At 34.7% G+C, this 60,948-nt stretch overlaps 3 protein-coding genes across 4 annotated transcripts in view; 1 reads left to right on the forward strand and 2 right to left on the reverse strand.

Annotated features, from left to right (window-relative positions):
- The window catches only part of LOC123535723 (alpha-1,3-mannosyl-glycoprotein 4-beta-N-acetylglucosaminyltransferase C-like), a 7,807-nt gene extending 4,169 nt beyond the window's left edge, over positions 1-3,638 (reverse strand). Inside the window, exons 1-2 of the mRNA XM_053527843.1 lie at positions 3,633-3,638; positions 1,882-2,014 (exon numbers count right to left, since the gene is read on the reverse strand). Coding sequence (XP_053383818.1) covers positions 1,882-2,014; positions 3,633-3,638 — 139 coding nt within the window. The remainder of the gene's footprint in view (positions 1-1,881; positions 2,015-3,632) is intronic.
- A 22,469-nt stretch (positions 3,639-26,107) lies between these two features.
- On the forward strand, positions 26,108-54,117 carry LOC123537343 (vesicle transport protein GOT1B-like). 2 transcript variants are annotated; one of them, XM_045321026.2, is made up of 6 exons: positions 26,108-26,261; positions 36,234-36,325; positions 37,190-37,368; positions 40,058-40,139; positions 41,287-41,319; positions 54,091-54,117. In XM_045321026.2, exons 1-6 carry the CDS (start codon positions 26,237-26,239, stop codon positions 54,100-54,102), a joined length of 423 nt encoding a protein of 140 aa, XP_045176961.1. In that variant the 5' UTR covers positions 26,108-26,236; the 3' UTR covers positions 54,103-54,117. The 2 variants fall into 2 exon arrangements, with proteins under 2 accessions (XP_045176961.1, XP_045176962.1); XM_045321027.2 differs by lacking the exon at positions 54,091-54,117 and adding an exon at positions 46,504-53,638.
- Positions 54,118-57,203: 3,086 nt separating this feature from the next.
- LOC123537342 (uncharacterized) lies at positions 57,204-60,040 on the reverse strand. The gene is made up of 3 exons (XM_045321025.2): positions 59,543-60,040; positions 58,942-59,079; positions 57,204-57,713 (listed from the first exon to the last, which is right to left on the reverse strand). Exons 1-3 carry the CDS (start codon positions 59,751-59,753, stop codon positions 57,511-57,513), a joined length of 552 nt encoding a protein of 183 aa, XP_045176960.1. The 5' UTR covers positions 59,754-60,040; the 3' UTR covers positions 57,204-57,510.
- Positions 60,041-60,948: the final 908 nt, after the last annotated feature.

Here is a 60,948-nt window from a genome sequence, read left to right on the forward strand (position 1 = left end):
ATACTGTGCAGAAATTTTTGGCATTTATAACACAGATGCTCTAGATAGAATTCAAGTGAAGTTCTGTAAAAAGATTCTTGGAGTTAAAGCATCTACCCCAAATATGGCCGTTTTAGGAGAACTTGGAAGATACCCTATATCTGTTTTATGTAAAGAGAGAGTATTAAATTATTGGATGAAAATAAGGAATGATACAGGATCGCTTATGTATAAGATTTTTCAACTTCAGTACGAAGAATTATATAATGAAAGATGTACTTTTTGGGCAAAAAATGTTAAATTTCTTATTGATGGTCTTGGATACGGCTACTTGTGGCATAACTTTCAAGAGAACATCGCTTTTGATATATTGAAATGCAGACTAAGAGATCAGTTTAAACAAGAGTGGAGTGGTATTGTTCATAGTATGACAAAACTAGATTATTATGTAAAATTTAAAACTGAATTTAAATATGAAAAGTATCTTGATTTTATTGATAATGATTATTTTAGAAAACTATTCACTTGTTTCAGATTATCAGCTCATTCTCTAGCTATAGAAACTGGGAGATACGAAGGAACCGATAGAATAAATAGGGTGTGTCGAAATTGCAATTACAATGTTGTTGAGTCGGAATATCACTTCTTAATGACTTGTCAAAAATATTCTAATATCCGTACCAAATTTTTGCCACGCATTTCGTGGCCAAATGTCAATTTATTTAACTGTCTGATGAGTTCAAATAAAAAGAAAACTATTTTGAATATTTGTAAATACCTTAAAGATGCATATAGTATCAGAAATGCAGAGGTGTAATTATGTACTTAAGAATTATGATAACTGTTTATAGGTAATATTACCTGTTTTCTGTTCATGCTGCCGCTATATGTACATGCTATTATATACTTACTATCAACATATTCATAACATGTCATGTATGATTACATATCTATTGTATCAGTATTTTCTTTTTTCTGTTCATTAGCCAAAGGCAAGTTCTTGTCGATGTTTGCTAATAAAATGTTGTTGTTGTTGTTGTTGTTGGTAAAATCAACGATAGCCGAATGTTTCTTTGCAGATCAATTGCACGGTACTGTTTTAATGACCCTTTCATTTTTATACATTTAGCTATTTCTAGTGTTGTAAAAGCCAAAACTGACTGTTGAAACTGAAAACCCGTTTGAAACGGTGAACTTTTAGACGCATGGAACGTCGAGACACCATAACTACGTCATTTCTGACGTCATGGTTAACGTTACAACTAAAATTAATAGTTCTATGGAATATTTTTCCATATCCGATGGGAGTTTGAGTACAGGGTTCTGTATCCGTTAGTGAAATAAATAGGTATGTAATAATAATAAAAAAGCATGTGCAATTTACAAAGAAACGATGTTAAAAATGGGAAAGGAACTGTAATATAAATATAAGAAATGACCTTTATTTTTTCAGTGTCTATGCAAAATGAACGCAGAGTATGAATGGCAAATTAACCATGAATAGCTAGCAGATTTGCAGATCCTATTCTGGCGTGCATTTTGCATGAACAACGAAACGTATCATATTTTGATTAAGACCTAAGTTTTCGAGAGCACTAGTTTTCGCGAAATAATAAAAAGGCGAAATTAGGGAAAATGATCTTTTAGATACTCTCCCTTCACGGAGCCGCCAATGTTCAATGCGTTTATTGACCAAATATAGAACGATACCAGTAGTTCAACAAGCTGATCATTATATATATCATATTAAGGTTTTCGAATTGACATAGAAAAAAAAATGCACTCTCCAAACTAATCGCTAAAGCCTGTAACTCTAAATATCGGAAACGTAAAGAAAGGCGGTAGACAAATTCCACCTCGCCCCTCCCTCTGTGAAATGCAACCAAACGTATAATATTATACCTCTTTTCTGTCTTGGTTTTCCGTATAAAAGTGGATGGTGCGGAGGCTTGAAGTACAAATCTGGAAAGTACACCAAAGGTGGAGCATTCTCACGTTGATCCTGTGACCTTCTTTCACGCGAGTCCTTTATTCTCTAATAAAACAACATATTATAAACATAGCAATTATAAGGCTTTTTCGCAACGGCGTAGAAATACCATTTTACTGTCTATATTACGAAATTCTACAGAATATTGCTCATTAGCATATGTGAATTATCGTTTTAACTTGAACTAATAGCAGAACAATGTGCACTTTAGTTTCTTACAGTGGCCACCAGATCATTCGAAGAAAAATAGGTATCAGGAAATTAATGCTGTTTTTCTTATGAAAACTTTGAAATTTAATCAGTGAAAGACTAAATATTATGAAAACACGTGAGAATTTATTGTTTTTACTAATTTTTACACTGAAAATCAAAATGCGTTTGTAACGCTTTACTCGAGGTAAACTGTCCTAATTATAAATATCTTTATTATATACCTATATAAATTCTGTAAAAAAAATCGGCTTGTATTTGACAAGTAAATATGAACGGGCAGAAAAAAATCCGTATTGTGCCTTTTGTATTGTATGTTGCCGGAATATTTTCATTAATATGCATGACCTGACACAGTTCTATAAATAGCACACATAAAACTGCACTAAGTTCCATTTTCGTTCAATAACAAAACAAGGAACAAAAAGTTGGAGGTATATAATAAAAGGGTCATTATAACAGTTGCCAGATCTGGGATTTTCTACTCGGCTCTGGGGGATTTTGCAAAGTCATGCTTGCGCGCCCTGGCAAAAATCCACTGGAGCCGAATACAACAACAACATTTTATTAGCAAACATCGACAAGAACTTGCCTTTTGGCTAATGAACAGAAAAAAGAAAATACTGATAAAATAGATATGTAATCATACATGACATGTTATGAATATGTTAATAGTATGTATATCTATATAAAAGCATGTACATAATTATGGCGTTAAGTACACATTTACACTTCTGCATTTCTGACACTATATGCTTCTTTAAAATATTTACAAATATTCAAAATAGTTTTCTTTTTTTGAACTCATCAGACAGTTAAATAAATTGACATTTGGCCACGAAATGCGTGGGAAAAATTTGGTACGGATATTAGAATATTTTTGACAATTCATTAAGAAGTGATATTCCGACTCAACAACATTGTAATTGCATTTTCGACACACTATTTATTCTTCGGTTCCTACGTATCTCCCAGTTTCTATAGCTAGAGAATGAGCTGATAATCTGAAACAAGTGAATAGTTTTCTCAAATAATCATTATCAATAAAATCAAGATACTTTTCGTGTTTAAATTCAGTTTTAAATTTTACATAATAATCTAGTTTACATAATAATACAGCTACCCAGATCGAGCTATTGTACTATTTATTTGACCTGCCACAGCTTGTTCCCGGCTTTCATTGTATTCTGTTCACACCTCTATAAGATTTTCTGTTCACACCTCTGTAAGATTAACATGAAAGCCAGAAACATGTTTTGACAGTTCAAATAAATAATACAATACTATTATAATAACCCTGTTATATTTAACGTGTTTAATACATAGTCCTCAACGGCAATGTTGGTAAAAAACAGCAGAAGTTTGTTTGTTTTTTCCGCGGCGGCCCGGGTTCTATTTCCGACGCGGGCATATTTTTTTCTTGATTTGCCATTTTTAAGATAGTTAAAAAAACCCTCATATTCTTATGTTCATGATATGACCAAACTTCAATTTTAAAGAAAGATATTTTTTTCAAAATCTGGAGTTCGGTCCTTTAAATACCTAAATCTAAAAGTTACCGAATAACCTTTGTTATGCTTACTAGGTGTATAATAAATTGCTTCAGACCAGATTTTAATAATTTAAGCTGAAACAAATACATACTATCTATTTACAAACCTCAATTTCTTGACTTCGTGTGACATTCTGTGAGTGATCCCTCCGACTTTCTTTCACTAAAAAGTACAACAAACTATACAACTACTGCCTATAGCATTCGACAAAATAAAAGACCGGACCCGTAATGACACACGTGTACGAATACGTCATTTGTCATCACGGATTCAGTACCTAAAACAGAGGCGAATGATGAAAGGCACTGGAAAATGTTTTTTCTCACAAAGAACACTACGTTGTTACATCATCTGGAGCTTTTTTTATTCCGAAGTCCGTATCGGCATATAATTTGCAATGAATGATTTTGAGAACTTTCTTCAGGACAGAGCGAAGTTTCAAAGTTTAAGAAAATATCTTACACAATATAGCTTAAGGAACATGTTTTGTGCTTCGAGGCACTGGCACCAGACCAGAAAGAAAATGCCACTTGAGAAATGGAGAAAAATGGAAGAAATCACACATTTCCGGTCTTGTAAGTATGACTGAAAGGAACTTCTACCCGTTATATACTGTATTAAATGAAAGCGACGGATGCACATGCAGCGCAAATGTGTCCGTTTTAAAGTTAGCTGAGATTTGTGCTGTTTATTCAAATACTTCTGTACAGTCTACCGGGAGAAGATTTTTTTTTTGTTATTTTAGAGACTATTGCATCATATACAATGCTAATTGGGGTCAAGTAATGATTGAAATGGGCTTCCTCTAAAGACAAACCATGCATTATTTTCATAGAATTATTAGGGCTTGTTTCATGAAAAATCGTGCGAAGACCAAACGCAACGCAGTTTCGAGCGGGTCAGTAGGCAACGCAATCGAGTGGAAACTGTTCCGTTCATTACTTGCCGACCCTTATACTTCATAAAAATGTCATAATGGCCTCAAAAAAATACCCTAAGAACGTTTTATAGCATTATATTAAACATGCCATTGTAATATATTGTCTTTGCATTTTATTTTGGCTTAACATTAGACTTTTTTTATCCTCCCCAAACTGCAACTCTAAGTATGTGGACGTGCACAGGACAAGCACACTCAGACAAAGCAAGCCCACGAGGGTAATACAAACAAACAAAGATTTCTCAGCCAGTCTAGTAAGTATGGAGAAAGAATATTTGCAATGTCGTCAACTTTATATTACTGTTACATGATATAACAGTACACTGTCGATAATATCAACAATTACAACGCGTTAGCTGTTTTAATCAGCAAAGTTGCATTCCTTTCATTTTTACCCCCTTAAAACAATGTATTGATGTATTGTGCAATTAAGCTTTTCAAACAAAGCAAATAAATTGTGATCCATGGTAATTTTATTTGTGGCATGTAAAATCACTGAAATTCAGTCTCCTCTGAAACATCTTATATATAATGAATGATAAGTTTGAAAAAGGTAATATAATTGTAACCATATCTTTTCTGTCACATAATCATGTAAAGGATTTCCGCATTTTCCTGCATTCGAAATAAAAATTTTAATGTACCACAGATGGAAACATGCTATGTGACAGATTGTTTTTCTAGCCCGCCCGTTTAGCTCAGTAGGGAGAGCGTTGGTCTACGGATCGCGGGGTCGCGAGTTCGATCCCTGGGCGGGGCATATGTTCTCCGTGACGATTTGATAAAAGACATTGTGTCTGAAATCATTCGTCCTCCACCTCTGATAATTCATGTGGGGAAGTTGGCAGTTACTTGCGGAGAACTTGTTTGTACTGGTATAGAATCCAGAAACACTGGTTAGGTTAACTGCCCGCCGTTACATGACTGAAATACTGTTGAAAAACGGCGTTAAACCCAAAACAAACAAACAAAGATTGTTTTTCTTGCCAACAATTTGTATCACTGTCTAAAACTAAATATCATGGGTCAGTTACTGAAGCCTTTAAAAGCTGAATTTCAAAAACAATAGGGCACTTGCAGCCTGTTAGCCGAGGTAGCTATACAACATTAGCTTGATTATGTAATTTCTGTGTTACAAGAATGTGAATTGATCATTCATCGTTCATTTAAGATACGTTATTGTCTCAAGTTAAGATGAAAGTGATCCAAGTTATGACATGCACAATGCGAAGTAAAACCAAATCTTGACGTTAGTAAAGAGGGCAAAAACTACAGTTTATTGTTTTACAGGAATAAAATATAGAAAATGTAACTAAAAGGGCGTTCATGTGAAATTATGTGTGCAATAAGGGTAAATATGGCGATATCCTTAATCATGGGCGACTTTTTATGAAGAATAAGACTCGGCAAGTAAGAAATAGAACTGTAACCACTTGTCTGCGTTGCGTTGTGACCAACTCGAACGTGACTGTGGTGTGATAGGTTTTTGGTCTATTTTTCAGAAACAAACTTGAATAATTCTATGAAAGTATGTACGGTTTGTTTTAAGAAGTAGTTCTTAAGATACGAAGAGCTTTAATTGTTACTCGATTCCGATAAGCACTGTATATGATACGATATAGTCCGCCCGCTTAGCTCAATAGGGAGAGCGCAGATCTACGGATCGTGAGTTCGAACCCCGGGCGAAGCGTATGTTCTCCGTGACGATTTGATAACAGACATTGTGTCTGAAATTATTTGTCCGCCACCTCTGATTCATATGGGGACGTTGCCAGTTACTTGCGAAGAACATGTTTGTAGTGGTACAGAATCCAGGAACTCTAGGATAACTGCCCGCTGTTAAATAACTGAAATACTGTTGAAAAGCGGCGTTCAACCCAAACCAACAAACAAACAAATGATGCAATATTCTAAAAAAGTGACAGAAATTTTCTTTCCCCACCAGTATACAGAAGTGTTTGAATAAACTGAACAAATTCAACTAAATGAACACCCATGCTATGAAACGGACAAATCTGGTTTCAATGTGCACCAATCGTTTTCATTTAATTCAGTAGAAATGTCTTTATTTCATACTGGAAATATTTCTCTACTTGTTCTGCGTAAAATTTACCACTCAAACAACGTTGAAACCACTTGATCTGATAAAGCTCTGGCTAGATTAATTGTATGTGCACGGAGATTTTAAGTCTGTATCTTATAGTTTGTACTACTAGATGAACAAAGAATAAACAGTATTTCTTTGGTCTAGGGAATGAATTTGCTCCAGAGAAAGATTTGCAAAAGAAAATATATTTATCCCTTGCATATTTTGAGATCTAAATACAGAGTTGCATTTAAACTCATTAATAAGTTCAGGTATGGTACTTTTCCAGAAACAGCTCTACCCATATAAATACGGTAAGCTATTATCATTCATTATCATCATTCAGTATTGCATCGGCAAAATCACCACCATTGTTCATCATTCATTATTATTATTATTATTATTATCATAACTTTTATGTATTATAATCTTTGATATTCAGGATATCTTCATCATCAACAACATTATTCATCAAGCATAATCATCATTCTCCACCGCTCGTCAATTATTATCATCAGTCTTTTCTCAACATATTCACACATCATTCATCAACAACATTATCATCATCACCATTCGTAAACAACAAAACTATCACTATTCAACACTAAACATTCATCATAACCAGCATAGTCTAATCATAATCATTCCTTAATCATCATCATAATCATTCGTTAATCATCATCATCCGTTAATAATAATAATAATAATAATAATAATAATAATAATCATCATCATCATCATCATCATCATCATCATCATCATAATCATAATCATCATCATATCAATCATCAGCATTCATAAACCATAATCACCGACATCATTCGTCCTTCAACATCACCATACATCACACATCAAGATTACGTATTAGAACAAGTGTCATCATTATCATCACTTATGTGCAATAACATCATAATCGTTCATCACACACCATTTACTGTTATCATTATGTTGACTAGTAAGGAGTAAAACATTACAAATAACTGTACAATATTTACCTCTGTAGGTTTGATAATATGTCAGCTGCATCATTAACATAAACAGCATCGCAGAAAATATCAGTTTACCCACAATGCCATTGCATTTTTTCGCATCAAACATACTGCAAAGACATTGAAAACAGAATGTGTTCATTTACTCATTAACAATCGAATACTGAATTTTCAATGGGAACGCAAACATAATATTGAGCCGTGCCATGGGAAAACCAACACAGTGGCTTTGCGACCAGCATGGATTCAGACCAGCCTGCGCATCCGCGCAGTCTGGCCAGGATCCATGCTGTTCGCTTTCAAAGCCTATTGGAATTAGAGAAACTGTTAGCGAACAGCATGGATCCTGACCAGACTGCGCGGATGCGCAGGCTGGTCTGGATCCATGCTGGTCGCAAAGCCACTATGTTGGTTTTCTCATGGCACGGCTCATATCTTATTCTTTGTAAATTGCAATGTTATGATAATTTTCTGCGTTAGGATAATATATTTCTATTTTTGTCAATGTAAATCTTTGTATTAACGTCATATTCTGATGAACCGACCGGAAGTCCGTGCGGTGATTTGTCATGGTGTGAAACTTGGTGTAATGGTGTGAAACTTGGGGAAATGGTGTGAAACTTGGGAATCTATGCTCAAAAAGAGATGTATAGTCCCATCATTGACTTAGTTTTATTTTATATAATTTAGAAAATATTCAGCTGGAAATAGTTTTTTCAAAAATCACACAAAATCTGAGTTTTCAATTATACTTGATGCAAATTCACTACGCAATAACTTTCATAAATTGTATATATATTCATCCGCATACTTTCCGATAGAACCCGAAAGAAAATGTAGTACCGCAATATTTACCTTTTCAAGCGTACGTAGTACTGGTCCAGAATAAATACATATTTGGAACAGGCAATCATTCTATAATAATGCTTGATTTGTAACGAACATTTCAAGACACGTGATGAATAACTGACCAGAGTAAACATTCTATTATACCTTCTAGAAAAATGTCTTTGTAATTTTTTCGCGCTTGTTAAACCTCAATTTCTTTGTTATGGCACACATGAGCCATTGTTGTGAAAAACTGGTAACGAATTTTTCAGTAACGGAATCTTACCGTTGATAATTAACAAGTTAATTAACATTACTTTACTCAGGGGTGACTTTTCTTTCCTACAGCATGTATACGTTGATGTTGTACGTTGTTGTATACTGAGAACCTTAAAAGCCAATGTAGATGCACATGTCAACAACGTGGTATTTTGTTCCATCTTGCGTCAAAATAATTTTAGAATATTTTCGTGATAAATAAATGTTTTAACAAAGCACTACTGTTGGACGTATAATGGTTTTGTTTGATGACAGTAACGTACATGTCAAAATAATACCTTAAATCTCCTTTTTTTATATTGTTGGGGTAATCAAGTCGTTTATAGAGGTCTGAATAGGTTGTGTGTTGTAGTATATTTGGTAGTCAAACACACTAGATCTACCTCAGAGAATATTCATCTCTGGTAAATCTGCGGCGACATCAAATTATATATAATATACATGTTATAACGGGCAAAACTCGCCATAAAACGGACAGTTTAATTAATAGTAGGGTCAACGCACTTTTTGTGTAAAAACGTCTGCATAATTCCGAAGGACTGGTTGGTGGCGAGTGCACCAATATAGCCCAGGGGATTCAGCATATATTGTTACGCTATCCTTGCATAAAACGATACAGTTTTGCTGGAGACATCAAAACAACAAGACTCTGCAGCTGATTTCAGTTGATTGACGCTGTTATGGACACTTGTTTTATTTGTGCATTCCCTGGGCGGAGTCTACAGTTACTGCGCATATGTTTACGGCGATTTAAAAAGTATAACATTTCTTTACGTCAGGTGTTGATTTCTTATTATTTTTTTGGAAAATAAGCGTGACATCGAAAACCCCCGCCATTAAGAACGTACAGGTGTCGAGAGGTGCTGACAGTGGTGGCTTACGCTAGATGTACAGTTCATCGTGTAAAAGCAACCTATATGTACACATTCTACATATGTTAAGATGAAATCTCTGGTGCATTAATTTTGTAACTCAGAACATTTTGCTTTGCATTCCTCGATCACAAAATATATGAATTTTCAAACATCAGTATAATCAACTCAGATTGTGATTTAAAAATTCAAACATAATTAGTGAGATCAACAAATAAATAGAAAAAAAATGTTAAATAAATACCTTAAATTCCGTTTATCAAATGTTCAACAGCTATTGAAAAATCCTTCAAACGTAAAGTTTATGTAATCATACAGTACGTACCCTTTTACTGTCATTTTTATGCTTGACTGTGATTACACATCAGTAGGCTGCATTGATGTGTGAATTAGTAAAAAAAAAAACTTATTTATAAACATTTAGTTTATATGAGTTCAGCATGTTAACCTTCTCGATTCAGATTCAACTGAATAAACGAAAGTATAATTTTCTAAATGCTAATTGTTCGTATCTTACTTTCAGACATTCAATCGAATATGGAACATGAACATTGATGTTCGCGCATATCATAAACTGCATGTTAAGGTATGTTGAAACATGACATTTTAATGAAAAGCCATGTTAAAACATCCCATAACTAACGGACCATCCGGCTTCGGCCAAAACTGATTCGGGTCCATTCTTTTTTATTTAAGACTTTCCCACAGTCTAAAATGTTATGCGTCACCAGTTATAAAACATAAAGCGCTCATAATTGGATTGTGGTAGCTGGCGTAACAACTTAGCAATTTCATATAGCTCTATATATATAATAGTTTGACTCTTGCAATAATGCATGTGTGTATCCATGCATATATGCATTGGTAAGCGATTATATAATTGTATCGACTTAAATAATCCATTTTCCTATCTAATCATTTCGTAGGTTACTCGCACAGACATAATTTTTTGCAAAGCAAAAAAAAATATACAGACATAATTTTTTGCAAAGCAAAAAAAAAATATATATATATATATAAATAAATAAAAATAAAAAAATAAATAAATACAAAAAATAGCACTTTGTTTAATGAACGTAAACAAAACCAATACAGAATCTTTGCATCCACCGTGATTGAATTTTTTTTGTCTGTCCATAAATCAAAGCCCTGAGAGGACTGTAGGGAAGCGTAGCTGAACTGGTATTTAATCGAAAAGCCATGCAAGAAAAGATTTCATCATTTTGCAGTATTTCAATAATTGCTCCAGTTTTTTGGAACTCATTAAATCCAAGAAGTAACGCACACCCAGACCTAAATCAGTAAAGGTTACTCAAATCATATTCTTTGCCTTGACTCTAGATCTAATAGGGAACCAAATTCACCAATGTCTGTATGTATGAAGTCTGAAAGTGAAAGCATACGAAGGTTTTAAAGGTCGCTTTGACATTGACACCAAAATCAATTCGGGTTGTTTATGTCTTTGGCAGGGTTCTAAGAAAATCAAACGGACTAGACTGAAAGATGTGTAAGAAGTTGGCTAGACAATTGACAATCGACAATCGACATTAACATTTATATAGGGAAATCGAATGTCGAGCTGGAATGTTCAGCCAGCTAGACATTCAGCTCGACATTCGTTTTTATATAGCGAAAAACCAATGTCGACCTGGAATGTTTAGCCAGCTAGACATTCGGCTCGACATTCGCCATTTATATAGGAAAATCGAATGTCGAGCTGGAATGTTCAGCCAGCTAGACATTCAGCTCGACATTCATTTTTATATAGCGAAAACCAATGTCGACCTGGAATGTTTAGCTAGCTAGACATTCAGCTCAACATTCGCCATTTATATAGGGAAATCGAATGTCGAGCTTGAATGTTTAGCCAGCTAGACATTCAGCTAGACATTCGTCATTTACATAAGGAAATCGAATGTCGAGCTAGAATGTTTAGCCAGCTAGACATTCAGCTAAACATTCGTCATTTACCTAAGGAAATCGAATGTCGAGCTGGAATGTTTAGGTGGCTCGACATTCAGCCCGAAATTCGTCATTTATATAGGGGAAAAAAACCCAATGTTTTGCGGATTTTGTAGGTGAAAATTCTTCGTTGCTATTGCAACCAGATATCGCGCCCATCGTTTGGTCACGTGGCCTAGACTGAAATCGGACATGATCCACCGAAGGGATTTTGACTCTGACCCCTATTTCAAGTTCTGACCTACACCCACCCACTTGGGATTTGGTTTTCATACAGTGAAAAAGGGAAACCGAATGTCGGGCTTGAATGTTTAGCCAGCTAGACATTCAGCTAGACATTCGCCATTTATGTAAGGAAAACTAATGTCGACCTGGAATGTTTAGCCAGCTCGACATTCAGCTAGACATTCGACATTTATATAAGGAAAACCAATGTCGATCTGGAATGTTTAGCCAGCTAGACATTCAGCTTGACATCCGCTATTTATATAGGGAAATCGAATGTCGACTTGGAATGTTTAAGCAGCTAGACATTTAGCTAGACATTCGCCATTTACATAGGAAAATCGAATGTGGAGCTGGAATATTCAGCCAGTTAGACATTCAGCTCGACATTCTTTTTTATATAACGAAAACCATTGTCGGCCAGGAATGTTTAGCCAGCTAGACATTCAGCCTGACATTTACCATTAACATAGAGAAATCGAATGTCGTGCTGGTATGTTCAGCAAGACATTCAGCTAGACATCTAGACACAGAGGTCTGGTGTGCATGAGTGCAAGATAGTTTAATCTTATATGTAAAAGAAAATATTTTAGTTCTTTTCCTTTCAATGTGCATCGTCACTTGACAAAGTTCACGCGGTATGAAAATATAAAATAATTTTATGAGATTTTCTTGCATTTTGATCGGTATGATGACTGCACGTTATTTTTGTGCAGTAATTATGTACGTCTGTCTTTACTGAAGTGTGTTATATAACAATACCCAATTATTTACATTTTTTTTTCCGCACTCAAATGTTTAGATCCGTACTTATAAAGAATATACTCAACGTCTTTTCTAGCTCCGTAGCTGGGGTTTTTTTTTTATCACCGCTAATTTTTGACAGATTTGAATGAAATGCTGGCAAAATATTTAATGATTATTTCATTGTAATAAAGCGTAAGAACGATAATAATCAGAAGTAAACTCATTTAGCCGTAAAATTGTTTGATCCCGCAGATGGCATTATTTGCCGCATAGCGGCGAGCGAAAAAGTTTATAATTTTGGGTTGCGTTAATTTCAATTGCCATTGCTCAGTGAATCTTCGTTGGTATCTATTTATTTATTCATCTTTTACTTATTTTTTTTATGTTTCGATCATATAAAAAATCATCAGTAATTTTCAGACTTCGAAAAAATAAACAAATTATAGCTTGAACGACGCCAGCTTTTACAGCTTTCTTCAGCAAAAGCATTCATTTTTTCACAATGTCTGGTTTTATTATGTTCTAAAAATGTTACGCACCAAAAATATTTTGATTGGCCCAATTTGTTAGAAAGAACCAAAAGATTTTGTTTAAGACCAATGAAATGTGACGACTGAAAGCGTCACGCGGAATTCAGAGCTATTACTGTAAAGACGCATGTATTCGGCGTGCGGTTTCCAGATGTAGACAAGTCAAATGGTTTATCGCGGCCAGAAATTTGCACAAACCGGACAGAAGTTGCGAAATTGTCATTTGTGCAGGAAAGAAGCGTTTACCATAATGTCCAGTACTGGACAGGTATAGTGACATACGTTTAAGATATCATGCTTTCTGTTTATGCAGGTAAACTTGTGTTTGGTTAAATTTCAACAGAACACAATTGTCTGAACAGTGTACAAACTCATTACTGTTTTTTCAGGCAAGGGTGGAAAAAAGTGGTAGACAATGAAAGCAGTAACATTTTTATTAAAAAAAACAAACATTTCCAACATCTTTGGACGGTTAAAAAATCCCATGTTAAACATACGATAAAGCCCGAAACGCGTGAAAATGTTCCGAATGTAAATCGGGTGAAGTAGGCGCTCTATGTATAGAGTTAGATTATGCGTCTTGATACTGTACCAGAGGGGTCGGTCAATTGTGGGTTATTGATTACACTGGGCGAGTCTACTTACTTATTATTTGAGGATGAAAAAAACGTGTTTTTTAAATGTTGCTCTTAAACAAGGGTGGCGGTTGAACTACAAAAAGTACAACAACAGTTAATTCACAACAAATCGTACGGTATGTTTTATAATCAGTAGAAGCCAGTCGTATTTACGCTTATGAGACCTGTTTCACCCATAAGTAAAGAATTCACAGGTCCATCATGAAATATTTTCCCCAGCGCGCATATACTTCACCTATTCAATATGATCGCGGCCAATAACAACACCGCCTAGAAGCGGCACGCGGTGTACAGATAACAATCGGCCGACGCAATAATGCGTCGCGCGGGCAGAATGAGTTAAGAATCTTACAAACCTGTGTAACAAATTTTTAAAGATCTTACAAAACTGTGTCACATTTAAAAAAAATCTTACTGAAAACAAAGAGAGATTAAAAATTCAGTATGTTGAAGGCCCAATATTTTCTACATGTCAAGAAATCCTACTGATTCACTTAACAGTACTGTGTGCGCACTTGAAAATAATTGGGCCAGACTAGCAGCATATCAACAAAATACCACCAGAGGGTTGGCAAGACTAGCATCATATCAGTAATATATAAGAAAAGGGCCCTAATGGTATATAATAGTAGTAATTACGGAATTTTCTAGTTATGGGGATGAGAATGCGTCCAACAAAAAAAAACTAAATTAATTCTTATTTCGATTATGCGCGAAACAACGCAATAATCTAGTCATTTGTATGTACCATGATCAACAATTAGGTAAAATTTGTCTTCTTATCGGTAAAATTATCCCCCTTGAAATCACCTGGCAGTGCGATATCGATTTTTATCTGGTTGATATTTTCCAATAGAAACAAAGAAGGAAAAAAAGTTTGAACAAATATTGTTTTAATTAGAATGAACACACAATATTTATTATCCTATTGAAGTGTTCGTCATTCTTTTCTCTTTACAAAGATATAAAAATTATTTATCTAAAATGAAGAATTAATGCTTCCCTTGGCGATTAAAAAACATCACTATCAGTCTCTGTTTACGGCATATAGTTACTGAATAAAATAAGCAAAAACCTGTGATACGTATCTTATTCTTTTCCCTGTAGCCACTTTATTCATATATTGAGAGTATTTATTATCCTATTGAAGTATTCTACAGACAATAAACTTTTTATATATGTTTTTATTTTGAAATTATTTTAATGTCTTCTTGCTTCCCTAGACGTTTAAAAGTTGGTGATTTTTGTATTATTTCTTTATTTGCCGTGTCCGTGGTATTTCCGGACGCGTGCGGAAACGCACGAACCCGTCCGAAGTTTAGCTGCCGATGATACAGAAAATATTATTGTTACAACATAGTATTAAGTGATAATAATAGTGCGGGAATAATTTCAGTTATATTAAGGCGAACCATAGTTTTTGGGAATTACAAGCTTACCGCAAAAGAAATGTTACAGGGAAACATGCTGACGTATCATGTTAACAAATAAAAAAAAAATATGACATGATGCACGTTGCAGCTATATATATTTCTTTCTAAACCACCGTCTCGTATTTTAAAGATTCGTTTAATTATACTTATACCCCTTAGTTTAAGTTTTAACCATAAATATGTTATAAAGAATTTATATAATGCAACATCTGAGTAAATTGTTTTCGGAGCCTCTGAAACAGCCATATTAAAGCGCTTTTCGATAGTTGTTTATTACCAGTTAACAGCTTTTTGCAAGTACTTTATTGCTTATCAACACCTTTTTATTAGGGGATTAGGGACGATCAGGTCTTTTTATTACACAGATAATAATCTTCTCGGTGACTGCGTAAGAGCATTTTGAAATTGTAACATGTTTAATGAACGAGACTTATATACACAATAAATATTTTGTTTCATTTTCAAGTACAAATGTTGTTAGATACATAAGATAATGGGACAGTGATTGAGTATTTACTTGTATTTGATTAACATTATTTTTTCCTAAATACAGGTTAACTGTTCGATATTAAAGTATAGATATATAGAACACGTGTTAAAAGTTCGCCTAAGAGTGGAAATATTATAGTATAGAAGTTTTGTGACAACATTGTGAAAAATTGTCGTTTATTAATTTATTAGTTTATTCAAAGAAGTATAAAATACATTTTTAATTTTTTTGTAGCTCTTTGGTTTATTGTCTCTCCTGAAAATTATTATGTACTTTCTCTGCTCCATATTATATAATGCTTTTACTTGCTGTAGGCATTGTATTTATGCAATAAATCGAAACTGAATTGAACTGAATGTACGCACAGCTAATCTCAAGAAGGTATAGCACGCGCTAAAAGATATGAAAAATCTGTAATCCCCTGTTCATATAGTAAAAATATTCGTGATAGTTATTATGAATAACCTTTACACTACATTAGCGCAGGAAGGTCTAATACGTATCAGTTGTTCCAGATTAGCGTCACTTTATCCTAAATCTTTTCTAAAAGACTTTTTTCTATGGTGTGCTTGTTTTATTCTTAGGTTTTCCACTTTTTATTTTAAAAATCTGACATTTATTAAATCAGTCAGTCAGTCCCTTTTGAGAAACCTTGAGAAGTCTACGGAATCCTGTTCGTGCCACTTAAATTGTCGCCTCGCCAACACGCGACAACGCGATAATTATCGCGTTGTCGCCTTGTCCGAAAACATACTTACATGCGAGATTTAACAATCCTCGCGAGGTTAAGAGGGCGACAATTATCGTCTTAATTGTCGCTTGTCTTTTTTAAACCTCGCATCGTGAAATTGAAATCCAATATACATAGTTGCGAGAATTAGTAAAATCTCGCATTGTCGCATTGTCGCTTTGTCGCCCGGTGATAGGGATTATTTCTTACTACAGCACCGTTGGTGAAATTTTCTGCTACACCGTTGACAAAGGGAAACTACGGAATCCGGTTAGTGTCCCATTGAATGCCGACGAAATATTGACTAAAAACCAGTATGAAAACAATTTTCTACACGCCATCGGAAAAATTTGCTGAACATTGCAATTTTTGCTTAAAATATTAGCCGTACAATAAGGAAAAAGTGCTTATGCAATATTTATTTGGGGTAAATAACTGCAAATAAAACTTTTTTTTATAGAAAATGACACTATCTGAAAGTCTGTGTCAAAAAGACAATATTATCTGTTCCTTCGTCTGTACGTAATTTAGGATATCAGCTGTATTTCCGTACTTTTCCGTGCGGAAAAAGTCCGTGTTTTTCAATAACCTTTAACCTGCTGGACAAGATTGATTCAAGATTGATTCTGCCTTTACGATCAGTGTAGATCATGATCAGCCTGCATATCCGTGCAGTTTGATCATGATCTGCACTGTTCGCCATTCAGTAAGTATCTTTTTGGATAGCATCATTTGTAACAGTTAAAGGTACTGTCCAAATTGAAGGATGGTCAAGTTCATTATAGAAATTTAGCAGGGTAAGTGTTAACTTCAAATAATTCTAAAATGTCCAAACACGAAATATTTTTATGAAATAACTTCTATAAATTAAATGTAAATATTGTCTAAACAGACATGTAATTTGTATATTTTGACCGTCGTGGGACAGTCTAAACATGTACCATTTTTCGTGAAAATATGCATACTTCTTCATATATTAAATATAGGGATTGGCCTTGTCAGAGGAGTCATATCTTCATAACCTGATGTCCTATTTTAATAAATAAATGATACCTTAATGCAAAGGGCAAGCCAGTACCTAGAGAAAACAGGCCAAGTTTGGTTCAAATCCGGTCGGCTAGGGGTCAAGGTCATAGGTTAAAGTTCGGTAATATTCTCAAAATATGAACTTTTTAGAGCAGTCAAGGCAGGCACTATCTTCACTGAGTCCAACGACACCATTGGAGCAATTCTCACGGCTCCCCGGTTGGACCAGCTTAGTCTTTGCCAGCACCCTACCGCATATAACAAGTTTGGTCATTTACTGATACCTGTCCTGAGCTCTGATGGCACTATATGGACAGTGTTCTTTACAATGTGAAAAGTAAAAGCCTTCTTTTGTCAACTTTATTCTAGAATAGATATGCTATCTTTCACATCACTTGATGAAGTAAAACAAATAGCAAATTAGTACTAGTCTTCGACACTAAATAATTCTTAGAGAATCAGCTTCAAAGTATAATTTATAACACACAAAGCATAATTATAACAATTTAGCTTAATATATCCTAATGACTGGAAAAGGTCTAAATTTTGGCGAAGACATGTCAATATTTAAAAAAAAATAGTTAACAAATAAAACAGCATCGAGCAGTTTCTCAAGGAATTATGAAAAACACTACGGCTATAAACACCATACATACACTAACCTTAATTCATGCAGTGAACTTGTACATTTATTGCGTTCATTTTTCCACTTATTTGGATATGTATATGTTACCTGAAGATGGTTCGTTTCAAGTTAGCATTACACAGCAGCAAGAAATCAATATGCATAACTAACCATCATATTTACGGTACTGTTAATTTTTTATTTGATTAATTATGTATTCTCATTCTCTTTCTTAAATATCATAAATTCAGAATAAAACTGTCTTCGTTTCATTTAAAACAGTGCAGTATTGGCATGCAAATACAAATACAGAAAAAAATAATGTTCTGTACAAGCTCATGGTACTAGAAATATATAATTATGCTTCCCATTAAACAAACCTAACACATAATGGTGGAACATAGTGTTTGTGTTGTGCATCTTTATTTCTCGATCCAGTAACTTCTCATTCTCAAGGAAAAGAACTGTCTGTACAAAAAGGTGAGATGTTATAGATTGACAGCGTGTAGGCCGATCATCCCAATGGGTGCATTGGTACGCGCATTTTACAAATTAATTGCTATCTTTCACAACAGCAGAAGCTACTTAACCAATGTACAGGCCGACCAACCCTATGAGCGCAACAAGACCTGCAAATAACTTATAAATATGTCACTTAGACGTCCCACATATTTAAAAACCTGAAAGAATTTTCCATTGATTTAGAACACACTTGACTGATACCGCTCACTGCACGTGTTGCAGCAAATCGATGCCATGAATTCCCAGTCCAATACTACCACTTTATATTTCCCACAGTAGTGGCCGCTGATAAGCTTACTATGACAAGTCTATATCTGCATGTAGTTCTCGTGTGGCTATCAGTGTGTAATATTATCGCTTTCGCATTAACAATAAATAGGCTGTAGTATTTATTTTTAACCATCGGTATTCAAGAAATTACTTGAAGTGTTAAGGCAATCTGACTAAAGTACTTGATCTTCTAATGATCCATTCACATTCGTCTTCTGTATATTTTGGATTTCCGATATTGCTATTTTTATTTTCGCAAATCTATTTTTATTTGAACCAATCAGACGACTCGTTTCAACAAGCATTTGGTTGAACCATCAAAACCCGGGACCCCTCGCTTATAGGGCGAGTGCTCTACCGACTGAGCTAACTGGCTGCCTGACACATATTCTCCCCTTACGTGGCCAAGTCCGTACCGTGACATATGATACCTCTCAAAACACGACGGCGCAGTCATGATGTGGCTGTCATAATAAACATGAAAAACCCAGGCTAAATATAGATTTTTAAACTTCTACTTTCACATACAAAATGTAAAGTAAGGCTCTGATTGGCTAGCGGAAGGGTCGTCAGAACGAGGCTATCAATAGCACGTCTTCAGATCCAATGTGCGTAGCGTTAATTGGAGATGTACTTTAGTCAGATTGAGTGTTAAGGTAACTTGACGAACAGCCACTACTGACCTTGACATTTTATAGATAAAAAATACAAGTAAACATAACTCTTAAAATATACTAAGTATTTAAAAGTGAACCTCAAACAAGAGCTGTCACTATAAGTGACAAACGCCCCCGAAGTATTCCCAAGAATGCTACAGTTGTCTGCGCAAAATATGCCAGAATAGTTAAGGTATGAATCATTTTGTGACCAGGTAAAAAAAAAGTCCTCCAAAGATAACCTTGGTATTGGAGCTAGGGGTCTGGGTCTTGAGCACGACACATCAACTCATTATAGGGAACATTTGTGACAAGTAATTTTAACATCCCTTTTATTGACCGGACAAGTAACATAAAATGTTAATCTTTAATTTCTAAGTGTGACCTTGACCTTGAAGCTAGGGGTCTTGGTCTTGCGCCTGACACGTCATCTCAATATAGGGAACGTTTATGCCAAGTAATTTTAAAATCCCTTCATCGATAGAAGAGTTATGGAACGGACAAGAAACAGACGATGTTAACCTTAACCTCTAAATGACCTTGACCTTGGAGCTAGGGATCTGGGTATTGCACATGACACATTGTCGGATTATGGTTAACATTTATGCCAAGAAATTTCAAAATCCCTTCATGGATGACAGAGTTATGGACCGGACACAAACTCAGACCCTCTTAACATTTGACCTCTAAGTGTGGCCTTGACCTTGGAGCTAGGGGTCTGGGTCTTGCGCATGACACGTCGTCTCATTATGATAAACATTTATGCCAAGCAATTTCAAAATCCCTTGATGAATAGCAGAGTTACGAACCGGACACGAAACAGACCCTATATTAGACTAGCTCCTAGACTATGATATATCTTTTTACATTTTTATGATTGAATGTAGTAAACTGAGCCAGTCTGTATCCTATGTCCAATATCATAATTTCAACATCAGTCCTGTATGAAAATCTCTAAAATAGACTGGCTTTTGTCTCTATGAAATTGAATTTATCAAAAAAGGGAAAATATAGAAATATAGTTATTATCAGTCTAGTGGCTAGTCTAACCCTATATATATTAACGTTTAACTTCTGTGACCTTGGAGCTAGGGGTCTAGGTCTTGCGCATGACACGTCGTCTCATTAAGGTAAATATTTATGCCAAGTTATTTAAAAATCCTTTCATGGATGGCAGAGTTACAGCCCGGACAAGAATTTACAAATTTACAGTCGGACGGACGGACGGACAGTACGATTTTAAAATGACCACCTTCGGGGGCATAAAAATCAAAGAATTAACTGTAATGTAAATAATAAGTTATTTGCTGAAACATCCTTTTAAGTTTAAAGGGAGTTATAATAAATAAAAAAAAAACTCTAAAATTATCAAATGTTTGTGTTAAAATTCAGGAAATAGATATATACTTAACTTAATTAAAAAAGAATAATGTATTAAGCCGCATTAGCTCTAGTGGGTTTAATTTGTGCACTCAGAAAATGCTGTTTACTACTTTTTATGATGAAAGTAACGTTTTACTCAAGGTAAACTGTCTCGATAATAAAAATCTATATTATGAAGTCATAATTCACTTATTCCGCCATAGCGCTATTGATTTTGACGAAATATTTTAGAAACAGAAACTCATCTTCTGATATTAACAAACTTCAATTTGAGAGAAAGACTATTTTTAGCCAAATCTGGAGGTCAGTGCTTTTAAATACATATTTAAAAATACGCTCAGTAATGGGAATAACATGTTTCCTGACAGCTTTTAAACAAATACCAGATTATCATTCAAAATCACCAATTTCAAGAAATAACAATGTTATGTATATCAGATAATAAACATGTACGTCGATCTAATTCCGTCTTTGTCAAATTAGATTAAGATTGTTATTTTAAATTACACGTTTGAATAAAAATATTTAAATTTTAAAAATTATTTTTTAATTAATTTAAAACTTTTCATTTATGATTCACATATACATTTGCCCTTCAAAGATATAATCAAAAGATTAAATACATATCTAAAAGTTACGCTGAGTAATGGGAATATGCTTCACGGCTCTCAATTTTGAAACAAAAACCCGATTATCATTCAAAATCACCAATTTGAAGAATATACTGCAAATAGCCTCGGGCAAGGTATAAATTCCGCTTGTGCAAAAAAGTTTCACAATGTCATCACAATATACCCGTTATTTACAAAACCAGTGTAAAGTCAAGATTATCAAGATAAGAGAAATCGATACTCGCGTTAAGATGGTATAAAGGGAAACAATCAAATTTAACCAATCTGGCTTAATAATCAAGGGACAATACTCTTCAAAACACGGTCTCATTTCTGGACATGAGTCAGTAGTGTACATGTATTTATAACTATGCTCTGCAGCAGTGTTATATTTCGGAATGTCGCGGGTCAGAGAGATAACAAAGAAACCGATAGGTAGACGGGTAGGTAGACTGGCTGTACTCATCACTATTACCCGACGCTGAGTTAACAAACTGTAGGGAATCTAAAGCGGTAGTATATTCTTGGCAAGATCTGCTGCCCGCCGTCAACTCCACTGTATTTGCAATTATTTTCCACATTCACATTATACTTCCATTTAATTGCCTACCGTCTTTGGCGATGTATATGTATGGCCTGGATAAGGCTGTCACATTGCCACTTGATAAACAATAATCAAAACTACATGTAGGTGCTTCTGCGTTGCTATGTTAGACTGTGTGAGTCCGGACACTGAGCTATTTTTTCATGTTCTTTGCACTCGGTTGATAATGCCGTTATCCAATGATTACCGTAAAATCAAGACATAAAATTTAAAGTGATGAAGTTTCTTTTTAAATCTTTTTAGGCATTTATTAAGAATATATTTCTTAGTTTGCATGTCAATTTTCAAGAAAAAATATTTATATATAAGGAGGTTTTGAAACGAAAAACGTATACGGGTGTTGATTTCGCCAGATTTTATATGCGCAGAAATCTCAAGTGACAGGCAAAATCAAGACATAAAATCTAAAGTGATGAATACTTTTTAAAATCCTTTTAAGCTTTCATTAAGAATATATTTCTACGTGTGCATGTCAAATTTCAAGAAAAAATATTTATACTAAGTATTAATTAGAAACGAAAAATATATACGGATGTTGATTTTGCCAGATGGTCAGTGACATGCAAAATCAAGTCATAAAATTTAAAGTAATGAATAATTTTTAAAATCCTTTTAAACTTTTATCGGGAATATAAATATACGTTTGCATGTCAATTTTCAAGAAAAAATATTTATATTTAGGGTGGTTTTGAAGCGAAAAAACGTATACGGGTCTTGATTTCGCCCGATTCTACATGCGCGGAAATCTCAAGTGACAGGTAAAATCAAGATATAAAATTTAAAGTGAAGGATATTTTTTTGAAAATCCCTTTAATCTTTTATCAAATATATATTTCTACGCGTGCATGTCAATTTTCAAGAAAAAAATATTAATATTTAGTATGATTAATAAACGAAAAACTTATACGGATGTTGATTTCGCCAGATCTTATATCAAATCTTAAAATTTTAAGAATGAATATTTTAAAAAAATCCTTTTGAGCTTTTATTAGGAATATATTTCTACGTGTCCATTTTAAGTTTCAAGAGAAAAGAATAATATTAAGTATGGGTTTGAAAAGAAAGCGTATGCGGGTCTTGAATTCGACTGATTCTGTATGCGCAGAAATCTCAAGTGTCAGGCAAAATCAAGACATATAATCTAAAGTAATGTATATTTAAAAATAATCCTTTTGAGCTTTTATTAGGAAAATATTTCTACGTGTCCATGTCAAAATTCAAGAAAAAAATATATTTATATTTAGCAAGGTTTTGAAAAGAAAATCCTATGCGAATGTTGATTTCGTACTATTCTGCGCGGAAGCAAAATCAAATCGTAAAATTAAAAGTTTGTCGTATTCATTAAAATCGTGTTGAGCCGTTATTGAGAATATAATTCTACATTTATATGTCGAAAAATAATATTGTTTTGAAAAAAAAAACGTATACGGGTGTATCTTGATGCATTTTTCCGATATTAAATCTAAGTTGGGTTTTAAAGTTATTACTTATTTTCATACCATCTGAATACCACTTTATGTTATGTTGTACAAAATATCATGATATTAGAAAGAAATATCTAGGTAATGTATCATGGCCTAGTAGACAGAAATACTATTCTTTGATGTCAACTAATAATAAAACTAAACTAGTTAACAGCCAAATATATAAAAGAAGCTATGAATATCCGTATTAATACCCTTGAACAATGAACTGTTTCTGTGATTATTACATGTATATATTGCAAATGAAATGTTTTTGTATTTGTACCTGTCTTTGCCATAATGTATTATGTTTTGTAAATGGCCAAAGGCAATTTTATATTGCTGAATTTTGCCAATAAACTTGAAACTTGAAACTTATTTTCATAAAACCGGCAATACAATGAGTTAAGGAAGGCGTGAAAATAATTGGACCGTGTTGCTGTGGGACTGTGTTACATGCACGTGTCATAGTTATCAATCATCATCTAAATTGTTTAATACATGAAAGAAATTGTATTCAACAATAATTGGAGAAAGAATGCATATATGAATGAAATTAAGAAAATGGGCCATATCCTAAACATATAACTTGAATTTAATTCTTAGAAAGACGTTTTCATATGGTAAATGTGTTAATGAAAAATAAATTGCAAATCTAAATAATTACTGTTTGTTACATGTAATAATCTAATAATTGTCGGATGATATGGCACAATTTTGACCGAATGATTACCTGCTGCATTTCGCACCTCCTCAAACGTGTGAGAAAACCACCTTTGATTAAATTATCGTTTATCCCCGCTTAACTAATTGGATTAAATTTAATTTGATTAACTAATCAGCTGTATGTGCCGACCAGTGTGACGACCGTTGTATCTTCAGTGAGGTAAGATTAGTTGTTGTGTATATTGTGTTGAAAATATTTAACTTACAGAAATCAAATTTTTGTAGAAAATGATAACTCTGTATATCAACGGATTACAGTTCCGTGAAAATTGTTGGAACGGGCGTAAAACACAATCGCATTATCTAGATACATCTGGGATTATTTTCGTCATGATAAAATCTTAATATCAAATCCAAGTGATGTTTAAATATATGTGTACTGATTATACACTCATAGACTTTTAAAATCGGTCACGACTATAACTGCGATATTTTTAATAATATTTAAATTACACGACTGAAATTTCATTCCTTAAAATTTTAAGATTTGATTTTGTCTCTCAGTTGAGATTTCAGCGCATATAAAATCTGGCGAAATCAACATCCGTATAAGTTTTTCGTTTATTAATCATACTAAATATAAATACTTTTTCCTGAAAATTGATATGCACACGTAGAAATATATTCCCGGTAAAAGCTTAAAAGGATTTTTTAAAATTATTCATCACTTTAAATTTTATGACTTGATTTTGCATGTCACTGACCATCTGGCAAAATCAACATCCGTATATATTTTTCGTTTCTAACAAAGAGCTATAAAAATAAAATATTTTATACTTCTTTGTTTCTAATTAATACTTAGTATAAATATTTTTTCTTGAAAATTGACATGCACACGTAAAAATATATTCTTAATAAAAGCTTAAAAGGATTTTAAAAAGTACTCATCACTTTAGATTTTATGTCTTGATTTTGCCTGTCACTTGAGATTTCTGCGCATATAAAATCTGGCGAAATCAACACTCGTATACGTTTTTCGTTTTAAAACCAAACTATATATAAATATTTTTTTCTTGAAAATTAACATGCACACTAAGAAATATATTCAAAATAAAAGCTTAAAAGGATATTTTTTTTAAAAAAAAAATCATCACTTTAAATTTTATATCTTGATTTCGCCTGTCACTTGAAATTTCTGCGAAATCAACACCCGTATACGTTTTTCGTTTCAAAACCACCTTATATATATATTTTTTTTTTCTTGAAAATTGACATGCAAACTTAGAAATATATTCGTAATAAAAGCCTAGAAAGATTTAAAAAGAAACTTCATCACTTTAAGTTTATGTCTTGATTTTACCTGTCACTTGAGATTTCCACGCATGTAGAATCGGGCGAAATCTAGACCCGTATAAGTTTTTCGCTTCAAAACCACCCTAAATATAAATATTTTTTCTTGAAAATTGACATGCACACATAGATTTATACTTTTAATAAAAGCTTAAAAGGATTTTTAAAAATATTCATTAGTTTACATTTTATGTCTAGATTTCGCTAATTTGATTAGATTTCGCGAAATCTACTAGATTTCGCTATTCAGTCATACCGATTTTTAATGTTCTATATGGGTTAAATACTATATGAAAACTAGTTAAGCTCATATAGAATGTTTCAAGCGCCTGAGTTTTCGCCACTCCTTATTTAATTGTGGTTTGAAACCTAAAAACATTTAGTTACTGAAGGCCTTGATTGGAGTTATCCCCCATGAACATACTCTTTAAAAATCAACGTCAGCCGGGCGACTGTTGAAATAAAAATGACTAGAAAGCGAGCGTCCAAAGATAGAAAACAGAGGAATTTATGACGTGTTCCTGCAAATTTTAATGTTTTACTTAAACAGAGACTCTGTTTTATTAACAACCGTTCAAAATGATGCAAGTTACAGATTTTCAAAGTGAGCTTTATACTTTGTAACTTCTTCTTTCGGAGATACAAGCAGTTTTAAGGACAAATGGCTGTGTTATCAGAAACATAGTTCAGCCATAGGATCTTTGTTAGCTACATGTAAAAAATTTCAGCTCAGAGATGTTTATATGCTGTCACGGATCTCTGAGCTGAAACGAATCCCATATTGAAACCTAACCAGAAATCTTGCCAGAAGTCTGTCACCCTATCAGGCCTCGATCTTAACCTACTTTTGGTGGTAGCCAGCAGGGCTACCAACTGGTGAAATCAAGTAGCCCGACCAGGTTTCTGGTAGTCCCGTTTTGGAAAAGAGAAAAATATATTACAGTCTTCACCTTAATTTTTTTTCAGCAATTGTCCTTTCGGGCAAGTAAGTTAAGAAAACCATTTGCCAGAAAACATTTTTAATTGCCCGAAATCATTTTGTTTATAAATATGATGTATTTTAGTTTATGCTTGATTCAACATTCAGTTATTTAAATGGTAGGCAACAAACCTACCCACACTATCCATGGGCAGGCTAAGCCAACGCAAGTGGATAACCATGTTACAATATTCAAGTAACTAGCAGACAGAAATTATGGGAGAAAACTGTAGAAAAAAAGTAAGACCTATACCAGTATCTAGTTATATGCCAGGCGTGGGGTTCAAATTTGCACTACCCTTCTAAAACTTACTTTTTTAGCCAGGGCCTTTAAAATATAGTGTAGCTGTTCAAATTTAACTGCAATAATGGACAGCGATTTTTTTCCTTCTTTAATAGGGTCCGTAAAACGGACCCTTTCCCAATTGAAAATAATGACCATTTTTCCCAATTTCAGACCAAATTATTCCCAAAAATGACCTACAAACATTTTTGAAACGGCTGCTGTCCCGACATCGTGAAATTCGCCGATTATAGAAAATATGTTCCGAATTTTAATCGAGTGTTCGCTAATTTTGACCAAAGGGCAAATATTTGATTAAAATTCAGAACATGTTCTCTGTCATTTAATCAATCGCACCATGCATTGTTTTCGGTAACCGGTTTCCACGATCTTTTTCTGTAGAACCAGTGACAAGCTGTGCGAACAATGAGTCACAACAGCAAATATAATGTTCAAAGGCTAACAAAATCCAAGCTTGCTGGCTGCAAAAGCCTTGTGGAGTTCAGATTCTCACGGGCATCTTCACAGCCTGTTCTGACTGAGGAAACGTCCGTTGAATCGTCGACATCGGTGTCGTTTTCATGTCAGAGTCAGGAGAACTCTTGTGTAACTCCGGTTGAATTTGTGCCAGTGTGTGCTTTTAGAACAACCATCGTTATCTCAGAGTCAGGCCACTGTATCATGTTGTGATGATCAGAACACTAGCTCTAGTGTAACTCATTTAGATCCAGGAAAGGGGTTATTGTAATTTTGTATGTTACACAAAATTCCCAATTAGGATGAAAACGACGCTATTTTTCCCAAATCGTCCGGACGCGGACGCTTTCCCAAAATGGCAAAAAAAATCGCTGAATGGATCAGCCTGGTTAGATTTGATCGTACGGCCTCGGTTCTTTAAATTGCTGAGAAGAAATCAGTAAAAAAGTATCTTCTTTAATTTTTTTTAAAAGCGAATGCGCAATATCCTGTATAAACTGACAGGTAAATGTGTCAAACGATAATAGTAGATATCCTACCTCTGTGACCTATTTGCCCTCAAGGAATTTACATTATTGTTTGAAAAGAATATCTGACATAGTGCACAGGAGTCTGAAATTCTATCAATAAGACCATAGAAGTCTATCTTTACAAAAAATACCCCCTATATATATAAAATAAACACCAGGAATGAAACGTCAAAAACCCAGGGTCCCCTGAAAATACGCACGGAACACAGGGTGATCGCAATTTAGCGAGCTTAGTTAAGAAATAACACTAAAATACACCTACCACACCCGACAGCATTCAAATCTGATACACTTTACAAGAGTAATCAGACATTTTCTGAGGTTTTCTGAGATTTTCAGCTGTCGCCGAAGCCATTCGCTGACGTCACAACAACAACAACAGTTACAGCGCCGAGATAAAGATAAAATACTTATTTTATCCTTTAAAATTTGTACATCGAGTAAATAAGTATTAGAATATTTATATGTTTACATCAGTCTATAATGTCCCCTAGATTCTTTTGCAATAAAAAGATAATTTACAAAATTTGATTGGGAAAACCCGTAAAGGGAGGTTACTCTTGGGATAATCCATTTTTCGATGCAGCGGAATATCTAAATTTCAGTAGTAAAATTTGATTCTTGGTGTACAATGACTTTTTTTTATATGAATAGAGAAGTATGAAAATGTGTGTTATGTAATTTGAAGGTAAGACAGTACGGGAATTGCTACTTTCTAATTTTATCCCGGCACTGTAATTGTTGTTATTGTTGTGACGTCAGCGAATGGCTTCGGCAACAGCTGAAAATCTTTGAAAATCTCAGAAAATGTCTGATTACTCTCGTGAAGTGTATCAGATTTAAATACTGTCGAGTGTGGTAGGTGTATTTTAGTGTTATTTCTAAACCACGCTCGCTAAATTGCGATCACCCTGCGTTCTGTGCGTATTTTCAGGGGACCCTGGGTTTTTGACGTTTCATTCCTGGTGTTTATTTTATATATATAGGGGGTATTTTTTGTAAAGATAGACTTCTATGGTCTTATTGATAGAATTTCTGACTCCTGTGCATAGTGTCAAGTCAAAAAAGACATGTACAAAGATTCATTTACTTATTAAACTTATTAAAAACCACAGCGACATCTTACTGCTTTATTTTAAAACAATCATTGTTTTTATTTACGTTCACGAGGTCCCGTAACCTATTCATCCGCACTTGCAGAAATCTGTTTGCCAAAAATCGTTTTACTCGATGTATTTAAATTGCTGCCGCTTTTTCATTATTTAAGATTTTTTAATTCTGTTTTTTGTTCTTTCTTGTCAAAAGTCTGAATGTTATGACTATAGTATGTATTATTTATTTACTTCTAGAAATAAATAAATAATTAAGATCGCGCTGTTTGAAATTTTACAAATAATTGTATGAAACTTCGATCGTTTTTATAGAATTTTGCCTACATTTCTGTCGACATCTTATTAAAATCGTTATAGAATTCAAACTGTATAATTTTCTAAAGCGGTGCTGAAAATTTGAAGCGATTATATTAAAAAATGAATGCACTACAAGCGTTTTTCGTGTACGTGTCGATAAACATTTAAGTAACGGCGATACGATAGGTCGCACGTGCTCGTGGAATGGAAAATTACTGGCATGACGTTTTGATATCTTTACGATTCGCGGGTAAATTCCAGTCAATCCAGGTAATTTTTAGGGATGTAATTTCTGAATTTCCCGTCCCTAGATTTGCCGCCTAATGCCACTCTTTGCCACTTATTTCCATGGTAAAAGGGTGGCAATTGGTGGAAATAGCTGGCATTAGCTGGCGTTTGGTGTAATTCAAGTCTTTTTTCCAATAAGTGGTAAATTTGCCACCAAAAGCCACTTTATTTTGGCGGCATTTAGGTGGCATTAGGTGCAAATTTGAACATAGTTTTTCTTTATGGTGGCAGAAAGGTGGAAATTGGTGGAAAGTAGAACATATTTTTTTTTCATGGTGTAAACTGAGTGGCGTTTAGTGGAAAATAGGGACTTAGAAAATTTTCTTGGTGGCGAATAGGTGGAAAAAAAACTTAGAAATTTTTGTGATGTTTGATTTAGAAGCGAACTGTAAGACTTTGGATTACCCTTGACAAAAATCTTCACATGGACTCGGGTTGGAATCAAGGTGTAATGGACACTAAATGTCAAACTTCAGGCCTAACTGACATGGACCCTGACTTTGCTAAAACTCCACATTGACAACAGCTCGTAGAACATAAAAATGCCCCCCTTGATGCATTCAGTAACTGTACAAGAAACAAAAATCATTTGGTCACTGTGCACTGGACGTCTGATGTACTGACCTCAAATCAATAATTATGGGTCATTTACCAGTCATAAGTGACTTCTGTATCAAATGTGATCTTAGACCAAAGCATTCTCTAGTTATTGGGCAAAAAAGGTTCTAGTGTTCTGGGTCAATGTGACCTAGACCTTTGATCAACTGACCTCAAAATCAACAGGGGTCATCTGCTGGTCATGATCAACATCCCTATTTAGTTTCATGATCATAGGTCTAAGAGTTCTCAAATTAACATCCGGAAACAGCTTAACTGTTTCAGCTCACTGTGACCTTGAGCTTTGACCTACTGAACTCATAATCTATAGGGGTTATCTGCTAGTTTTGACCAACCTTCCCATTCACTTTCATGATCCTAGGCCCAAGAGCACTAGAATTATCATCTGGAAACTGTTTAACTGTTCCAGGTCACTGTGATCTGCAAAAAAAATTTTTGTGATGTTTGATTTAGAAGCGAACTGTAAGACTTTGGATTACCCTTGACAAAAATCTTCACATGGACTCGGGTTGGAATCAAGGTGTAAATTTGAACATAGTTTTTCTTTATGGTGGAAATTGGTGGAAAGTAGAACATATTTTTTTTTTCATGGTGTAAACTGAGTGGCGTTTAGTGGAAAATAGGGACTTAGAAAATTTTCTTGGTGGCGAATAGGTGGAAAAAAAACTTAGAAATTTTTGTGATGTTTGATTTAGAAGCGAACTGTAAGACTTTGGATTACCCTTGACAAAAATCTTCACATGGACTCGGGTTGGAATCAAGGTGTAATGGACACTAAATGTCAAAATGGCAAAAAAGGTTCTAGTGTTCTGGGTCAATGTGACCTAGACCTTTGATCAACTGACCTCAAAATCAACAGGGGTCATCTGCTGGTCATGATCAACATCCCTATTTAGTTTCATGATCATAGGTCTAAGAGTTCTCAAATTAACATCCGGAAACAGCTTAACTGTTTCAGCTCACTGTGACCTTGAGCTTTGACCTACTGAACTCATAATCTATAGGGGTTATCTGCTAGTTTTGACCAACCTTCCCATTCACTTTCATGATCCTAGGCCCAAGAGCACTAGAATTATCATCTGGAAACTGTTTAACTGTTCCAGGTCACTGTGATCTTGACCTTTGACCTACTGGCCTCCAAGTCAATAGGGGTCACTGCTGGTCATGAACAACCTCCATATAAAGTTTCATGATCTTAGGTCCAAGTGTTCTTGAGTTACCATCCGGAAACCGATTGTTCTACATACCGAACGACCAACAGACTGACAAACGGACTGACCGACATCAGCAAAACAGTATCACGTACTCAGGCTCCTTCAAAGGGTTTTGTTAAAATGAGAATAAGTCTACGCTGACTCCAGCTGGACAAAAATAATATTCAGAGTGGTGTATTCTGAAAATTTGAATTTTGGTTATTTTGTGAGACAGAATATTTATTAATTATTATATCATTGTATTATATTCAATGTAAATATTAATAAGTCACTTTTTCAATCAACAATTCTGAAATACAGAAAATGGTGGAAAATAGGTGGCAACTAGTGGAAAATGGCTGTACTGGCTGAATCTGAAAAGATCATTTTTGAATGTGTCCGCTGTGTATTATTTCTGCATGAGTGAAAGTTGGTTAAAGATAAGATTAATGATAGATCAAGTTACAAGCTCCCACACTAATGTATAGAAACAACCCCAGGTGGAATTTGGGTCAGTTAAGATTTATATATGCAGGCAAACATCAGGTCAGATGCAAAGAAATAGTTCTTGCCTTTTCTCTTCATTGATTGAAAAAAAAGAAGTGTATATAAAAAGGATGTTTTTACAAAAGTTTTCAACTTAAGTATTTGACACCTTCTTTAGCTGACCAAAAAAGTGTATGTGTGGAATCAATTTATCTGTGTAGTAATACCAAAATTTGAAATCTGGTATTTGATGAGTCAGTCAGGGAGAAAATGGAAACACATTGTGAGAGGTAACAATATTATACTGTTTATTTTTTTTAATTATTACTGTCTTTAACATTGTCTTATTTACTTACTCTTAACAAATACTTGAATTTGAAACAACATTTACAAAACTGCTTGAAATTAAAATCAATCAATCTCCTTTTAGGAAGTTTGGCAGATGGATTATTAATCCAAGATATATTTTCTGGAATATAGCTCAATTATGTTTATAACACTGCTGGTAAAATTGTATCATTGTAATTATTTACATTGTTGATTAGCACTTAGGATACAATATGCACTTTAAACTTTTCATACCAGGAACCTTCTGTGAAAAAATGCAACTTTGTGACATGATCTGCCTGCCTGACTGTATATACCTGAGCAGCATACAGCTTATTACTGCATAAAAGAAACATATCAAGATAATTCTGAATCAGGTAAATATTTTATGTTTTTACAAAAGCTACCGGTAATGTTTAAATAACCCTTAATTTTTAAAGAAATACACCAATTAATAGAATTTCCTGGCTTATTATATGATAAATATTAATTATAAATGTGATGAAAAACCCAGGTGCCATTATTATCTTTTGCCAAAGGTAGAGGGATATTATTTTTGGCGTTGTCCATTCTGTTTCATCTGTCCATCGGATTAATTGAAAATGCTTGTAATTGGAAAAAATATTATAGCAGCTTTGTCTATAGAATCACTAAACCTCATGTAATTATTATAAGCTTATTAACACTGCTCAGTTATTTACCTTGATTGGTAAAAAATAGGGATTTTTCCTGTATTAATTGAATAGAAATTTTTCTACAATGTAGATTTTGATGAAACTTCTCACAGTTTTAATAAAGATGTGGCATATCATTTGACATAGATTAAGTTTGTAGAGTTTGTTGTTATGTTAGTAAGTTAGTTCAGTCTTTTGATTTCATATTTCCTAGAGGAAATTTACAATTTTCTGCAAAATTATTCAGAATGTTAGAAAAATATATTTATTAATAGATATATGGTTTGCTGTTACAGATTGTGTGCCGGAAAAATGGTCTTACATTCAAAGGAGTGAAATTTGGAGAGTCATTCACCATCTACTTAAGCCATCCTGGAATATGAAAAAATAAGACTGCATTGACAGCATCCTGATCCTCGTGTTCAGATCTTTTGTGATTTCTTCTGAAGGGTCTTTGATTTTTGCATAAAAATAAAAAATATATTAATATAATTTGATTTTTGCTTACTACTGATTTTTTTCAGATTCAGCAGGTGCAGCCGATTTCCATTAGTTGCCACCTATTGCCAGCTATTTGGTGGCATTTAGTGGAAAATAGGACTGCCACCATAGTGGCGTTTTGGTGAAATTTTGTCCACTTACTGCCACCTATTAGGGATTGGTGGAAATAAGTGGCGTTAAGTGGAAAATAGATTTTACACCATAATGGTGGCATTTTAGTGGTATTTTGTCTAAATACTCCACTTACTGCCACCATGAAGGTGGCTTTTGGTGGAATTAAGTGGCAAGAAAATTTTTCCACCATAATGGTGTAAAACTGTCTAAATACTCCACTTATTGCCACCTAAAGGTGTACACAAGTGGAAAAAGGTGGAATTTAGTGGAAATCAGGTTTGCCACTGTCCTGTTCATTTTTTCACCATTTTAGGTGACATTTTGGTGGAAAATTGTCTAAATACTCCACCATTGAAAAGGGTGGCATTATAGTGGCAAATCTAGGGACGGGCTTGTAAAGTTACTTTATATATTGCAAATCTGAAGTCATCAATTCATGCATAAATATACGAAAGCTAGTATTTAGGATGTACATTTCAGATTCATGAAGTTCTTTTTATGCCCCCGAAGGGAGGCATATTAGTTTTCAACTGTCCGTCCGTTAGTCCGTTAGTTCGTTCGTTAGTCACAACGTTAACTTTTTGCATGAAGGCACTTTACTCTCAAACCACTGCACCCAGGACCTTCAAACTTCACCTGCTGATAGTACTTATTGAGTACACCACCCCTACTGACTTTGGGGTCACCAGGTCAAAGGTCAAGGTCACAGGGGCCAACGTTAACTTTTTGCATGAAGGCACTTTACTCGCAAACCACTGCACCCAGGACCTTCAAACTTCACATGCTGATAGTACTTATTGAGTACACCACTCCTACTGACTTTGGGGTCACCAGGTCAAAGGTCAAGGTCACAGGGGCCAACGTTAACTTTTTGCATGAAGGCACTTTACTCGCGAACCACTGCACCCAGGACCTTCAAACTTCACCTGCTGATAGTACTTATTGAGTACACCACCCCTACTGACTTTGGGGCCACCAGGTCAAAGGTCAAGGTCACAGGGGCCAACGTTAACTTTTTGCATGAAGGCATTTTACTTGCGAACCACTGCACCCAGGACCTTCAAACTTCACCTGCTGATAGTACTTATTGAGTACACCACGCCTACTGACTTTGGGGTCACCAGGTCAAAGGTCAAGGTCACAGGGGCCAAAGTTTACTTTGTGCATGAAGGCACTTTACTTGCGAACCACTGCACCCAGGACCTTCAAACTTTACATGCTGATAGTATTTATTGAGTACACCACCCGTACTGACTTTGGGTTCACCAGGTCAAAGGTCAAGGTCACAGGGGTCAACGTTAATTTTTTGCATGAAGGCACTTTACTTGCGAACCACTGCACCCAGGACCTTCAAACTTCACATGCTGATAGTACTTATTAAGTACACCACGCCTACTGACTTTGGGGTCACCAGGTCAAAGGTCAAGGTCACAGGGGCCAACATTAACTTTTTGCATGAAGGCACTTTACTCGCGAACCACTGCACCCAGGACCTTCAAACTTCACATGCTGATAGTACTTATTGAGTACACCACCCCTACTGACTTTGGGGTCACCAGGTCAAAGGTCAAGGTGCTGTAGGGGCATTTGTCACCATTAGTGACAGCTCTTGTTGTAATTATTGTGAAAATTAAGGGATTTAAATTTCGGAAAAATGGCCAACCGGTGTTATGCGGACCGAAAATATCATTGTCATTTAAAAGGAAACATCAGATAAATCGGTGAAATTTCACGCTTTTATTATTAACATGTTTGAAAACTGAGTAGCCCGACGGACTACCCAGCCTTGGAAATTCGGTAGTCCGTCTGAAAAACTGGTAGCCTCGGGCTACTGTCAAGATCGAGGCCTGCCTATAATCAGGTCCCAGAAAAGTCACAAATTAGCTATATAGCTAAATCTAGCTATATATAGCTAGAAATAGCTATAAAACCAATAACAATTGTTTAACATATGTGTATATTAAATGTAAAATAATTATTATCCCATTCAAATGGTTTATGAGACAGAAGACAATCACAAAGAATGGAGATCTATGCAGTTTCAGTTTCTATACATGTTGCCAATTTCTGCGATTAGTCATTTATAAATTTGTCTTATACTACGATGATTATCACAAGTGAAAAATTCAGTGATGATTTATCGCAAAATACTGCCACAGTTATTGATACTGCCACAGTTATTGAAAATGTGACTACAAAGATCTTGGATTTGTGTTATTGTCTTTCATCTTATAAACCTTTTGGACGTAATTATGACCATTTTGCATCTTGTTTTCACATATTTTGCATTATTGGTATTGGTTTTATAGCTACTTCTAGCTATATATAGCTAGATTTAGCTATATAGCTAATTTTTGACTTTTCTGGGACCTGATAATTTCCTCAAATGAAATGCCATGGACTCACCTTTTACTTTAAAATATTTCTTCTATCCATTTTTCTTTTGATCTGACATAAAATAAACCATGCAACAAATTCAGAACACAAGTTATACACAAAAGTTTCAAATGGGTACCACTGTCGTCTGCAATGTTCTGCATGATGTGACTTGACGTCATTCGTTTCTCACGAAAGGATCAGTGTGCAGATGTTGCAGTTCGATACTGGTTAGGTTACCAAAATTCGAGGGCTCATTATGGGGAAATTATCATACATGTAGTCCTTTATGGGCATAATTTGTTTTTGTTTTTCTTTCAGAAATTGGTGTTGGGCTTGCGGGGTTTGGAATAGCCTTCCTGTTTCTAGGAATACTGTTCTTCTTTGACAAAGGTCTGCTTGCTATAGGAAATGTAAGTAATACTGGAAAAGCAAAATTTCCATGAGAAATTGATAAAAGAATTCACTATTTTCTGCTTAGAACACCGGTTTTGAGAGTGAATACTACATCATATAACATTTGTAACATCACCTCAACTGGGTCCGTTATAACAGTTATAAAATGCTTAAAAATTATGGCTGACCATTTTTGTGTGAACACATTGACAAGTCTGTTATGGTTACAACATTACTGCTTTTACTATCTATGAAAATCTAAATTATAAACCTTTACCCTGCTGGCGGCAAGTGATTCTCAGTAATTTCTGTCTTTGCGACCATTGCAGACCAAGATCAGCCTGCACATTCGTGCAGTCTGATCATGGTCTGCACTGTTCGCTATTCATGAGTAAATTTTCAGTGAACACCCCTTTGAACAATAAATGGTATTGCCCAAATTGAATGATGGACCAGTCCATTTTAGAAATTTAGCAGGGTAAATGTTAAAGTAACTTGACTTGTACAGTTAGGGTGCCATTCAAATACTGCTTACATGCCTCTTCAGTCTTCACAATGGAAACATACTTGCTTTGACATCTGTTGTGCGAAGCAAAATTTTGCTTTTCAGGTAAATCACTGTTTCTTCCTGTAAGGTAGACAGTGGTTGATTTCATGCAATACAATCATAAAGTTTTATGTAAATGTAAATTCATAGTTTCTGCAAGTTAATACTGTTATTTTACTTTAGCTTTAGAGTCTTTACACATTGAAACAAAAGAAATTTAGAAAAGTATTAAAGCTATCAAATGAGAGAATTCTGTAACACAAGCCTTATTAATGGAAAAAAGATTTAATGCTACAGTGTGACTATATTTTCTGTTTTCATTTTTTTTTTCCAGATATTATTCATTGCTGGACTGGCATTTGTAATAGGACTAGAACGGACATTCAGATTTTTCTTTCAGCGACATAAAGTGAAAGCAACTAGTTTTTTTATTGGTGGAATGTTTGTTGTTTTGCTTGGCTGGCCAGTTATAGGAATGGTTTTAGAGATATATGGATTTTTCTTATTATTTAGGTAAGATCTTTGGTTACAGAGCTTTGGTAACTCAAATTAGGTAAAGTTCAAATTTCAGGTCAGTCTTTATACTCATTCATCTCCCCATTTCAGTCTTCTTATAGACAAGTTAAAAAAGATAACATGGTTATATTAGTACCTCGTTTTCTTTGCTGGACTGTGAGTCAGAAAGAATTACACCTAGTACTTTGAAACTTTACAAAATGATGAAGTACCAGGGTTCATAGTAAGCAGACAAGTACTGTAAATTATTTGTTTCTAGACTCTTTTTAAAGGTGGATAATCAGATTTTGGCCATGTAACGGATTTGTTCGAAACTTTAGCATCTGATCATTTACACTCATTTATGTTCACTTAACACTTAATACAAATTAGATTTTCACTGGAGGTATTTTTAAAATTTCATTTTCCTATCCTGGTTAGAGTTATTTTATCATAAGTATAAATTTGATAAGTTTGATAATTTGCCTAAGGAAATGTATAAATATTAGACATATTATAATATATTTGTAAAATATTTGCATTAAAAATTATGTATTTAGATGGAATTCATTAGAAACGCAAGTTTGAAAAATTATTATTACCTCCCTTTGCCTATCTTGGTTGCGCAACCAAGATAGATTGGAAATAAATGAATTCAGGAGCTACACACAGCTTTAAAACTTGCATTTTGGTTCAGATTGTTCAATAGTAGATATGTCTATCAAATGCAAATGTAAAACTAGACATTGTATCGAAATAAAAAGAAATACCCAGCTTTTTATATACTTTCATATTAAAGGGGAGTAATTACAAAATTTTATAAAAATAATAAAATATACATTTCAAATAGGAATCTAACTCTTATGTAATCGGTCTTTTTGTTCCTTAAATAATTCTCTACCAGAATATACAAAAAGTAAAAAATGTCATTAAATGTTGTTTAAATGTGATTGACCACCTAGGTTTGATGAAAGATTTTGATCTTGTGAGGGTTTGTTAAAAAATTTATCATCTGATCATATACACTGGGTGTTTAATGAATGTCAGGTTTTGCACTAGAGGTTTTTAAAAAAAATTGTATTTCAGTCCTGGTTGCTAAGCTTAGATAGAGTTTTTAAGCACAAGTATAAATTTGTTAAACATACGTTATGCAAGGAATCATACTAGTCCATGTACTAATACTAGTCCATGTACTACATTTGTCAAAAATTAGCATTAACAGTAACATGATCAGCTGAAATTTTTTAGAAATGCAAGTACTTCTCAGTCATTGTTTGCCAGACTTTTATCAAGCCTTGTTATTGTTATCATCGGTACCAAGTGTAGTTGTGCAAGTGCATCTTGAAGGATTTTTCACAAAATTATGGCCTTTTATTTGTTTCAGATTTGAATAGAGTTACATTGGAAAAAACTTCAATATTTTCTAACATATTTCATATGCTGTTAAGTATAACAAGTTGATGACCCTTAGTAATTACATGGTCCCTTGACCATTACCTTGACCTACTGACTTACTTTCTTCTTTTTAGCTCACCTGAGCCAAAGGCTCATGGTGAGCTATTGTGACCGCTCAATGTCCGTCGTGCGGTGTGCGTCGTCCGTCGTGTGTCCGTCAACATTTTCTAAAAAAATCTTCTTCTTGAAAACCACTGGGCAGAATTACACCAAACTTCACAGGAATGATCCTTGGGTGGCCCCCTTTCAAAATTGTTCAAAGAATTGAATTCCATGCAGAACTCTGGTTGCCATGGCAACCGAAAGGAAAAACTTCAAGAATCTTCTTGTACAAAACCACAGGGCCTAGGGCTTTGATATCTGGTGTGTAGCATCATCTAGTGGTCCTCTACTAAAATTGTTCAAATTATCCCCCTAGGGTCAAATATGGCCCCGCCCCTGGGGTCACATGGTTTATATAGACTTATATAGGGAAAACTTTGAAAATCTTCTTTCGAACACACATTACAAAACTGACTTTCAGTGACTTGATTTTGACCTACTGACCTCAGTTCTTCTTTTTAAGGTACAGCATTGCTGTTTTTTTTTATTATTGCTGCAATGAAATTTTGATATTTTATACAGTTTTGCACAACAATTTTTGTGTATCATTGTACATTTTCTCCCAGTGCAATACACAAATGCAATGTATCATATTTTCAATACCTGGGTTCCTCTGACAATAAGCAGCTGTCTGGGGGTATTGATCACCATTAGTGATAGGTCTTCTTGCCCATTGATTTTCCTGAAAGAAGCAGGTTTTTCCAGATAGCTCAGAAAAGAGTTTGACTTAAGTATCCAACAGCAGATAGGCAGAAGTTGCCTTTGACGATAATATGATAAAAAACATCATGATCGTTCAATAAATTCCTTATTACATGTTTTGGTGTGAATTTTTTCCAGTGACTATGAATTATTTTTGTATATATGATTTTTCCTATCTGCCTGTATGTATGTATATAACAAAATCTGTAAGAAGATCCTTTTGCTGTATAATGCAAACAAGCAAAATTATAGCACACTTGATTTAATTAAGTCTGTTCATTATCACATAAGAGGTAATAGAAAGTGCAAGCCCCCTAGTGCCGACTTAAGCGGAACTCTGTTACACAGGTGTTGAATGGACTCAATGATCCAAAGGACCAGAAAACATGTATCGCAATAAAATTTGATTTTTTTCAGTTGCTATAATTTCGAACTCCCTGTTTTTCAGTGGATTTTTCCCAGTTGCCATTAATTTCTTAAGAAGAGTGCCAGTAATAGGAACAATATTGTATTTACCAGGAATTAGATCTGTAAGTATTTAATTTTTACAAGTTTTGCTGCAATTATTTTCATTTTTTGAGCATTTTAAAGTTTCATTATGCTTTGAATGTTCATTTTAGGTACATGTAGAGCTCTCACCTTATATTTTGGTCCTAATTTTTGGAGGTTAGGATTCGATCCTGGGCAATACCAAAGACTTTATTAAAATGGTACTGGTAATTAGGCACCTAATATAAAAAAAAACAGTTATAGGAATGTCAGCTTAGTGACAGTGTTATGTAATTGGGTGGGGAATTATGTCCTCCACTTTTTTGTATGTGATATTCAAGTGCTCACAGGGTTCAGATTTAGACAAGCATACAAGCTAAATGCTAGTGGAATTTTAAAATAGCTAGTGGGTTTGAAATGTACTAGCTAATTTCAGCTAGTCAATAATATGACAAGCAAACGTCTTCAGAGCTTTAATAAAGATTAATTGTTTTGAAGGTACACATTTTTCTTCATGAAAGGAACGTTATCATTTATGTTTATGATATTTTATTGTTCAACAAAAATGGCACAAGCTATTTTAAGCTAATAGAAAACATTTTTGTTTGTGACTAGCTACTAACAGAGATCAATCAGTAAGTTTTGGTCAGTAAAATATTAATAGAGTAATTAAATATTATTAACTTTAGCCAGTAGCTTTTCATTTTAGCTAGTGATCAAAAAGGGCACTAGCTAATTTCAGCTAGTACAAACTATTGTTAAATTTGACCCCTGGTTCACCGATGTGGGTTAGAGCCTCACTTGGGGCGTTGAATTCTTCATGTGAGGAAGCCATCCAGCTGGCTTATGGAAGGTCGGTGGTTCTACTCTGGTGCCCGCTTGTGATGAAGTAATGCATGAAGGGGCACCTGGGGCCTTCCTCCACCATCAAAGCTGGAAAGTCACCATATGACCTATAATTGTGTCGGTGCGACGTTAAACCAGCAAAATAAATAAATAAATAAATGATACTCAAGTGAGACAGTACAGTTAAGTTAAGCATAATTCTAACTACCAGTAGAGAGTGATGTTATTATAGTCTTCAGCCTGTTGTTACCAGCTGTGCTAAGAGAGATGAGAAAGTAATTGTGTTAAATGTATCTCAGTCAAAAGTGTTGTAAAAACTTTTGTTTATTCTGTATATTTCAGGTAGCAGATAGATTAGGAGAATCAAGTTCTATGGTAAAGCCTTACATATATATTGTAATACAATGGCTGCAATCATCTCACATCATGAAACTCATCTTTTAAAATCATATTTGAAGCTTTTTGTATCATCATCATCTGCATCATCATTTGCAACATAAAAGTTTAGTTAGGCCATTTTCAGTATTTAATAGATTATCACCTTAGCCTTCAGCGTGTTTAGTATCCATGTTATTGTATCTTCATGTGAAGTAAGAAAAAATATTTAAACCAAAAAAAAAAATATTGACTGTCAGATTATGATACTACCAGTTAAAGTTTCTGCCTCATCTTTATAAATCTTTGACAGATTGTTAGCTCACCTGAGCCAAAGGCTCATGGTGAGCTTTTGAGACCGCTCAATATCCGTCGTCCGTCGTGTGTCCGTCAACATTTTCTAAAAAAAATCTTCTTCTTGAAAACCACTGGGCAGAATTACACCAAACTTCACAGGAATGATCCTTGGGTGGTCCCCTTTCAAAGTTGTTCAAAGAATTGAATTCCATTCAGAACTCTGGTTGCCATGGCAACCAAAAGGAAAAACTTTAAAAATATTCTTGTCCAAAACAGCAAGGCGTAGAGCCTTGATATTTGGCATGTGGCATTATCTAATGGTCCTCTATGAAGATTATTCAAATTGTGCCCCTGGGATGAAAAGAGGCCACGCCCCGGGGGATCCCAAGTTTTACATAGACTTGTATAGGAAAAACTTTGAAAATCTTCTTATCTGAAACAGCAAGACCTAGGCCTTTGATATTTGGTCTGAAGCATTGCCTTGTGGTCCTCTACTAAGGTTGTTTAAATTATGCACCTGGGATGAAAAGAGGCCCTGCCCCAGGGGGTCTCAAGTTTAACAGAGACTTATATAGGAAAAAACTTTAAAAATCTTCTTGCCTGAAACTGCAAAGCCTAGGCATTTGATATTTGGTATGTTTCATTGCCTTGTGGTCCTCTACCAAAATTATTCAAATTATGCCCCTGGGGTGAAAAGAGGCACTACCCTTAGGGTCTCAAATTTAACATAGACTTATATAGGGGAAAACAATAAAAATCTTCTTTTCTGAAAGTTCAAGACCTAGGCCTTTGATATTTGGTATGTAGCATTACCTAGTGGATCTCTAACAAGATTGTTCAAATTATGCTCCTGGGGATCACTTGTTTTATGAGTTGTATAGGAATAAATACTTCAAAAATTATCAGAACATATTTCTTAGACTGATGACCCCAAGCAATTAGGAGTCACTTGACTGTGACCTTGACCTACTGACCTACTTTCTTGTTTTTTAAGATACAGCCTTGAAATTTGGATGACATGTACAGTTTTGCACACTAATCGTAAAACTGACTTTCAGCGACCATGAATATGACCTACTGACCTACTTTCTAATATTTTAGCGTCAGTTTGCCATTTGAAACATGTGGCTCATATTACTCAGGTGAGCGATACAGGGTCATCATAACCGTCTTGTTTATTTTATGAAATTGGTTAGCTGAGGTCAAAAACTAGGTAACTAGGTCAATTACCTTGCGAAAACTCTACTGATCTCCAAAAAAAATATCAGCGTGTTTGTCTCTATGTAGTCTAGATGATGTTCCAGACTTGATTACCTGAGGTCAAAAAGTAGGTTAAATTATAGAATCTGCTTGATATTCATAAAACATTTATATTATGTTTGTTTATATGAAATATAGGACCAGCTTGAAACTGGGTTACCTGAGGTCAAAAAGTAAGTCACTGTCAATGCATTGAAAAGTCTTTTTTACATACTAGACTAAGAGGCCACATTTTATACTTGATCTTCATGAAATATTGTCGGTATGTCTGTCTCCATAAAATCCAGGCAAATTTTAAAACTGGGTCAACTAGAGTCAAGAACTAGGTCGCTAGGTTAAATAATTTGAAAAAATGGTTAATGGTCTACCGAATTCCAATAACGCCTAGTCAGAATTTCTGTTGTAACAAAATGTTGTTCAGATCAATAGATGCTAGGTTACCTAGGGTAAGAATTTGGTCAGGTGAGCGATACAGGACCATCATGGCCCTCTTGTTATATGAGTGGTATTTATTTGAAAGTAGTCTTTAGCACAGATTTGACTAAGTGAAATTCAGTGTAAAAGAAACATTAAATGTAATACTGTTCTAACTATGTTACACAAAAGTATGTTACACAAACTCCCTGAGGAGATGTGTTATTTCTGGGCCTGCAAGCCAATTGTCCGAAAAAAATTCTTTAAACAGTCAAACTTGTATTTAGCAGCCAGCCAAGGGAGCAACACAATCTGGCTGCTTAAGACAAGTTGAAATTAGACCAAAACGTCAAATTTAGAAGTTGACTGGCTGCTTAATAGGGGTGGTTGTTTAAGCAGGTTCTGCTGTATATCTCTACAACTGAAAAAAATTAATTTAATTTGCATAAATATAAAACATAATAACCAGGACTATTTCCAGAACTAAGTTATTAGCCATGTTAGTTCAAGTGCCAGATTAAAGTAAAAACTTTTAAGGTAGTATTTCAGATAATCTGGCATGAATGTTGGCTCAAGGCAAACACCATTCCATATTTATAAGACACATGGTGGATATGGTTATTTTTTTTCAATTCTTCGTTTATAGTTGTTTTTGTGCGTTTTTATTTTTTGCATCTCTGTATTGTGAATTAAGATGTGATATGATTGCAGAAATGGAGATACAGTCGAGACTGTTTTAAGAGACCGACTTTGGGAAGCAGCGAAAAAGGTCACATATGACAGGGAGTCTCTTAAAACAGTCTCACTTAACAGGATGACGCTGGTTTCATATATTTTTCCAATTAAAGTACATGAATATCGGATACTTATATATTGGCCTCTTTTAAGGTAGGAATGGAAAATGATTAAATACTATTTCTTTAATTGCATATTGATAAAATATAAATTTAAAATAATTTGCATCATTCATATGATGTTGATAAAACAAATTTAGCCTGATTTCACAGTCGCTTGTCGCGTAAGGCAGGGGGTTGCTTAATTCAGGCTCTTTTAATAGTAAATTGCGTCCGGAGCATAAAATAGGGTCGCATATGACAGGGAGTCGCTAAATTCAGGGGCTCGTTAAGGCAGTCTTGACTGTATTTTATTCAAAAAAGTAGTTTATTGATTTTGAATTTTTTATTTACATTTAATGTTGTTTTGTGTCCCCCAAAAATTTTGGTGGTCACTTAGAGTTGCCCTTGTCTGTCCGTCCGTGCTTCCATCCGTATTTGTGCCGTTAGTATCTCAAAAAGTATTTGACCCAGAGTCATCAAACCTCTAAGGATTGTTATTCAGCATGGGAAGTTGTACACTAGGGGTTTTAATTTAGATCTCACACTGCCAGGCCAGTTATGGCCCTTGACTTAGTCAAAAATATGCATAAAAAGGCATAAAAGTTGTGTTGCACATATCTCAAAAAGTATTTGACCTAGGGTCATGAAACATTATAGGAATATTATTCAGCATGACTGTGAAGTTGTGCACTTGGTATTTTGATCAGGAATTCTATCAGTTAGATCAGAGTTCTGGTCCTCGATTGTCAAAAATATGCATAAATGGGATACAAGTTTGTGTCACATGTATCTCAGTTTGACTCACCTAGACTGGAGTATTAGTTCTTGACTTAGTGAAAAATAAACATAAAGTGCTTAAAAGTTTGTGTTGCATATATTTTATAAATTATTTCACCTAGAGTCATGAAACCTTGTAGGAATATCATCCAGCATGTGAATTTATGCAACTGAGCTGCTTTTTACTTCGACTGTGACTCAATGCAGACTTGGAGCGCCGGTATAAATTACAGACTCCGGTACATACCGGATTAACTAAATTTGAACGAAAATATCTTAAATGTATATATTTTGTAACCATGGTGATACTAACCCTAACCTTTAGTCAGTATTTTATGCATATTTTACACTAAATGCATGCGGACATGCAAAAATATGCATATTTTTGCCGTGCGCTACAATTGATAATCACCTTCGGGCATGCGCAGAAGACCGCTCCAAGTCTGCAATGAGTTACATCGTTTTACTTCATTTTGCAAAGCCAGATTCATGGCCCTTGACTAAGTCAAAAAATAAAAGTTTGTGCCCCATTATCTCAAAATGTACGTGGCCTAGAGTCATTAAACATAAGAGGATAGTTAAATAGCTTGTGAACTTGAGCATCTTTGGGATTTCATACAACTGGACCAGAGTTATGGTCCTTGACTTAGTGAAAAATACCCATTAAGTTCTTAAAAGTTAGTGTTGCAAACATCTTAAAAAATAACCACCTAGAGTCATGAAATCATGTACAGTTACAGGAGTGGGGGCACCTGTGTCCTATGGACACACATCTAGTTAAAAAAATGATAACCAAGGACACAGAAATTTAAAGAAATTAATTATGCTAAATCCTGATTTTATTAGCTAGGTAGAGTTATTGGACTCACCTGTGTGTTGGCATCCACGTCCTGATTTGGTTTTTGTATGTAAGCTGGTATCCCAGTAACCACCTGTGGGAATGGAGTGAAACTTCACACACTTATTTACAGTGATAAATTGACTTATATTGCACAGGTTCCACAACTCTTTTTGGCTTATTTACAAAATATTCCCCTTTTTCGACTTAACAGTTTTTTGTTAAGTTTTTGCATGTAAGCTGGTATCTCAGTACCCACTAATGGGAATGGATTGAAACTTCACACACTTGTTCACTGTGATGATCTAACATGCATTGTACAGAATCCATAACTCTTGTTTTGCATGTTTGCAAAATTATGCCCCGTTTTCAAGTTTGAAATTCATTCAATTGAGAAGGCAGTGGAATAGTCGAGCGTTAGAGTCCTCCTACAGTTCTTGTTGCTAAATACTGTCAGACCTGTATAAAACAGTCAGTATAGGAAGCAATACAGACTTACTGCTTAAAGCATGTGGTTGCTTAGGACAAGTTGAAATTAGAACAAAAAGTCAGTTAGGGAAGTAAGCCACTGGCTGCTAAAGGCAAGTGGCTGTAGATATAGGTGGCAGATAAGGCAAGTTCAAAGGTACATTTATTTATGTACTGTTTCTTCACCCTACAGCATACTAAAAATAATGTTTGTTGTGTAGATGTGTGGTTTTAGAATTGGACAAGACATCCCTATAAAAATCACACATGGATTTTTTCTATTTGTATTTTTAGGCATAAAGAAACAGACAGAAGATGAATTTAAAACAGCAATTTGTAAATTTTGCATCTGAACCCATTGTCCACAAATTTGTGTTCATCCAGAGTCTGAGGCCCAGGGGGATTATAGTGTTGATGGGTACTCCAGCATGTGTCCTCATGTGTGCAACATTATCCTGTCTTTAATCAACATCTTCACTGCCACTGTTGATTTCATCAGAATTGTTTTATTGACTGGCATCAAGCATCAGGTGCTTGTGATTTCCAATGCACTCATTGTCAAAATAAAGGTGAATGTAGAAAACGGCTTTGAAGCAACTCTTCATATACCTAACTGTGATTTTCACAAAACTGGGAGTAGCACATTTTTTTTATTGCAGGCCTACAAGACCTGTAAATATAAACCATGCCAAAAGCTTTAAAAGGAATTTTCATGTAAAACTTAAAAAAAGATGTGTATACTCTGTGATGTATTGTTTTTGTTTTTTTGTGAACTTCTTCAGGAGAGTGGCTTGGTGCATCTTTGTTTTATTATACTTTGATAATATTTTATGCCAAAATATGTTACAAAATGCTTTTGAGCCAAAATTGGAATGATACAGATGCAGTTATATGAAGTTTCCTTTTTAGAGTTCAGTGTCTCTTTATTAGGGTTAAAAATAATATTTGTTAATTTCTAAATATCTTAGAATAAATAGAAAACAGTGAAGTTTTTAGCCAAACATGTAGAGTTTCTGGTGATATAAACTCATAATAGAGATATGAAGTATTAATTTCTTTAAATTATTTATGTTTTAAAGGAATTTAATAGCACTTACTTGGCTCACTGTTTCTCAATTTAAAATTTTGGCAGTAAAGACATTTTGTTTCATAAACTTGAAAAATACTCTTTCATGCTATTTATTGATGTTGCTATATTTTATCCACTGCCAAAGGTGGAGGGACATTGTTTTGAGGTTGTTCATCCATCCATCTGTCTGTCTGTCTACATGCATCTGTCTGTCCATAATTGAAAATGCTTATAATTCAAAAAGTATTTAAGCTAGAATCACCAAACTTCATATTATTATTATATAATGACCTTTGCTCATATTATGGTGTTATCCCCTTGACCCAGTACAAGCTTTTCCCCTTTATTTAGTATAAAAAAGGTGTGTGTTTTTTGCATCTCTGTAATCTATGGTTAGATCTTCATGAAACTTTACACAAATATAGATCACTGTAGGGTGGTGGTCCAAGCTCAGTATCATCAGGATCACTTCATCAGCTTAAGAGTTATTGCCTTTAATTATTTTATAATCAGTAAAGAGTCCAACATAACAAAGTAGTCCGTTGATGGATCTTAGTAAAGTTCAACACAAACATAGATCACTATATAGGGTGGTGGTGCATGCACATATTTCATCAGGATCTCTTCAGTAATTTCAGAGTTATTGCCATTTAATTGTTCCAAAGTTCATAAATTCCCACAAAACAAAGTAACCCATTGATGGCTCTTCATGAAACTTGATACAAATAAAGATCACTATAGGGAAGAGTTTTTCCCCTTGATTTTGTAAAAAGTAGAAACCAACAAACCATTGCATGGTCCTTTTGTACATAACTTGTGTATATCAAGAAATGAAATGAGCCATGCCATGAGAAAACCAACATAGTCAGGATCCATGCTGTTCGCTTTCAAAGTCTTTTGCAATTAGAGAAACCGTTAGCGAACAGCATGGATCCTGACCGGACTGCGCGGATGCGCAGGCTGGTCTGGATCCATGCTGGTCGCAAAGCCACTATGTTGGTTTTCCCATGGCACGGCTCAAATATCTTTTAAAATGTCGTCCCCTCATTCATAAAAACACCTATTCGGTGGGGGATATAAATTAACTGAATTTGCTTGTTTTTATTGCTTTCTTTATAAGCAAATGAATTGCTTAGCTATTAATACAGGTTGATCACAATGGCAAGGGAGGGTCTATCCATACTTTTTCACTAGAAAGACCTACTGGTTTGGTATAATTTCCAGATGTGATTTATAAATTTCTAATGTAACTGTTTGAAGAATACCGGTAGTGAGAGTGAGAGCTATTTTACTCACCTGGGTGTTCTGTTGAAGTCACACCTTGATTGATGTATGCATACAAGCTCACATCTCTATAATCATGCCTGTATTGGATTTGGAAAATAGATTTTAGTTTTACCTGCTTTGTTGGCAAATAAAGTACGATTTTGAGTTCAGTTGCATAGTAATCTAATCACGAAGGCCAAAGGCCTGAGGGATTAATTACCACGTATCTGAACGAAAAATGTGTTTTATTTGCCAACAAAGCACGCAAAACTAAAATCTATTTCCATTCTAACACGTTTGAATTACACCAGGAAGGGGTACTAATCTGGAATCCTTTTTTAGGCGGAATAGCCAAAAGTACGTCGTTTTGCGAAACATGTTTAAATCAACAAGACAATACATGGTAAAATCCTTTGTTTATATAAAAGAAAATCTTAAAAGTGTTAAAACGAAACTTCACACAAGACTTCCCTGTCAGTGGACCTAGTAAAAAAACTATTAAAGCTAAGTAAATCTCAGTTGAATTAAATTAAAATTAGGGTTCTTTTAACTCGGAAAATTGGTTTAAGTTTTGTGTGCCTCTAATTTCAAACATATGATTAAGCTGTATTTCAGTAACAGCTATAATTTATGTATGAGAATGAAACTTCACACAATGTTTCTCGGTCATTTTACTTGCTGAAATAACCAAGTTAGATACCTTTTGATTGTATTGAATTGTAAGTTTCAATCGTTTTCGACCTACAAAATTTGTCTCAGTATCAAGTTAGTATACCTCACAGAAGATGTCCTTCTCCTTAATTCAAAGTACGGTTCAGATTTGATTGAGAAAATTCAGTTGACATTTTGGATGGAAGTTGCTCTCGGTGCCATAACATATTTCGGATTTTAAAATATATTTTAATAAGATAAGTAACTGAGTTACATTAGTCTTGCTAAGTTATGACTCTTGTTCAGATTTAGATGTTGTCAGATAATCAAGTGCACTGTCAATTGGACATATGTTATGAACATATCTTCTTTTATATTGCCTGTTAGATTTCCACCAAACCTGGCCTAAGATGTCCTTGCATCAACCTTTCTAAATACACTGCAAAACAACCTTCATATATTATTTTTTTATACATCCTCTTTAGTTTTTCAAAACCATGGTTGTAAGAATCTTGATTCTATTCTATTGGCATTGCTCAACTTGTTCAACTTCTTTGTTCAACTTCATTGTTAAACTTTTCTTACTAAGTTACAGTTTTTATCCAGTTCAACCTTCAAATATTATTTTTTATAAATCCTCATTTTTGGTTTTTCACCAACCATGGTTGTAAGAATCCCAGCATTGACCTTTCTCAAAATCTTGATCTTGTATTATTATTTCATTGTGGTACAACATGACAAAGCAGATATATGTAGATATACCATTGTATAGGGAAACAGATTATCATCAAACTTACAAACTAGTAGTTTGATGTTATATGATAATAATTTTGATCTGCAGAACAGTATTGATTTTGAAATACAAATTGACAACTTCTTTTGAAAAGATTTTTTTAGCATTGGTTTAAGTGTGTGTAAATGATCATTTTTCATTACAGTGGAAATATTTGAAATACTTAATTATATGTCTTATTCTAACAATGACAATGAGAATATGGTTCATTAAAAAAACAAGAATTCCATGTTTTTGTATCAAAAATCCTTGTTGTTTTCATGCAACCTAGTCATCAGTTAATTAGATTTTCATGACCTTGGTGTTGAAGATCCTGGAGGTATAAAATTTTTGAACTATTAGTTTGTCATTCTGTACCTTAATTGCCTAAACTGGTGTTCTTTACTTCTTAAAATTTGATTCGGTTTCAGATCTAATTTTTCAGGGCTCATGTGACACACAGTGCTGGCATCTTTTTAACTCACCTGTCACAAAGTGACAAGGTGAGCTTTTGTGATTGCGCGTCGTCCGTGCGTCCGTAAACTTTTATTTTTCATGGGATCTTTATGAAAGTTGGTCAGAATGTTCACCTTGATGATATCTAGGTCAGATTCGAAACTGGGTCACGTGCCGTCAAAAACTAGGTCAGTAGGTCTAAAAATAGAAAAACCTTGTGACCTCTCTAGAGGCCATAATTTTAAATGGATCTTCATGAAAATTGGTCAGAATGTTCACCTTGATGATATCTAGGTCAAGTTCGAAACTGGGTCACGTGCCTTCAAAAACTAGGTCAGTAGGTCTAAAAATAGAAAAACCTTGTGACCTCTCTAGAGGCCATATATTTCACAAGATCTTCATGAAAATTGGTCAGAACGTTCACCTTGATGATATCTAGGTCAAGTTCGAAACTGGGTCACGTGCCATCAAAAACAAGGTCAGTAGGTCAAATAATAGAGAAACCTTGTGACCTCTCTAAAGGCCATATTTTTCATGGGATCTGTATGAAAGTTGGTCTGAATGTTCATCTTGATGATATCTAGGTCAAGTTCGAAACTGGGTCACGTGCGGTCAAAACCTAGGTCAGTAGGTCTAAAAATAGAAAAACCTTGTGACCTCTTTAGAGGCCATATATTTCATGAAATCTTCATGAAAATTGGTCAGAATGTTCACCTTGATGATATCTAAGTCAAGTTCGAAACTGGGTCACGTGCCTTCAAAAACTAGGTCAGTAGGTCAAATAATAGAAAAACCTTATGACCTCTCTAGAGGCCATATTTTCCATGGGATCTGTATGAAAGTTGGTCTGAATGTTCATCTTGATGATATCTAGGCCATGTTCGAAAGTGGGTCAGGTGCGGTCAAAAACTAGGTCAGTAGGTCAAATAATAGAAAAACCTTGTGACCTCTCGAAAGGCCATATTTTCAATGGATCTTCATGAAAGTTGGTCTGAATGTTCATCTTGATGATATCTAGGTCAAGTTCGAAACAGGGTCATGTGCGGTCAAAAACTAGGTCAGTAGGTCTAAAAATAGAAAAACCTTGTGACCTCTCTACAGGCCATACTTGTGAATGGATCTCCATAAAAATCTTTAGAGGCCATATATTTCATGAAATCTTCATGAAAATTGGTCAGAATGTTCACCTTGATGATATCTAGGTCAAATTCGAAAGTGGGTCACGTGCCTTCAAAAAATAGGTCAGTAGGTCAAATAATGAAAAAACGTTGTGACCTCTCTGGAGGCTATATTTTTCATGGGATCTGTATGAAAGTTGGTCTGAATGTTTGTCTTGATGATATCTAGGTCAAGTTTGAAACTGGGTCAACTGCGATCAAAAACTAGGTCAGTAGGTCTTGAAATAGAAAAACCTTGTGACCTCTCTGAATGGATCTTCATGAAAATTGGTCAGAATGTTCACCTTGATGATATCTAGATCAAGTTTGAAACTGGGTCATGTGCCTTAAAAACTAGGTCAATAGGTCATATAATAGAAAAATCTTGTGACCTTTTTATACGCCGGTTTGAAAAACGGGACGTATAATGGGAACGCCCCTGGCGGGCAGGCAGGTGGCGTCCACAGACTTTGCCCGGAGCATATTTTCTACATGCATGAAGGGATTTTGATGAAACTTGGCACAGTTGTTCACCATCATGTGGCGGAGTGTCATGCGCAAAAACCAGGTCCCTAGGTCTAAGGTCAAGGTCACACTTAGAGGTCAAAGGTCAAATTCAAGAATGACTTTGTCCGGAGCATATCTTCTTCATGCGTGGAGGGATTTTGATGAAAGTTGGCACAATTGTTCATCATCATGAGACGGAGTGTCATGCGCAAGAACCAGGTCCCTAGTTCTAAGGTCAAGGTCACATTTAGAGATCAAAGGATACAAGAAAGAAAACTTTGTCCGGAGCATATCTTCTTCATGCATGGAGGGATTTTGATATAACTTTGCACAAATGTTCACCACCATGAGGCGGAGTGTCATGCGCAAGAACCAGGTCCCTAGGTCAAAGGTCAAGGTCACACTTAGAGGCCAAAGGTCAGATACAAGAATGACTTTGTCCAAAGCATTTCTTCTTCATGCTTGGAGGGATTTTGATGTAACTTGGCACAATTATACACCATCATGAGAGGAAGTTTCATGCACAGTTCCTTTCTTTAGAATTGCTTCCCTTTGTTGTTACTATAAATAGCTTATATTGTAACTTCTTCATTACTAGTCGTAGGGAAAAATCAAGACCACTTTTCTGTAGTACAACATGCATGCTACATCCAATTTTGAGGTGTATTTTGACCAATCTCTACCTGGTGAAGATTTTTGTGTGGACTTCCATTTTTTTTTTTTTTTTTTTTTTAAAGATTAACTTCCCTTAGTTGTTACTATAAATAACTTATATTGTAACTTTTTTATAATTGACCATAGGGAAAAACCAAGACCACTTTTCTGTGGTACAACATAGATGTTACTTTCAAATTTTAGGTGTACTTTAAGGTCTCTCTTAGGAAAACAAAAGACTTACAATGATTACTAAACAACCACAAAATAAAAATTCATTTGCAATACAACAGCTAGAGTAAAGAAATTTGCTGTGACGGGCGTATATTGTGACATTCTGGCACTCTTGTTAGAGACTATATTTTTCAATGGATCTTCATGAAAATTGGTCAGAATTTTTTTTCTTGATAATATCTAGGTCAAGTTCAAAACTGGGTCATATGAGCTCAAAAACTAGGTCACTATGTCAAATAATAGAAAAAACGACGTCATACTCAAAACTGGATCATGTGGGAAGAGGTGAGCGATTCAGGACCATCATGGTCCTCTTGTTTTATTCTCAGATTTGGAATGTGCAGAGGCATTATATATGTATTGATGATGATTATATGAATGGTCTACCAAATCATGTGATCATGACAGATCAAATTTATTCATATATTGTCATACTTTATTATTTATTTTCATATTCTGTCCCATGTTGCAATTGTGTACAGTATTTCGGAAGTTTGAATGTATGTTGTAGATGAAACAACATTTTGTGTTTATGTATTTTATAGTGTACAGAACATCCTTTTAAACATGTTTCTATTGATTTTTTTTAAAAGCAGACCAATGTTGTGTTTCATGCAATATTTTGTACAGAAATGTGAAAAATAAAATATGAAAACCTAGTGATTGCATCTTAATATTTTTATTATATTGTAGGATAGTTACACTTCCAGTTATGAAAGATTTTTCTTTACTCAATCCTCAGTTAATTTCTGTTTGAAAATACATTTTTCTGGACATTAAAAAATGACCATATTTTAGACAGAGTGACATATTTCTTGAATTAAGAAATTTTACTCAAGTGGAACAAAAGTAATACATAAGCATTATGTTTCAGATACAGCTTCCGTGCATGAAGTCATGAAACCATTTTAGTCATTTATTTGATAATTTAGTGATTGAATTGTTTGAAGTTGCAGCAAAGTTTTTATACAGTGGTGCTTTAAAAATTATATGCCTTCTTTTATATAAATATTGTTGGTGGCTGTAAAATGTTTAAATGCATGTACGTCATGGTACTATATTTGAAATTTTGCTTTTAAAGCTTTATTTAAAGTGCATTTTACTTGATTTTACAGGATCTTGCATAAGCTGTAAGTATTAAAACTATGCATGTAAATGTTTTTGTTCCACTATGGTTTTGGGGTACCCCTTATTTTTCAACATTGGTCATTGGGCTTTCCATTGCAATTTAATAGCTTTGGTTTTGGATATCTGTAGGAAACAGAAATGGAACTTGTATTCAGAAAAGGGAATTATGTCTCCCCCCACCCCAACCCCACTTGGGGAGACATATTGTTTTTGCCCTGTCCGCCCATCATACTTCATTTCTGATCAATATCTGGAGAACCATTTGACCTAGAATCTTCAAACTTCATAGGTTGGTAAGGGTTATGGAGTAGGAGACCCCTATTGTTTTTGGGGTCACTCCATCAAAGGTCAAGGTCACAGGGGCCTGAACATGGAACACTATTTCAAATCAATAACTTGAGAACCACTTGACCCGGAAGTTGAAACTTCGTAGGATGATTGGACATGCAGAGTAAATGACCCCTAGTTATTTTTGGGTTTTATCAAAGGTCAAGATCACAGGGGCCAGAGCATGGAAAATTGTTTCTGATTAATAAATTTAGCACCATTTGACCCAGAACCTTCAAACTTCATGGGATGGTAGGACTTACAGAGTAGATGTCTCCCCCCACCCCAACCCCACTGGGGGAGACATATTGTTTTTGCCCTGTCCGCCCATCATACTTCATTTCTGATCAATATCTGGAGAACCATTTGACCTAGAATCTTCAAACTTCATAGGTTGGTAAGGGTTATGGAGTTGGAGACCTCTGTTGTTTATGGGGTCACTCTAGCAAAGGTCAAGGTCACAGGGGCCTGAACATGGAAAACTCTGATCATTAACTTGAGAACCACTTGACCCAGAATGTTGAAACTTCATAGGATGATTGGACATGCAGCGTAGATGACCCCTATTGATTTTGAGGTCACTCGATCATCAAAGGTCAAGGTCACAGGGGCCAGAACATTGAAAACCGTTTCCAGTCCATAACTTGACAACCACTAGACTAGACCCAAAACGTTGAAACTTAGTGGGATGATTGGACATGCAGAGCAGATGATCGCATTTGCAGCCAACCATCGGTGTCTCTAGGACGTTTGCTCCTGTCCCCTATTGACTTCTTGCCTATTACTACTATGTTTTGGGGGAAAACATGCGCTTTTCTACAAAAGCATCTTCTAGTTGGAATGGTAAATAAGCTTTAAATGCTCTTTTTTTGTGGTAAATAATACATCTGCTTGGATCGTTGAAATAGTTTTAAGCACATATGAACCAAAGACTATGGGTGAGCTACGATCCAGCGATCATCGTTCGTCATCCACAATTTTAACGACACACTAGACGTCACAATTATTGGCCAATATGAATGACACTTTGACGAGACTGATATTGGGTCACCAAGTGTCAAAAACTAGGTCACAAGGTCAAAATAAGGAAATACGTTAACATCTTGTAAACACACCATGGCTACATTTTATACATGATCTTTATGGAATTGTTTATATAGATGTCATGATAGTACATTAATGAGACGGATATAAACTACATATATTCAGTCCGAATCTTTGTCTTTACAATATATAGGCAAAGGTATGACAAAGTTATCTTAGATAGAAAACTAGGTCAGTGGGTCAGATCAGAGAAAAAAACATTAATACTTCAACATCCTCATTTTCTTCCTACTCTTCAAAAATGTAGTTAAAGTGTTGGTCTGTATGAAATAAATGCTAATTTTTGAAGTTGGTCATCTTGTGGCAAAAATTAGGTCACTCGGGCAAATAATTGAAAAATATAACTGGAGGCCACATTTTTATCTGATCTACATTAAATGTTATCAGAAAGTGTATCATAACATTTATACCAAGGTAGCAACTGAGCTATATGGTGTCAAAATTAGGTCAAATTAGTAGGATAAAAGCAGTCACTCCAGAGGCTACATTTTTCCGGGGTTACATCAAATAAAGGTCAAATAATCTATTCCTGATTTGGAATTGCCTCAATTTCATGTTAAAAACCTAGTAACTAGTCAAATCGTAATATATCATTACGGAAGTATCTAGGTCAAGTTCGTTACGGTGTCGTGATACTGTCATATTGAATCAAAAACCAGGTCGCTTGGTGAAAGATTACCACTCCCATAACTTCATTTTCTATTTGACCTGGATGTTTGTCTTAACGATGTTTAGTTCATGTTTGAGATTGTTGTCTAAGTTCAAAATAGGACATTAGATTCAATCGTAAGAAACCCAAGGGCCAAACGTTTTACGTGATTTGAATGAAGCTCGGTCCGAATGTTTGCTGTTTGTTTTTACAAAAGAAATGGAAGTTGGAAAACTGGATATTCTCTGCATAAACTCGTCATTACTTGCTAGAACTCACATTTTGCCTTGTTTGTCACGAGAGTTTTGTTTGTTTTTTTTTTTTCAAAGCTTGACCCCCATTTGCGATTCAATAATCAATTAATTCCCTACTCAAGGGAGATAACTCAGTGACAGGGTAATAGAGACTGGTCAGTAATTCATTTATAAATTACCCTGGAGAGTCAGGATAATTCTCTAACAGTTAATGAATATCGATAGTGAATAGAAACGGGTATGTGATCAGGTAAATTTCAAACATGAGACTGTTCAGTAATTGAGAAATTCCTTGCCAGTGACACACGGCAACAGTGATTCAGTAATTCTTTACCTATGGAGGATTGGACTTGTGACTGGGTTACATCTTACATAGAGAGACACGCTTGTGATTGAATAATTTTGTCACAGTATTTGAATAATTATCTTCCTCGAGATACTGGCGAATAATAGAAACATGCCAATGGTCGAGTTATTTTCAACCTTTAGACATTGAGTCGATTGAATAGACGACCACCCAGCGAAACTGGTCGGTGACTGAGTAATACCTATCTATAGGATACTAGCAAGTGATTTAGCAAGTTCCCTCATGGGTACAGGTCTGTGATTTGGTAGTTCCCTTCCTAAAACTACTGGTCAGTGATTTAGTAATTCTCACTACATAGAGACGCTTGTCAGTAATTTTAGCTATTCTCCATCTATAAAGAATTAACTTAATTTCTACCTAGAACTAGGCGTTTGTGAGTTAGGAGATATTCAGAGCAAATATCTGATACTCTTGTATTAGTTCAAATAGAGATTTACACAAACAGAATAACAACGTATTATGCAGCGGTTTTACAAACTTTTCACGGATAGTGAAAAGTGAAAAGTTCTGTCATTAATGTCTCTACTTTTTTACTTATTTCGGTATTACTAAACACCTTGAATATTCTTAATCGCCACAAGGTAATCATGTCAATACACATTCACACAGACTATCTCCCGTATCATGATCATACAAGATGCAATGTTAATATATCAGCGCAATATTATTGTTTTCCGGTAACAACAGCAACCAAAACAACTTTTTTTTATTCGTCATCATCGTCATCGTCCCATTCTAGTAGATGTTTCTTTAGACCAAACCCGGAAATGACGGAAGCAGCCATACACGTGATTCCACCTATCAGACACAGTGCAAATGGATACATGATTGAACCATCGCCATCCAAACCCTCGTTTAATTTAGACTGAAATCCGAGGAATATAAACACACCAACAGTTATGAAGACCGCTGAAATTGAAAACGTACAGAAAATTTATTCCATGTTGAGCTATTAAGGGCTGTAGATCAACAACTGGTTTCTTTTTACCTTAGTCTATATATTCGAGTATGTTTTATAGTATTGGACTACTAAAATGTAATGAAATGTTGATGGATGAGGGGGTAACTATTTCGCAAAAATGTGTTGAATACATTTAAATGATGGCTTTTATATATATTGCATTAGATTATAACATTGAATTGTATTATTTTCATCTGCTAAACATGTTTAGATCGGATGCCATTTACTTAGTTAATACCATTTATGATTGTATCCATTTAAGGAACGAGCAATAATATTATAGTTCCAAAAATGGCTGTCATTGCATTATAAAGTAAGATTTAAATATAATTGCACCTTCAATATCTACATTATATTGCCTGATCTTCGGAATAGTTTCACTTTTGTTTAGTTTTTTTTACACAAAAGTGTCATATGACCTATGTTTGACATATGAAAATTCCCAACTACAAAGAACAAACTTCATATATCCCATTCTGTCATCATTAAGTAATAAAAGACAGCGTTTTATTTCTTTGTTTCTGTTTTATTTGTTGCCTTTACGATTTCCTGTATACGATTTTATAAAAGAGAATTTTCATAAATTCTTAGAAAGTCCATAAACCGAAACACGTCCTTTGCTGTACTTGATCATATACATTTCTCACTGCTTATTCCACAGGGATTTCGAAATACGCCAGAAAACTTCTGAGTACTTCTCCTGGCTAGTCGCAGCCAAGAGATCAAAAATGACCTCACACAGAAACCATTAAAGGAACAATCTTTTTTCCCATTAACCTATTACTGAGGAACTTTGTTCGTCATGTTAGCTTAATACATATGTAACTTATTCTGTACAAGTAATTTCCCATTTTGAAATAAAACTTCAAATGTATGGGCTTTGTTAAATTATAACGAAGAAAATTTAGTGACATTTCCTTGGTGTGGAATTTACATTTCCACTTCTGTTTCAAAACGCCGATGATTGAGATGTCTGCAAACAGACTTAAAGTGCTGAAATTGGTGGTGGAAAAGAACTAATAGTGCCAAAAGATTATTTTTATAAAAACGCTCAAAGCTCAAAATTATTGGCAATCAGTTTTAAGAAGTCTTCGCTGTTCATCAGTCCAGTTCGTAACCATCAGAAAAATAAAAACTCTGGACCGTAAGTGAAAATCGAGCAAAACTTTCCAGTACCTGCAGCGCCGTGAATGTAGATGAGAGCCGTGTGTATAGGACGTCGTCTGATGGTGACCGTGAGGATAGCTAGTATCAGTGCCAACCAAACAAATATTTCGCCGAACACTTCAAATACCCTTACTGCGAATATCCATTCTGAAAGTAATTTAATCATTCGTCATTGTTAGGATGATTTTGCGCAGTTATAATGTTGTACGTAAGGTCATAAACAACAATCGGCTTCTTACGTATACTGTAGGTGTAATACTCGACGGGGACATCCGGTTTTAACTATACAATAGTCCCAATACTAGAAACAAAAGCAGTCAGTGGCATTTAATTTCTTCCCTGTCAACTTCTCCTCACGAAAGATAACTGTCGAGCAAATCCTGCCTAGGGAGCAAGTACAAAAGCTTAAACCGATGAATGCATTTTTTTTTTAGAATTTCTTAGTACTGTTAATTTCTGCGAGATTTTAGCAGAATGAGTGAATGAATGAATAAGTAATAAAGCAGACTGGATTGGTTAGAAGATAAAATGTAATTGAAAATTGTGTAATTTAGGGTATAATTTTGAATGTTTATGAATACAGGACCATAGTTGCTAGTCAGAAACTCACCCTTTCCGCCGTCTATATCCAGTACACTCCTATCAACGCACGAGACTTTGCAAATCCTCAGACCCATCATTCCGTACTCGCTGGTGCCAACTTCGTTCTCATTTTTCCACCAGGCACCGACAAAAAATCCAACATTATGAAAAACGAATGCTAGAGCTGTCAGCACTAATGCAACAATGTCCAATGGTATTATTTTAAATTTACCAACCATTTTGAGAAAAAATCGACAAAAAAGCTAGTTTTTCGTGCGTATGTGCGTTATGTATGGCATGTCGATTATTCCACTTTATCCCGTTAGAAAAGTATCTCAGTTCTAACTAGTTCAATAAAACTTCATGTACACTTATCAAACTGCATTTTTATCGTTCAGGATGAAAATCATTTTTAAATGAAGAGCGTAGTGTTAAATAAAAGCCGTTCAAAATGAATAAAACACATTTTGATTCAAGAGCGCATTGCTATTCGATTTCTATCTTTAACGTATTAGATGCTAAACAGGAAACTAATGCGGGGAAGGGGATATGAACCATTTCACAGTAAACATGAAGGAATGTTGATAAAAAGGATGAGTGTTCCTTCCGGTTGGTAATGAGTAGATAAATGTATGACAATGTCGTTGACATACACAGTAGTTTGTAATTATATAGTAGGAGTAAATATAAGTACTGGTTTACTTTAGATCGATTTTGAGTGAAACTTTTTATACAACATTTCTAGTCCGCTCACTGGAGAAAATACTGAGAGCGATACTCGAACCCCCGATTACAGGAACCAAAGTAACTTTATTGGCTATGTCATGGCCTTCTTTCGAATGTTGTACGTGTCGAATTTTAAGCGAACGATGACTTAAGCGAAATCACGGAAACACTCTCGTCGGCGGCTGATTTCATTCTAGATAAATAGACCCATCTTCCATTTTTAACTAGCTGAGATGTTTGACTCTACGTATGGATGCATATTCTGTTGGTATAAAAGCTGTCTGAGGAAGAATTTTAAGGGGGAAAATGAAAATGATACAGGGCCACCTATTATAATGAAAAAAAAAAGAATAAACGACTGTTTTAGATTCGCTATAAATATCTTCTTCGCAAATAGGTAAACATACAAAATTGTGTGTATTTGTATCCTTAGAAAAGATAAGTAAAGGTAAATATAACATGGAGTTATCGGCAGCATATTTAGATGTTGCAACAGCCAAAATATATGTTTGAATATAAGTAATAAATATCCCTTAAATTCTGCAAAATAATGAACAGGTCCCGTGTTCACAAAACATTTTTCGGTCTCAGCTGAGTTTGTGTTTAAAAATTTGATATAAAATTTACTAAAACTTCATATTGTTTTTGCCCTATCGCGCTCACACGTTCACTGACTTTGGTACAGTGTACATTGCTTTATAGCGTATT

The sequence above is a fragment of the Mercenaria mercenaria genome, chromosome 17, assembly GCF_021730395.1.
Source record: "Mercenaria mercenaria strain notata chromosome 17, MADL_Memer_1, whole genome shotgun sequence".
NCBI lineage: Eukaryota > Metazoa > Mollusca > Bivalvia > Venerida > Veneridae > Mercenaria > Mercenaria mercenaria.

Bases quoted from the DNA above. Each gene is read 5' to 3' on its own strand.
- LOC123537343 (XM_045321026.2), top strand. From the start codon at position 26,237: ATGATGCAAGTTACAGATTTTCAAA. The intron at 26,262-36,233 runs GTGAGCTTTATA...TTTTTCTTTCAG, and splicing joins GCAAGTTACAGATTTTCAAA to AAATTGGTGTTGGGCTTGCG. The intron at 37,369-40,057 runs GTAAGATCTTTG...CCTGTTTTTCAG, and splicing joins GGATTTTTCTTATTATTTAG to TGGATTTTTCCCAGTTGCCA.
- LOC123537342 (XM_045321025.2), bottom strand. From the start codon at position 59,753: ATGGTTGGTAAATTTAAAATAATACCATTGGACATTGTTGCATTAGTG. The intron at 59,080-59,542 runs GTGAGTTTCTGA...AATTACTTTCAG, and splicing joins GGATATAGACGGCGGAAAGG to AATGGATATTCGCAGTAAGG. The intron at 57,714-58,941 runs GTACTGGAAAGT...TTTCAATTTCAG, and splicing joins CTACATTCACGGCGCTGCAG to CGGTCTTCATAACTGTTGGT.